Source organism: Canis aureus, chromosome 3, assembly GCF_053574225.1.
Source record: "Canis aureus isolate CA01 chromosome 3, VMU_Caureus_v.1.0, whole genome shotgun sequence".
Taxonomy (NCBI): Eukaryota; Metazoa; Chordata; class Mammalia; order Carnivora; family Canidae; genus Canis; species Canis aureus.
The window spans coordinates 78,834,009-78,906,097 of record NC_135613.1 but is presented as its reverse complement, the minus strand read 5'-3'; the positions used below and the strand labels follow the sequence as shown (position 1 = coordinate 78,906,097).

At 39.1% G+C, this 72,089-nt stretch overlaps 4 protein-coding genes across 9 annotated transcripts; 2 read left to right on the top strand and 2 right to left on the bottom strand.

Annotated features, from left to right (window-relative positions):
* Positions 1–9,249: 9,249 nt before the first annotated feature.
* On the bottom strand, positions 9,250–10,185 carry LOC144305778 (olfactory receptor 10D1B). The gene has a single exon (XM_077884881.1). It carries the CDS (start codon positions 10,183–10,185, stop codon positions 9,250–9,252), a length of 936 nt encoding a protein of 311 aa, XP_077741007.1.
* Positions 10,186–19,307: 9,122 nt separating this feature from the next.
* Positions 19,308–43,533, bottom strand: VWA5A (von Willebrand factor A domain containing 5A). Of its 6 annotated transcripts, none has more exons than XM_077893964.1 (19): positions 43,376–43,533; positions 41,876–42,068; positions 40,138–40,187; positions 39,816–40,018; positions 39,288–39,510; positions 38,992–39,167; positions 38,590–38,704; positions 34,972–35,141; positions 34,621–34,709; positions 34,271–34,415; positions 33,745–33,824; positions 29,986–30,100; positions 28,957–29,121; positions 28,578–28,678; positions 28,086–28,339; positions 25,818–25,955; positions 23,829–23,959; positions 20,911–21,037; positions 19,308–20,351 (listed from the first exon to the last, which is right to left on the bottom strand). In XM_077893964.1, the coding sequence occupies exons 2-19, from the start codon at positions 41,938–41,940 to the stop codon at positions 20,272–20,274; spliced, it is 2,427 nt and encodes an 808-aa protein (XP_077750090.1). In that variant the 5' UTR covers positions 41,941–42,068; positions 43,376–43,533; the 3' UTR covers positions 19,308–20,271. The 6 variants fall into 6 exon arrangements, with proteins under 6 accessions (XP_077750090.1, XP_077750089.1, XP_077750088.1 ...); XM_077893963.1 differs by having other exon boundaries at positions 34,972–35,144; positions 40,138–40,184; XM_077893962.1 differs by having other exon boundaries at positions 34,972–35,144; positions 43,376–43,532.
* Positions 43,534–54,904: 11,371 nt separating this feature from the next.
* On the top strand, positions 54,905–55,837 carry LOC144305775 (olfactory receptor 10N1-like). Its single transcript, XM_077884871.1, has one exon. The coding sequence runs from the start codon at positions 54,905–54,907 to the stop codon at positions 55,835–55,837; it is 933 nt and encodes a 310-aa protein (XP_077740997.1).
* A 9,577-nt stretch (positions 55,838–65,414) lies between these two features.
* Positions 65,415–66,353, top strand: LOC144305770 (putative olfactory receptor 10D4). Its single transcript, XM_077884856.1, has one exon. It carries the CDS (start codon positions 65,418–65,420, stop codon positions 66,351–66,353), a length of 936 nt encoding a protein of 311 aa, XP_077740982.1. The 5' UTR covers positions 65,415–65,417.
* Positions 66,354–72,089: the final 5,736 nt, after the last annotated feature.

Genomic DNA, 72,089 nt, shown 5'->3' with positions numbered 1-72,089 from the left:
TCTAACTGCCTTGTTATAATTCATGTTTTTCTCCATGTGCTGGGCAAAGGTGGCTTTGAGCCCTGGCATGTGATTGACAGATTCCACTGATGCTTCCCGGAGAAAGAAGATTCCACCCTTAGAATATGTAGCCACTTAATACCTGGACATTAAAAACCATGTTTTCACTGTTCTGCAAAGACTGTTTAACCGCATCCTAACTGGCAAGTGACATTTTATAACTAACTCTCACGAGGAAGTTGATGTCATACTCTCTCTCTCTCTCTCTCTCTCTCTCAGTGCAGAGAATTTAGGAAGAATCAGCCTCATGTTGGAAATGCTGGAAAAACGGATGTGAATCAAATTGTGCATGAGTATGTGCTTAGAAAAAAGGCTGTAATTTATTATATGTGTGTTACACACATGTTACATGTGTGGTACTCAGCCTTGGTTTTTTCCTTGGAATAATAATTGCAGAGAGAACTCAAGACTGCAAATACTTTAATAAGGCTTTTGCACTTCCTAAGCCAATTTCCAGTCTCATTAATTCACTTTGCCCTATTACGCTGCTCACAACTGGGGAACAAAAATTAGAGAGCAGCAAAGCCAAAGTCATAATGAGCATGAGAAGCATCTCCTAGGAATGAATACCTTTGACATTAATTAGCTAAAAAGTTCTCTTCTCAATGACTCCCTTAGAGAAATCTCACAGCTTGAATGTAAGAAAAGTTTTATAGATGTTGTTTCTTTTCTGGAACTTTCCATGACCCACTTTGAGAAGCAAGGACCATTTTCCAATTTTCAAACAATGATGCTAATAGGCATGAATACAAAAAGCACATGCTATTTATTATCACTCACACAAATCATACAGGAGGGGCATTAGAGCAGAGACGGACTTGGGAGTGTATTAATTTGCCAGGACTATCAAAAAAAAAAAAATACCACAGACTGGGTGGCTTACACACAGGCATTTATTTTCTCACAGTTTCGGAGACTAGAAACCTAAGATCAAGGTGTTGGAAAGCTTGGTTTCCACTGAGGGGACAGAGAGGGATCTGTTTCAGCCTCTCTCCTTGGCTTGTAGATGGTCATCCTCCTGCTGTCCCTTCCTGTGGTCATTCCTCTGCATGTGCATCCCTGGTGTCTCTGTGTCTCTAGCTTTTCTTGTTTCATAAGGACACAGGTCACATTGCATTAGGTCCCACCCCTAACAGCCTCATTGAATTGAATCACCTCTATAAAGTCCCAGCTCCCAACACAGTCACATTCTGAGGTCCTGGGGGTTAGGGCTTCAACATATGAATTTTGGGAGAAGACAATGTAGCCCATGACAGAGATAAGAAACACTTAGGGCTGGAGCATGCGCACAGTATAAGTGTGATTTTGACCACATTGCTCAAGATCTCAATTTCATATTTCTGAACTATAAAATAGGGATAATAAGGAGCACTTACTGGGGTCCCTGGGTGGCTCAGTCAGCTAAGCCTCTGCTTTTGGTTCAGGTCATAATCCCAGGGTCCTGGGATTAAGCCCCATGTAGGGCTTTTTGCTCAGTTGAGGAGCTTGCTTCTCCTTCTCCCTCCTCTGTTCCCCCTGCTTGTGCTCTCTGGCCATCTCTCTCTGTGTGTCAAATAAATAAAACATGGGAGACCTGGGTGGCTCAGTGGTTGAGCATCTGCCTTTGGCTCAGGGCATGGTCCTGGGGTCCCAGGATCAAATCCTGCATCAGGTTCCTCACAGGGAGCCTGCTTCTCCCTCTCCCTATGTCTCTGCCTCTTTCTGTGTGTCTCTCATGAATTAACAAAAATCTAAAAAATAAATAAACAAACAAATAAATAAAACATTTTTTTAAAAGGAGCACTTACTTCTTAGGTTACTATGAGGATGAACTGCAATGGACATGCAGAGGACCCAGCCCAGTGCTCAGCACATCAGAAATGCTCTATAAATCTTAGTTAATCACAATGAACTTTTATGTTTTCTTGGTATCTCAAACACTTCTGATGGAAGTTTCAGTTTATCCTTCCCACCTATAGTTATATTGTAATAAGTTGATCAGCTCACTTCTTTAATCTAAGTCCCATTCATTTTAATATAACCTTTAATCTTGTATTTTTGCTTCTTTAAATTGCTTTGGCAGATTCTCAATTTCTGGTAGTATTTAGAAGCAGCAGCAGCATTTCTGATATTTCCTGAGAACTTTGTATCTTGTTTACTCTTTGGGACAATTTAGGAACAGGATCTTTTGTTTTGTTTTGTTTTCTTTCCTAAGTCTTTTGTTTATATCTGCCTACAACTTGTTAGCTCTAGCTAAAGCCCAAATAGATGTTACGTTGAGATAAACTGTGTAATTCCAATATTAATTCCATCATCTATAGATTTTGAGGATCATACATTCAAGGATTCAGCGTTTCAGTGATGAGAACTGTAATGGGAAACAGAGCCTCATCAATTTTGCCTCAACCCAAAATATTACATAATTATAAATTAAGGTATAAAATGAATGTATTAAATTAAATTAAATTAAATTAAAATGTCATATTATACACAATATGGGCTATTACCATGTACTTATTATACGCTAAGCCTTGCATGGATAACACCATTTGATCTTCACAGTGACCCTGTGAGTTTGGTACTTACATCCTTCTCAAAATACATGTGAAAGGAGCTTGCCTAACACTATACAAATGACAAGTGTCCGAGAGGGCACTTAAACTCCAATCTGTCTGGCTACAAAGCCCAGCACACTCTCAAACACTGTTCTTAAACACTGCTCTCTGCCACTAATTGTCTTGAAGAATTGTTCCCAAAGAAAAATCTTCTAAACTGAACACTGCTTTTGTATTATCTATTTTTTACTTTAAAAAGTGCATTTTTTAAGAAACAAAAAGGGGAAGATAATGCATTTATCATGTTCAAGATACAGTGTTAGGTGATTTAAAGAAACATCTAAGTCAATGTTTACAATTCAATGAAGTAGGCTTAACTATTACCATCTAGGGCAGCCTGGGTGGCGAAGCAGTTTAGCGCCACCTGCCTCATGGGGTGTGATCCTGGAGACCCAGGATGGAGTCCCACATTGGGCTCCTTGCATGGAGCCTGCTTCTCCCTCTGCCTGTGTCTCTGCCTCTCTCTCTCTCTCTCTCTCTCTCTCTCTGTGTGTGTGTGTGTGTGTGTGTCTCATGAATAAACAAATAAAATCTTTTAAAAAAGCTATTTCCATCTACCTATTAAAATATAACCATTTAAATTAGTTAAATGACTTGTTAATACAGCGCGTACATGTTAAGGTAAAAGTTAAACCACATCACCTAATTCTGTTATTTCTGTCAGCATAAATTAGTACTATTTTCTCAAAGCAGAGCATGAGCATTCCTAGCAGATGCTTAATAACATCTAACAACATATATACACTGAGGTCCTAGACAATAATAAAATGTCATCTAGAGGGAGGCCTGGGTGACTTAGGTAAGTGGCCGACTCTGGATTTTGGCTCAAGTTAGGATGTCAGGGTCGTGAGATGGAGCTCCACGTCAGGTTCTGCACTCAGCTCAGAGTCTACTTGAGATCCTCTCTCTCCTTCTGCCCCTCCCCCAACTCACATGCTCACTCTCTCTCTCTGCAATAAAACAAGTAAATCATCTTTAAGAAATACTTTATTTATCTATTTGAGAGAGGAATAGTACATAAGGCAAGGGGAATAGCTGAACGGGGAGCCTGATGCAGGGCTCAATCCCAGGACCCTGGTGAAGCCAGAATTAACTGACTGAACCACCTAGGTGCCCCAAGATAAATAAATCTTTTTTAAAAATGTCATCCAGAAGTCACACTTCAATTTATTAACCCAACAAATGAGAGGTTGGATAGTTCTGAGCTGTTAGTACCCAACTGTCTCCCTTTCTTCACCTCTCTGCACCTAGTTAGCTGTTTATCCTTTAGGGTCACTTTGTCAATCTTTTTTTCACATGATGAATTGATACTTTATGTCAATACAAAATTGAAACAGAGAAATAAGAACTTAATTGTGTCTGAGATAAAGAAATTTCACAAAGAAAACGACCATTCAATTTGGGTTTTGAAGGATAAGTAGAAGTTTTTCTAGCAGAGGAATCAGAGAAAGGCATCCCAAGAGGAGAGAATATATTTATAAAGGCACAAAATTATGAGTGAGTATATTTGAAATGTTTTTCTGAAAGCTTCTTGAACATTTTTACAAAATTAATCATTTCTGTTCTCATTTTACTAGTCTATTTTATATTTTTCATTAATTATGGCATTTATTTTACTTTCAAATTTTTATTTACATTCTAGTTAGTTTACGTACAGTACGATATTGGTTTCAGGAGTAGGATTCAGTGGTTCATCACTTACATACAACACCCAGTACTCATCATAACAAGTGTTATTAATACCCATAAACTCTCAACTTTTTCTCTATCATTAAAAATCTATTATGGTTTGTTTCCCTCTTTCTTTTTATACTTTAATCATGTGTATAGCTGCCTCCCATGTTTAGTTATAAGCTTCTTAACAACATGACTTACAGATATTTGTAACTCCAGTGGTTAGGATAGTAAATACTCAATACATATGTGTTTGCCAAAAGAACAAGACAGTAAATAAATAGTGCAAAGAGATACCTTTAGGGAATGGCAAGGACAGTCTAGCTAGAAAGGAGAGTGTATGTAAGAGAGAGGTATGTGTCGCTGGGTGAACCTATGGCTTTGAGGAGACTAAAGAGATAGGTTGGATCTGATTGTTAATTCTACAGATACTTTACTAAGTTACCAAGTTATTTTATTTTTTAAGATTTATTTATTTATTTATTTATTTATTTATTTATTTATTTATTCATTCATGAGAGACATAGAGAGAGAGAGAGATTGGCAGAGACACAGGCAGAGGGAGAAGCAGGCTCCATGAAGGGAGCCCGATGTGGGACTCAATCCCAGGTCTCCAGGATCACACCCTAAACCGAAGGCAGGCACCAAACCACTGAGCCACCCAGGGATCCCCAAGTTATTTTAATTCAGCATATAAGCAACAAGCAATTGTTGGAGATCCTAAAGAATCAGAGTAGCTTCTCGGCCTTTTGGCTAAGATCAAGTGTAGAATCAGAATAGTATTGTGTGGTTTGAATTTTGGAAAGATACTAGTTTAAAGATTTTATTTATTTATTCATGAGAGACACAGAGAGAGAGAGGCAGAGACACAGGCAGGGGGAGAAGCAGGCTCCCCACGGAGAGCCCGATGCCAGATTTGATCCCAGAACTCTGGGATCTCGCCTAGAGCCCAAGCCAACGCTCAACCTCTGAGCCACCCAATGTGTCCCAAGATACTACTTTAGAAGTAAAAGAATTAGGACCATAAAAGTGCTTAGGACCTTGGTCTGCATCCCCTCACCCTAATCCAAATATCACCTTCAGACAGTGTCCTTACGTCCTGTGGACTACCTATGTCTTCTTCCAGAAGTAGTCTCTGGCAAGGAAGTCTTTTCAGTCTATATATATATGGAGCAGGCCAGACATGTCTGACAATAAATGCTCCCAAGAATATCCACCAGCCAATGTGGGTCAGGAATTGGTACAAAAACACCCCAGGTATTTTTGCAATTCACTAGGACAACTTGGAGGTTGCTATACACCATTTTTCAGAGGCTCCCAGGTGCAATTGAATCCCAATTCCTCACAGTGGTAACCTATTCATTGACACTTGCTTAATCATCCTTTCCCTGTGCCACTTTCCCTCTTTTTTTTTTTTTTTATCATGATTCCTGGAATAATCTTCCAAAAAATTTGTTTAACCTCAAATCTTTGTCTTAGAGTCTGCCTATTAGAAAAATCCAAATTAAATAAAATCATCATTTTCTCGTTTTCCTATAGAAAGAGGTGTGTCTTAAAGGGAGGCTGCAGATGGTATCTTTGTGCCATCTCTCTATATATTGAAAGGTATAAAGAACCCACGAAAACACTGTGGCTGTTTAAAAGGATTCTTATATTCTGAAAATTCACATTTATTTATAAGTAAAACAACAACAGAAGATAAATTTTAATAGAGTCACACAATTTGCACTTTGGCAGTAATGAACTAATTTCAGACACATTGCAAAGACATAAATGTCAAAAGAGTAACACAAGGGAAAATGGCAAATTTCAATAGAATTAAAATAATATAAAGTTCAAAAACTTGCAATATGGTTTTGAGAGACACAAACATATGGGGTAAAACTTAAAGAGAAATAAGAGAATAATAAGCATAAAATTCACGAGAGTCATGGCTTTTAGAGGAAATGAGAGTATGGAATCGAGCTGGGGTCTAGGGAGGACATCCAAGCTCTCTTCCTTAAACTAGGTAGTAGGACCCAGGTGTTCATTATATCAGAGTTCATTATAATTTACATATTTAATTAACATATTTTCTTATGGTTTATTATTTAATAAAAACACTGTAAAATATATATCCAACAGGGTGGTGATGTCTTTTTGATGTTGTCCTTGATGATGATGTCATTTGATATTGTCATTATGTTATTTCTCACCAATTTAGCATTCCAATAACCACAGGCACTGTTGTTCTTCTTACCCCAGATGAACTACAAAAACATAAATAATGCTATTCTTTTAAGCTTGAATAATTATTTTTGTAAAGGTAAATCCAGTGTTTTTGACCCACTGAAAATTCCAAATCAAATGATGGAAGCATTATTTTCCAACCATTTATTCATTCATTCATTCCAATCAATTTAATTTAGAACAAATCAACAGAGTACCAGGGAGAGCAAAGAGTACACAGAATGGGCCTCTACTCCTGTGAACACTCCCTTGAACACTTGTCCTCACAATCCCCCTACACTGGGTGAGAGCCATCATCTCAGCTCCACTGCTAGTGTCCAAGTCATAGGTGTCCACTTTTGATGCTCACATCGTAGTTTCTCTCTCCAGGAGCTGTATGTAAAACAACATACATAGGTGAAATTGAGCACAAGCGTTGGTCATATAACAAATTTAGAGAGGGGCCAAAAGGAACAGTGACTAGAGACAGGGATGCCATTGAAGAATCTAGAATCCACCTGGAGTCAGATCTTGGATGCTACTCCTAGACCATACTTGAATCCAGTGTTTCTGGAGATGTTGCTGCTGTAGCTACTCTGCTCAAAATGTTCTCTGAACCTCTGCTTTACACTTGTTCCTCACTGGCCTCCTTGCTCTTGGATATCAATTCTGTGTTTGCTTTGCCCCTGTAGATTAAAGACTCTGCTAAGGGGTCTACTCCATTTGGGGTTTCTCAAATTGACATTTTTTCCCCAATTCCTCTTACATTGTCCCTTTAATTATAGAATACAGAAAAGTCACATTCCACCATCAAACCCAACCTAGTCCCCCACCCCCAGGCTAGACTCCTTCTTAGGCAGAAAGATGTCAGACACTACCCAGAGACGTGAGAGCAGCCAACATCTCTCAGAACCTCTGGGACAACTGGAGGAGTCAATTGTTTAAGGAAACAGAGGTAAAGTCCTTTTGTGCAAGGCAGTCCTCCAAGCTAGGAACGGAGAGCTGAGCTGGAGAAAGAACCCTAAAAACAGGTGAAATCAATTTTATTTTTCCTGCAAGAACTCATAGATGGCAAATAGTTAAGAGATACCCACCCAAGGAATAATCTCTCACCACCACCACCCCATCCCGACACACGCACACACACAAAAAACAAAGGATTGAGAATTGTATTGCTTCTCCTTGTAAAAATCATTGTTCATCGCAGGGGAGGTGGGGAACAAACAAACAAAAACCGCTTTGATTTCAGCACCTCTTCGGTGAGGTCCCTCCCCAGTCCCAGGAAAATGTACTCATTTTCTGCCTAATTTCATACCCTGATCACAGTATTTATCATGGGATATTCTCATTAGCTGTAAGTCTGTGGATTTTCTCCAGCAGATTCTGACTTCATTCAGGTAGACTCATGTCTTGCTCAGCTCTGCATTCCATAACCCCCCCACCACACACACACAGTTATCCCTCATATGACATCTGAATGAGTGAAAACGAAAGGGAACTGGGTCTCATCTTTTATTCTTCCAAGTTATTCTACTTTGACAATCTGAGCAGCTACAACAAGGAAACTGAGGAAAGGGAAGAAATCTTCAAATGAACTCAGAAAGGCTTGAGAAGGGTTTGGGACCCACTAGATTTGAAATAACTCCAGATGTATTACTGCCTTCTCTTTTAGGCTCTTGTTTACTGAGAAACAAGGGAGAAACAGCACTAGGAGGGTTTCTGGGAGCTTAAGAGAAGAGAGGTGACAAGAATTTGTCCCTGCTGCAAGAACAGGTGCTGGCTCACCCCAGTGTTGGAAGGCAAGACCCAGCAGCCATGGTCTGGTCTGGTAAGTTCCTTGGCTGCTCCCTCTTTCTAAGGAGTACAGACAGGAGAAGAGATCTGGTCTCTGCCTCTGCCTCTCCTCTTCCATTACCTTCCTCCCGATGGCCTTCTCTATATATATCACTGTGAGAATAAATTTCATAGCAATTATATTCCCCAAGTGGAATATTGTCCTCATTGCATTCGGCCATGAAAACACTAGTTCACCATACAGAAATAGTACGTCCACATTCTCATCCGCATGCTGCTGCACCACCGCCAGCGTCTGCTTGCAGGTCTCAGCCCAGCAAATAGGGTTGGTAGCAGACAGGACACGAGTCAGTACCTCTGCTTCACTCAGAGACCTGCCTCAGCCCCCAGCCAGAAGACTTTCTCTTTCCACAACTTCATTATTTTTAGGGTGTCACTTGAAGCCTCTCTCATTTTTCTTTCAACAACTCCTAGACCAATAAAAGTCGGGCTTAACCAATGCAGACATTTAAGGAGACAATCACTGCAGCAGGGATGAAGAAGTGCCAGGATGAGGGGGAAGGAAGAGGAGGAAGGGAGGTAGGAGGAGACAGAAAATAAATACTGGGAAGCAGAAGGTGCAGGTCATTCTGCCTCCTAGAAGGAGATCCCTCCTTTCTTCATCATCAGTATGAGATTCTCAAGAGAGCACAAGTCCCAGAGTCAGAAAAACCACCCTAGAGTCTTCATTCTGCTGTTCACTTTTTATGTGTCCTTTGATAAGTCACTTGAAGCTCCTAGAACCTTTGTCCCCACACTGTAAAATAGATATAATTGTAATAATACTTGTGCATTCTGATTCAAAAATATCTATGAGAACCACATAAAATTTTTATATAAACTACAAAGTGTAGTTGATGCCTTAGCTAGTGTTCTTTCTCTACAACTGCTCAGGAAGGAAGCCCAAGTGATATAGCACCTTCCTCAGAGATGACTTTACTTCCTTATTCCTGAGGCTGTAGATCAAGGGGTTCAGCATAGGGGTGACCAGGTTATTCAGGACCTGAACAGTTGCATCCAGCCAGGGGCTTGGGGTTGGCCTCAGGTAGATGAGGACCACTGGCATGTAGAAAAGTAAGATGGCAGTGAGGTGGGCACTGCAGGTGGAGAAGGCACGGCGTCGGCCCTCTGCAGAGCGGATCTGCAGGATGGAGTAAACAATGCGACTGTAGGAGGTGAGGATGAGAAGGAAGCAACTGAGGGGCATGAGGCCCACGCTGATGAAGCCCACCATCTCCAGGGCTGAGGTATCAGCACAAGCCAGCTTCAGCATCACCGGGATATCACAGAAGAAATAGTCCACCTCATTGGCGCCACAGTAGGGCAACTGGAAGGTGAGAGTGGTTAGAAAGGTGGCCTGAATGCAGCCAAAAAAGGAGGTCCCCATGGCCAGGATGGCACACACTCTGTGGCTCATGATCACCGTGTAGCGTAGAGGGTAACATATGGCGACAAAGCGGTCATAGGCCATCACTGTGTACAGGAAGCACTCGGTACAGCCCAGGAAATGGTAGAAGAAGAGCTGGGACACGCAGCCTGCATAGGAGATGACCCGGCTGTTCCCTGAGAGGTAGAAGAGCATCTTGGGGGAACTCACAGAAGGGAAAAATATGTCGCACACAGACAGTTGACACAGGAAGAAGTACATAGGAGTGTGAAGCCGAGTGGAGGAGATAATCGCCAGTAGGATGAGTAGGTTCCCTATAAGAGTGAAGATATAGAAGCACAAAAACAGGACAAAGAGCATAGTCTCTAGATCCTCGGTGTGTGGGATGCCCAGCAGGATAAATTCAGTCACTACTGATAGATTCCTCATCGCTGTGAGAAAGTCAGACCTCAAAAAGGAACCCAAGACACCAAAGTCTGAACACCAACATCAAACTATCAAGCTTTTCACTGATGAGTGTTTGGTTTTGTTTTTAACAAGCAATAACAGCCTTTTTATGAATGGCAAGATGTATATAAAAATATCAGATAATAAGTAATGCCAACATCAGAGCCACACTTCATCCCACTCCTGGGAGAAATGTTTTGCAGAGGCTGATGGTTGTCGTGTGTGACACGATCAGAAGTTTAGAGATATATCCAAAATATTCTCCTGTTGAGAAATCTTTATACAGCTGTTCACTTCTCTCTCTAGAATTTCCTCTCTCTAGGCATCTTTGTATTTTGAACTCTCATGAAATCTTTGAGTAACAAACTTCCATTAATTCATTTTCCTCTAGAAAAGCCAGGGGGAAAAAATTGCATTAGAAATCAGAGCACTTCATTTGAATCCTGGCTTTGCCACTTATTGGCTAAACTACTTAAAACCACTTTTACATCTTTCCTAGATGTAGTTTCATCACTTACAAAATGAAAATCATAATTATAACAACAGTATCAACAAGAAAAATACCTTGGTATCTTAGTAAAGTTTGTGAAGTGTCTGTAGGAGTCTCTGGCAAAAACGTAAATCCTAATGAAAAGTGTTCCTTTACTTTATGCCTCTTAAAGTTATTTCTTTAAGTGCTTTCCTTTAATGTTGGCATTCTGCAATTATTTGTAAATAATTTTTGCTAAACAAATTATTGAATAGACTTCAATCATATCCTCTTCTGATTACATTCCTCCAGACTTAAGATGTCTTATATCCCCATCTCTATCAGGAGATATTGCTCTGGTTCTTCTGGTGCTTTTAACCTTTTCTAAGTAGACTAGAGGCAACCCTGTAATATTAAGCAAAAGAAATAATAACAAGAGGAAAGCATCAATTTCATGTTACTGTGATGAAGAAATACAGGGACCCTTATAGCAAGAAGTCAAAGAACAGCTCACACAATGCAAGAGCAGGATATGGTACCTGGAAGACACAGAGGCCTCTTCCTCCCATTACTTATTTAATAATACTACTACATAGACATATATATATATATATATATATATATATAGAGAGAGAGAGAGAGAGAGAGAGAGAGAGAGAGAGAGATACCATTTAATGAATGTTTACTATGTTCCAAGAACTGGGCTCAACACTCTCCAAAGATAATCCTTTTTTTTTTTTTTTTTTTAAGTAAACCTGTAAGAAGAAGCCACTACTATCATTTTCTTTTTTTTTTTTTCACTACTATCATTTTCATCTACAAATTAGGAAATTAAAGCTTGGAAAAATTAAGCAAGTTGCCCAACATTACAAAGCTTACATGTGATAGAGCTGAGACCCAGACCCAGCAGCTGACCTCCTGCTTTGTTCCATCCAGACTTCATGTTTGTGCTTCATACAAGTAATCATTAGGAAAACTGCCTTTGGCTTCTGTTTTCGAAGACAGCCTTTTCCACTACTAGGCAAGACACTGTCCTAGATGGGTTCACGTCATCATTTTATATTAGGAAGGGAAACGCCTTCTTGTCTTACTTTTTCCTGGTTACTTCCAATCTTGACTTCATAGCACACCTAGTTAATAGCTAATTTAGTTTTGGAAATCAGAGACAGGCTTTCTCTATCCATTTGACACTAGACCTTAATATCAACCCCAATATAGAAGCTTTCAAGTGATAGAATCACATTCAATATGGGGATTGCAATCATAAGCTGTGGCAAGTAACATTTAAAAAAGTCAAAGAGAATGACCAAGCCAAAATGAGTCACTCATACATCACCCTACAATTGAGCAAAATTGAAGACAGCAAAGAGAGAAGAGTCACATTCTGGGAGAGAACTGCTGCTGCTAACCTGCTTCTTGTTACTAATTCTATTCACACCAGACTAGTGTCCCCAACCAAAGCAAATTTTTGTGAGCTCTGGATCACCTCTCCTTGATCAAAAAAGTTTCTCAGAGGTCTGTGGTCCTTGCCTACAATCAGATATTATATAATTCTGTAATCCTGTTTGATTTATAAGTCTATTTCAGGAAAAAGAAGTTCCCAGGGACCAGAAAAACCCTTGTGTGTGGACCTGCTGGTGTGTGAGAGGCAGAGGCTAACAATGAGACACAGGCAGTAGTCTGGACGTCACACAGTCCATCTGAGAGCACAGTCAAGTTTTCCAAAGTGTTGTAACAAGACCTCACCTTTACTGTCTCTGAGCAGAGCACAGAGTGCTCTAGCCAAAGGAGCTTCAATTCTCCTACTTATAAAGAACTGAGTCCCACAGGGTTTGTACACTCAACACTGGTACATACTCACTCTCTCTGGATTGCTTCCTTGGAAGTTTTTTTTGGACTCCCTTAAGCCCTACTTGGGACACGGAGGTAGCTCTCAGGGAGCAATTAGTTTTTCAATCTTATTTATCATTCAGCTATGAAATAATAGCAGTAAGATCATTGGAAAGGGATGCTTTAAAGCAGGAAATACCTGTTCCTTCAAGATCACTCACATAGTAGAATGAGCTCCAATTCTATCCCTTTATTTGGTTGCCTTATACACCTTCAAGGCTTTGCTTATGATATCATCTGTCAATTGCTTTTGAAGTCATCTATACATTCATGCGACTACATAGTTACTTCTAATAAACATCACTATTTGAGACAGAAATGTAATCAGTTAGTAATTATTTATTATGAATTTCCTATCATTATGTGTCCTTCAGGTTGGTACTCCTAAAGAGAAATATTTTTATACTGGACATCTGTAGCAGATGACTGGTATAAATAAAGGAACTGGCTATAACCTTTCTCAAAATGATTGACAAAAATGACTAGCTAATCTTCAGTTAATCCATAGTAAGAATTTACCATGAGCTAACTACTACACAAAATTTTAAATTTATTACTACATTTAATCTCCAGTAGAAACCTTATAAAGTGGTATTATTTGACAAAGAAACTGAAAAGTCAGGGTGCCTAGTTGGCTCAGTCCATTAAGCATCCATCTCTTGATTTTGGCTCAGGTCATAATTTTGAGATTGTGAGATCGAGCCGGGCATTGCACACTACACTCAGTGCAGAGTCTGCTTGGGATTCTTTCTCTCTGCCCTCCCCCCATTTGTGCATTCTCCCTCTCTCTCTCTCTCTCTCTCTCTCTCTCTAATGAATAAATAAATAAAATTTAAAAAAAGAAACTGAAAAGTAGATGAAATAGCTTGAGGTTTACACAGCTAGAAAGAGATTGAACTGAGACTGTAATTACTAAGCTAATGCCTTAAAGCTTTGTGTTGTGATGAATTCCAGAGATTTGAGTTTTGTACCCAAAACTAAAATGGAGATATAATGTGGTCCTCAAGTGCTTGCAGGGCTGATGGTCTTGATATGTGGCCACTCCATGTGATGACTCAGGAATTAAGGGTGGATGAGGTAGATGACAGATTTATTCTCAGAGTAGAATGAAAGTGTTAAATTATTAGAAAATGTACGTAGATGAAAATGTAGGCTTATGATGTGATTAGCTCCTTGTCACTGGAAATATCCAAGGTGTGGAGAGAATCACCTTGTAGGTATGCCATTAAGAATATTCTCAATTTTAATTAATAACTTGAATTAATATTCTAATTCTACAATTATCTGGTTTTATTTATAAAATCTGCAAAACTTTTCAATGATACTGACCTGGCACAATAAAAGTGGGCTTTTTCTTTAATGATAATTCTAATTCCTATGCAAAAGACATTATGAATATGGTTACAAAAGTAACTATTGTAATACCAAGGCTGTTGTGAAAACATTTTTAAAAAAGAGAAACAAGTCATGAAGGGAGTCCAGATGCTACTCAGACAAGGTCTCACAAGATGAGAGTGGCCTGTTGAGATGTCTTAGTGAGTAGAACACAGTTTATTTTATTACTTTTTAATTTAATTCAATTTTAATTTTTGTTTTATTATTTTATTTTATTCTCAGACCACAGTTTTAATAACAGCTAACATTTATTGTGCATTTGCTGTATGCTGGAATTGTGTTGAGTGCCCTACATATATTCTCTCTTCCGGTTCTCATCAGAAATCTATTATTTCCCCCATTTCTAGTAGGAAATTCAGGTTCAAAGGGTTTAAGCAATTTAATCAAGGTAATAAAGTTGGTTAATGGTAGAGCTCTATCTGAAATCCAGGATAATATAACTCTTTCCTTTGAGACATAAAGAAAAATGTTCATAACTAATTCTGACTTTCAAATACTCATTCATAACTAATATCACCTTACTTTTGTCATTGCTTCAGTTCTCTGGGGCACTTTTATGTCATCTTAATTAATTCTATCAAGAACTTTGTAAGCTTCTTGGGCCCTTATGACACCCATTTTGCAAATGAGAACATTGGAACTCAGAGCAACTGTGATTTTCCTAAAGTTAGACAGTAAATGAGCCCAGGCATTCCCAGGATTAGCCCTCTTTCCACTATATCATTATTGCTTCCAAAAATGACTTCATACACACAGCAGCTGGCCCTGTATGAGAGAGGAATTATTAGTAGACTCATCCTAGAGATTTAGAAGAGCCTTATGTATCCCTCATAGTCATTACTGTTTTTATCTTGTATTATCTGACAAGATTATGGCCTTACACTATGAAGGAGAGTGAGAGAGCAAGAGAGAGAAGTTTGCTCACTCATGTTCTGTTTCATAGGGAATAAATCCCAGAAAGTTCAGTAGATATTTCATAAGCAAGCTATGGCATATTTGCAGGGAAATTACCCTTATACTGAAATCATCCTTGTTTTAATCAGAGGAAATCACCTGCCTTGTTTAACTCCTTTTCCCTCTACTCCAGGAATTTAAGTAAGTCTCTGGCATATTCCAGAAACAACTGGTTTCTCAACTAAGCATTCAGCAGAGCTTTCTGATTATAAATAGCAGGGCTAAGTCTAGGTATTCTTGGTCCAGTGGCAGGTGCTTTCGTGTTTGTTGGCAGGACTGGGGCCTGGGGGGAATGGCCAAGCCAAAGTTTCCTCCCTTACTTCAAAAACTCTGGGGAAGAATTGAACTACAGAAAACAAATTGAGAGTTGCTGGAGAGGTGGGCAGGGGACGGGGTAAATGGGTAATGGGTATTAAGGAAGGCACTTGTGTTGAGCACTGAGTGTTATGAGTGATGAATCACTAAATTCTACTCCTGAAGTCAATATTACATGATATGTTAACTAGAATTTTAAAAAAATTTAAGAAAAGAAAAATAAGTAAATAGAGGTTCTTACATCATGTGTAAAAAAAAGAAAATAGGGATCCCTGGGTGGCTCAGCGGTTTCGCGCCTGCCTTTGGCCCAGGACATGATCCTGGAGTCCCGGGATTGAGTCCCACGCCGGGCTTCCTGCATGGAGCCTGCTTCTCCCTCTGCCTGTGTCTCTGCTTCTCTCCCTCTCTCTGTGTCTCTCATGAATAAATAGATAAAATCTTTTAAAAAAAAGAAAAGAAAAGAAAGAAAAGAAAGAGAAAAGAAAAGAAAAAAGAAAGAAAAGAAAGAAAAGAAAAGAAAAGAAAAGAAAAGAAAAGAAAAGAAAAGAATTGGACTATGTGCCAAAATGAAAAAAAGCAGGATGATGTCTAGTTAAGGGGTGATAAATTTCTTAGGCTGCTATTTCTACTCTCTCTCTCTCTCTCTCTTTGTTTCTTTCTCTTAGTGGGACAGTGCTCAATTTCTTTGCTTAACTTCTTGACAATTTAATTTCTATGAAAGAGACGCGATCCACCTATAGATGAAGTTAAAGTAACAAATGTAGGAATAAAACTCATATTTGCTACATTTTGGTGGCAAAGAGATGGGCATGATAAAAAAAAAATCAGGGACTTGAACCCCTGGATCTCTCTGAATGATTTGATGTCCTCCGTCATCACCAATTCCTAAGTGATTTCTCTTGCTCCTATCTGGTCCCCATTCCCATTATCAAAGTCTTCAGGGAGCCACAGCAGGCTAGAATATTAGAACAGCTCCTGGATCAAGGAGAGCAGACAGATGCCAGCAGAAAGATCACACAACTCTAGCAGGGTCTGAGATAGAGCCCCATTTGCCAAGCGAACTACAGTATCCAATTTCCATGGCATAAGCAGACAAATAGGTCAAGGTTCAGAAAGAGTAAAGCTTTTAGTAAGCAACAGATATCCTAGAAGATACAGTAGAGTATCCCTACAAAAGGAGGGAAAAAACATACATAGAAAGAAAACCCAAAGATGAAGCAAAAATCTTGAAACAAGCCAGAGTGAGGGAAAACATCTTGTCCATTATAAAAAGAAGAAGAAAAAAAGACAAGAATTATAGCAGATTTCTTGTCAAAAATTATACAAGCAAGAAAAGAGTGGAGTGAAATTATTTCAAGTGTTGAAATGTTTAAAGTATAGCATATAAAATTCTTCCAGCAAAATTTTCCTTCAAAGGTAAAGAAGAGTTGTAAACTTTCCCAGACAAAAATTGAAGGAATCCATTTCCAGCACACCTGTTCTGCAACAAATGTTAAAAGGGATCCTTCACTAAGAAGGAAAATGATATTAGGTCAGATATTAAGATTAACATAAAAAGAGTGTTGGAGAATAAATGAATAAAAGTGAAATAAAACTTTTCTTTCTTAATTGATTTAAAAGATCAATTTTAAACAATAGCCATAAAAAGCATTGGATAATCATAATACATGGGTAAGAGAAATGAAGGGCAGCAATGCCATAATGAGTGGAAGGGGGAATTAGGAAAACTCAGTTATAAGGTACCTGCACTACATATAAAGTGGTACAGTGCTATTTGAAGATAGACTTCAGTCTAGTTCCAAATGTATATTGCAAATTCTAGGGCACCAATTAAAAAAATTAAGAAATGTAATTGATATGTTAAGAGTAGAGGTAAAAGGAAATCACATAAAATATTTAATTATCAGAGTAGGCAAATAAGATGGGGAAAAGATGCAACAAATAGAATACAGTTTAACATGGTAGAAATATACCAAATTACATTAATAATTGCTTTAAATATGAATAAGTACATCAATTAAAATAGATTGTCAGAGCAGATAAAAAAAATGAGACCTAAGTATATGCTGTCTATATAGGAAACCTACTTGGAATATAAAGACATAGGTAGGCTACAAGTAAAGGGATAGAGAAACATATACCATGTTAATGCTAATCAAAAAAAAGCTAGAGGGGCTATACTCATTTCAGAGAAAGTAGATTTCATAACAAAGAAAATTATCAGAGATATAGGCACTACATAATGATGAAAGGGTGAATTCTCCAAGAAGATATAATAATAATCCTAAATGTGTGTACACCTAACAAGAACACATCACAAATATGTGAGGCAAAAACCGATGAAGCGGGAAGGAGAAACAACACCTGGGGTTATCTCATGCATGAGGTTTCTCTTGGTTTTCTTCCAATCAGATATGAGAAACACATGGACTGTTTTTAAGGAAGCAATGGTTAGGTTGGGAGAGGAACAGGACATGCTAAGTGATCCCCAGTGTATCTGCGCTGGATCTGGGGAAAATTGGCACCGGGTTTCATTAATAAGTGCATGTGCAGCAGGGTACCCCCGAACTGGAGGTACTGAGCCCAGCTTGAGTGGGAGCATCTCGAGGCAGTGCTATCCTGCTCATGGCCAAGTCTCTGCAGCCAGGAAAGAGCTGCAGGGTGTAGACAACCAATGGGAGCTGAGCTCAGCTCTCTCTCCTGGGCAACTTGCCCAGATCATCAGTTCCTGAAAGTACAGATGGTGCTTTATATTTTCTGAAAACATGAGGCACCAGCCTTGAAAGTGGGCTTCGATAAATGTGCCAAGACATACTTGTTGATTACGAAGACCGACACTTGTTTAAATTTGAGGGGTTTACAGTTGGCACAACATTTTATCGCACGAGCCCGAATGGAAAAAATAAAACCATGCTACTTTAAAACTGTGGTTGGTTCTGCATTTTAAAGAAGACCGGTGTAGGGTTGCTTTTGTTGTTATTTTTTGTTTTGTTTTTTGCTCTCAAAGTCCACAAGCCCTGGCCTAGTCCGCCAGCTGAAGGATAAGAAAAAGGGAAGGAACAATGAATGTAATGAAAAATGATCCATGTAATAAATGTAAAGGACCATCTCCTTATGTGCACATGGTAGTTCTACAGGTTGCATGGTCTTTAGGGAGCTGTCTCTTGTCATAGCATTAATAGGATCTATCTAGATGGCAGCTGTGAGCACAAGACTCAAGACTGAGCCCCCAAACTTTAATGTGCACACGAACTACCTGGAAGGTGGTAATTGGCAGATTTTAAATAAGTCTAACTTCAAAGGCAGACCTTGATAGAGTAGTTTTTGGGGTTGCCTAAAACTCTGCATTTCTAGCAAGCTTCCAGGTGATGCCACAGCCCTATTGCACAGGTCAGACTCAGCCATAAGCCAACTTAGAAGAAGATCCTGGGAAATCAATCTCCACTCTGCAAGTCAGGCTAATGTTCACTCAACAGCTTAACAGAACTCAGGTCTAGGCCATTCTCTACCTAAGTAAACAGATATTCGGAGGTTCCGCTCAGAATTCTTGAGTATTCAAGATGAAAGTGATAAGGGAGTTCTAGTGTAATCCCACTTTTACAAATAGGAACACTAAGCTCCCAGGGGTTAAATCATTTGTTCCTCATCAATTAACTATTTAAGAATATTGTCAGGATTCAGTTTTATTTTGTTTTTTTTTTTTTACAAAGATTTTATTTATTTATTCATGAGAGACAGGGAGAGACACACACACACACAGGCAGAGGGAGAAGCAGGCTCCCTGAGGGGAGCCTGATATGGTCCTCGATCCCAGGACTCCCGGGATCACAACCTGAGCTAAAGGCAGATGCTCAACCACTGAGCCACCCAAGCATCCCTATTATCAGGATTCTAATAGTGATTTTCTGAGTCCTTTACTTGAGGACACTTAAGATAGGAAATGAGCCTATAGCAGAAGATAATGGGGACAGAACACAGTGTGTAGGGTGCAGGTGTCAGCAAAGTTGGGAAGGAAAACAAAGGATAATAAAACCAACACAAGTTCAAACATTAAATGTACAAAAGCTTAGATACAAGAAAATGCAGTATAGAGACAGTCATTTTAATATTGACACAATAGTATTTTAGGGGACAGCATATGGAACAAGGTCATTTCCACGAGGATAGAGTATGTGGGACAAAGGTCAGAAACAATCACAGGGAGTTCCTTTCTTCCTCATGGGCTGAATGATCCAGGCCCAGGTCTCAGGCAAAGCTGCCTTTCAACCCACTTTTTCCTTTATTACGGATCAGAGCCAGACTTAGAGGCCTCACCGGCTCAGGCCAGGGCTAAAGATTCCATTATCACCTTCTTACTAAGAAACAATTAAGGAGAAATATCTGTCTCCAATGAGTATGATTCAATCCAGTACTGTAGGCAGTGAGAGGAAAGGCATGCAGTATTGGGGAGCAAAATCCAAGCAGGATCAAGCAAGAAGTGCCACCTCTCACAGTGGACCCCTGGAGTCTCTCTCTTTGTGGTCTTGGGGTTATATCCATCCTGATGTTGACTTTCAACCTCCCCTCCAATTCTCTGCCCTATCTTAGAATAGAAAATTGGATAGCTCACTAGTCTGGTCCCGATAAATATGTAAGATCAAAGGGAATAGACAAAATTTACAGCATTCTCTTATTCAAGTATTCCCCTAACATCACTCTTGTACCCTATAGTGTGGAGTCCACGCCACCTGTCTTTCATGTGGTCACTCTGGAAAACCCAGGAGGGATATCACTGCCTATGAATGCTTTAAATTCCTCCAAGAAAGGGAATAGTCTCTGGGACCACTGACACTGGGCTGAGGGTATATTCTGGAGAAGGTAGATCATCCTACCCAAAGGGAACCTGGAACAGAGAAGCGAGGTGGCGGGGGGTGGGGGGACATCCTTCACTCCTATGGCAAGAAACTGATGGGATATGGGTAAAATACAAAAACACACCACAGCAGGAGAGTGTAAAGGAAAGGGCAGGAGCATGCAAGAGGCACTTGATTTTCTGGACAGTCTCCTCAGAGGGCAAAGATGGCGGGGTCCACGGATGACTTGGTAAAAGCAATAGCAGCTTTCACAAGCTCTTGCATGATGGAGGCTGCCATGAGGAGAAAACAAGAATTAGAGTGGATGAACCATGACAAGAGTAAATATTCATCCCCCAGCCTCCCCTACACCTGCTTGCTCATCGCCCCTGACTCCTGCTCTTGTCTTTCTTCAATACCCCTGGCTCTGCTTTTCCTACTGCCTAGACTCCCTTTCATCTTCTCAGGCCCCAGAAATACTCAGCAGCTGTGAGATAATAATAGACCCCCAAGGAGTGAGAGCTCCAGTCCAGCCTTGTACTCAGTATAGTAGTGAGACAGCAAGGAGAACAAAGGCCACTTAATGTCCTTCTCACAACTCACAGTCCGCATCCCATATCCCTTTGCCTCTTTACTCACCTCCACCCTCCCTCAATTTAAGATGGCACCCTCATCCTGCCAAGGAAAGAACTATCTAGGAGATCAGAAAAGATCTGACCCAGGACTGTTGGGGAGGGGACTTCAGGAACTCCTTCCCTGTCACCTTCTAGCAGGCCTGGGGGCTCAATGCTGGGGAAGATGGCTGCCTTCCTTTGGAGGGAAGGAGATGGGGTCTAACAATTGAACTCCTACCTGCGTGGATGCGGATCCACGTTCTGGCCTTTTTTTCCAGAAGTTCCCACTCGCACTTCATTTGCTTAGCATTGGAATGCAGCCAGACCATTGCTAGGACTGTGGCCCAGCTTGAGGAATTTGCATCCTGTACCATAGAGAGAGACTTCCTGAAGCGTCCACGTGGGTGCTGGCAGCCCCTCAGGGGATGCAAACAGCTCCCTCCCCACCTCATTGCTCTGCCCCCATTTGCCCTGCTGGTAAATGTGATGACCTGTTCTCTCTATACCTCCTCTCCTCCTTGCAAGGCATAATGCCAGGCCCTGAACCTCAGGGCAATAATCAATCCCCTGAGTCTTAGGGTAGAAAAGTCTTAAATTCTAAATCCAGCTTAACCATCAAGATGGTGCTTAAAAGTCCTACAACATCCCCAACAAGGATAACTAAGCTATGATAAATGAAACACATGCATAATCACTTTGTATAATAGATCTTCATTTGAATCTTTGCCAAAAAAAAAAAAAAGAGGAATTATCAATAATAGCCTTTGTAAGAGAGAAAAGAGATTCTCACAAAAGTGAAATGGTTTGCCCAAAGTTAGCCTTCTAGCAAACAACACAGCTGGGCCTGGAGGCCCCAATATTCTGATTCGAGTCATATTGCTCATGTCACTCAAGACAGAGTCTCAGCCACAGAACAGAAAACGGTCTTCTGTGAGTTTTCACCCATGGTCCCAACCTCAGTTTGGGGAGTCAACAGATCAAGAAAAAATTGTTCTTTTATGACATGACCTTTAAAATCTGTAAACAGCTATCGGGTCCTCTCTGAGGAGTCCTGTTTTGTTTTGTTTTGTTTTGTTTTGTTTAATAATAAATTTATTTTTTATTGGTGTTCAATTTGCCAACATACAGAATAACACCCAGTGCTCATCCCGTCAAGTGCCCCTCTCAGTGCCCGCAGGAGTCCTGTTTTATTTTATTTTATTTTATTTTATTTTATTTTATTTTATTTTATTTTATTTTATTTTATTTATTTTTTTTAGGAGTCCTGTTTTAACCAAAATTCTCAATTCCTTTAATTCTTCTTTAAGAGGACTGCTCATGTCAAAGCAGTGAGAATCCCCATGCTTGACCTAGCCTAGAAACATGGTTTTAAAACTACATCTCCTTAAATGGTCATATCTGAAGGTCAGTGTACTTATGAAATTCTATGACCACAGCCCAAAATATACAACACACACAGCAGCTCTTTTCACAACCCCATTGTCATCGATACACGATTATGTATCATGTCTGCTGGTTCACAGGCAGTTGACGACCACCTCAAATCTCCCTGTGCAACAACTCTGAAGTCATTTTGCTTGTATCTCTACTTAAATAGTTGAGGCTTTAGAACCAAAAACAGCATTTTGATTACTAGTAAGTTTTGTTTTGTTTCACAAAAAATTGCAAACCATTCATTGTTCAAGGTCTTTTGGGATCTCAATTATTCTTAATACCTCATCTCCCAGTTTTGGCAAATTTACAACCAGGAAAGCATGGGATCTGAATCTTTACTGAAAATATAAACCTCCAGAGAATTCAGAGCCTAGTTGCTCTAAAAATCTGTTTTGAATTTGAATAAATTCATTATTCAGTGCCATGAATTTTTCAATGAGTTGGTTCTCAGTACATATACTCATCATTTACAAAATTCAAATTCCTCACTGAAATTCAGGTACAACAGGGTTTCTGAGCCCCTGGATTTATTGGCCCAGTTACCATGTCAAAGAAGGAAATGTTAGTCTGACCTGTCATTGGTTTCCCAATGAAACCAAGTTAGAATGTCATAATTTTTGTGTTTGTTGATAAATTATCCTTTTAATTATTTGGTCTAGAACAATATTTTTTAATAGAAATATAATGCTAGACACACATATAATCTTAAATGTCTTAGTAGCCACATGTAAAAAAATAAAAATGGGTACAATTACTTTACCAATATGTTTTATCTAACCTAACATATTAAAAATGTGATTTTAACATGTAATCAATATAAAATTTATTGATGAATATTTACATTTTTTACATTAGTTTTAAATCAGCATGTGTTTCAGTTATAGGATATTTGAATTCAATTAAGGATTTGGCTTCTCATTTGCATTAGCCATATTTCAAGTGCTCAAGAGCCACATGACTAGTAGACACTGTATTAGGTGATGCAGCTCTAGGATTTCTGAGGTTTATTTAAATACCTTTCACATTTTGAAAATTCAGAATGACACCCATCCTTCAGGTTTTTGGCATTTTGCCCATATTTAACAATTTCTCAATTAGAAGATTTGGTAAGTTACCTTGAAATTGTGGAGTATAACTTGTCCTCATCAGCATAGTCAAAAACATTTGAAATAACTAAGTCATCCCTATTAATATGTCACCTATCCTGACTTCAGAAAAATTTTGCCAGGCTACGGACCACGTCCTTTATTTTGAAGAGAAGCAATGTGGGTCCTGAAAACAGTTCTAGAATTGAGTCTAGAACTGACTGGCTGGGTAAACTCAGATGCATTATTAGAGTTCTCTATAAACAACAATGCAAATAGGATTTACCTTATTTAATTATGGTGATGAACAAATAAGTGGAAGTTATGTGCTTAGCCAGTGTCTGGCACAGAGTAATTGTTCAAAAAATTTAGATGATTGGCAAGGAATATAAACTTAAAGAGGATGCTTGATCTCCCTTTGTCAACTGTCGATTCCCATCAACTAGGTTATTAGTTCTTGTTCTTTCTGCTCTAACATTCCAAGAAAAAATCTTCAACCTCTATTTATGAGAAATTAATTTAGTTTATGGCCTTCTCTATTCTCCTTTCTCAGTTGAATCATGATTCACCCCAAATCTCATTACTGACTTCAACCTCTCAAAAGCATGCATATTCTTTTTTCTTATCTGAATCTTACCTTGACAGGGATTGCAGCCAGTAGGTCTTCTAAACTTCTACCTAGGATCCCAGCCAGATTTTCATCTGGATACCAGGAACCATCTGCATTCTGGAGGGAAATCAGCTGTACAAGATGATTATCCCCAAAGACTTTGGGGAAGGAAAAAAAGAAAGTATTAGAAATTAGGAGCCACTGACCCCTTAGCATACCTGAGAAAGACAGGTCTGACTTCAGAGACAGGCTATCGCAAGAGCGTAGAACGAAGCAGATCTTACCAAGATACCTGTTATAGTCCTTCCCCTATATTTTCTCTGTGACAATGTAGGCCACCTGAGTGATATACTATCTCTAGGGGAGCTGGACTTAAAAATTTAGCAACAAGGAAGTGATAATGCTGCTTAAAGTTTTATCCAGTTCTATGTAAATGGGCCTTAAAACTTGACATATATTTAAAAATTCTAGACCAGTATATCTCAAATGTTAATTATAAAAAAAAATCAAAAGATATAAAGGAAGCTCCAGCAGTGTACCTCAAAGAATAGTCTAGTGTCTAATCCTGGTGGTTGGACAATTGCTTAAAAACCACACAGAAAGTATTTCACATCTGGCTGTCATATATGATGATGTACCTATAGCAACTTAAAAATTAGCAGGTAAGAATAACCATAACTAGAAAAAACAATTCTACTCTAATGGGAACAAAAAATTTAAGGCTCTGAATTTCAATCATCTTAGTTTGAATCTCAGCTTTGCTAATGCTCAAAACGCAATGGTTATATAACAAATGGGAATCTCAGTCTTCTCTGTAAACTGGAGCTAACAATGCCTATTGCATGAGGAAGAATGCAAAGTACCAAGAAGGCCCCTTGTTGGCTCCCTACAAAAAGTAGTTGCTAATTAGTTCACAAAAAACAGAAGTTTAACACTCTTGAGTAATTTTTCTCTCTACTTGGGTAAGAGGATTCATAAGCGAGAGAGGTCAGAGCTGGGTTATTCTAAGTTAGGAAGGCCTAGGGAACTAACATAAAGTCAGAAGCTACTCTGTGGCTAACATTCAGAATTTTCTTATGACAGCCCCGTGAGGTGGGTAGTTGTGCACCTGAGGGAACTAAGGCTCTAGAAAGTGAATTAATTTGCCTAAAATCCCACAGTAATTGGAGGACAGAGATCTGACTCCACCTGAGACACTGATGCCCTCTCTTTAACTACCAACCTAAAGAGAATGAATACAAAGAGGGTAAATGGCAAATAAGATGTTTAAACAATTAAACAACTGTATATGACAAATCTTGCTACAAAAACTGGAGACTAGAAAGAAGTTGCCTTTAAGACCATTTGAGTAGAAAAGGCACCTCTTGGTGGTAAAATGTACTTTGATTCAATCTGTCACATACAAGAGAAGCCCAGCTGCTTGGAACACAAGGTAATGGCCAAGGAACACCCTCTGGCAACAGAATGAGTCATTAGCCAGCAATGGAAAGGTCCCTTTTCAAACCCAATGTAGCAGGTGGCTCAAAGAAGGCAGCAGCAGAGTTCTGCAGGGGGAGGGGAGGGCCCAGCTTGTAGGCCTGCTGGTTGAGCTGAGATGGTAAGGGGGGTGCATTTAATAGGGCTTAACCCAGGCTCTGCTCGGTAGGTTTCACTGTAGACTAATGAAGGTGGGCTGACCCTGGGAAACATAGGAGCTAGACAAATCTCACCCTCTGCCTGACACTTTTCAAAGAGATTACCTCCTGGCTAGAGAAAGCCAAAGGAAGCAGAGCGTAGAAGATTGGTTCTTCAGTCCCCACAGATCAGAGAAGAGAATTGAGGCCCATCTTACCTGTTGGGTGAGTTTCCAAGTTCATCCTGTTGGTGGAAGAATGAGCCCTTTCTATCTCAGGAGAGGCCTCTTTGAGAGACATGCATTTCTTCCTTAGTGTATGATCAGGAGCAGGGGACCTGTCTAGTCCTATATATGTGACAGACAAATATGGGTGAGAAAAAAATCCCTGGAAAGATGCTCACCTAGAGCGCACATCTCCTTGCTAATCATGGGCCTACAGGGTTTGTAATCATCCTGCTGATATGACACGCTTGGGTAATGATTGGTCCGCGTGGGCTGAGATGCAGGAGGAGAGTAGGAGGATGAGGGCTTTGAATGAGCTGAAAAACACCAGTACAGACATTAAGACTGAGATATCCTCTGCTCTCTGCTACAGGCAAAGGGCCCTGAGAATGTGGGCCACATGCCCTCCTATCCATGTCTGCCTCAGCTACCATCTTCACTGTGCATTTTTTTCTTCTCCCATGAGCCCACCTCCTGCACATGCCCTCACCCCCTGAGCCTTTCCTACTGTGTCCTCTGGAACCCTTGATACTTGCCAATGATCTTTCCTGTATCTTTCCTTTCATTACAGGAGTCTTTTTCCAACTACTTATCTTAACAAAACTAATTTCTTCTTCTAAAAACCATTTTCCCTATATCCCTCTGTCTCTCTCTTTGGGTGCTCTCTTGAGGTACCACAGCCCAAGCACCCAGGTTTGGAAGGTAAGATGGGCAACCTCTTCAGTTCCAATTGTGGCATCCAGCTCATTACTGCTCCACCCCCATCTGGACTGCCTCCCTCACATTCATTTAGGGCTGCCTCCCACCTTTCTGTCACTTCCCATTATGCACTAAAGTATCTAGATATAGTTTCTAGACTTCTACTTCATTTCAAGGCCTGCCATCATCTTGAGAGATTTCAGTACCCTTGTAGGTAACCTATCCAGCACTCTCATTCAAAGCTTCTTGACTTCCTCAAATCAAATGGTTTCAGCCTTCATTCTACTTCAGCCACTCCCTCCCAAGCCAGAATCTTGTTATCCAGCAGAATTGTTCCACCTGTAAAAAACAAACTGGGGGAAAAAAAAAGCAATCCTACTTTTTACATATAATATCCAATTTTTGAAGCCTTCTGACTCAAAGTTCTTTTACCTGGTCTTTGACTTCATCTGGACCTCTAAATCTGTGTCTCCTCTGCTTTTTCCCTACAATCCACTTCCTTCCATATTTAGTATCTTTTCTATTTAGCTTCAATCCTGGGTCCAACACTTCACCATTCTCTCTCCAGTCTCTCCAATTCCAAGTACCTGATTTCCTTTTCATCACACACCAGGCAAAATCCCAACCTCAAAAAAGAGCCAACACTGTACCCTCTTTGTTCTTACACCAAAGCTGCTGAGTCCTGCTATAGTGAACCACATGGGCTCGGCTTCCCTTAGTTTAGTGCCACTAAAAAAGTCAAGGTATCAGAATTAAACCGCATGCTCAACATTTCTTGGCAAATGCTTTATTTCTCCCTTGGAATTTCACCCTCCAATCATCCATCTTTCAAATCCTTTCCTCAAACTCTCTATTCTACAATGTCTTGTTTCATACTCATTAGTTATATTTGCTCTTTCACTAAAACTATTGAAAACTCATCAGACAGAAACTCTAAGCTCTTGCTCCTCAGCCTGTAAACTAGAATCAAACTACTTGGCAATACTGGGACAGCATCTTTAGTTACAACCTAGATGTTAAATATTGCCAAATGTGTATCTTTATCCCTCAACTCTCCTCCTCTGAGCACCAAACCCATCTGTTTTCTTACTGGACATCTTCATATAGATGTTCCATAAGGATCCCAAGTTCAAAATACTCAAAAATAATTCAACATGCTACCTTCTAAACTTGACCTTGTTCTTCTCTTACTCTATTTAAATAAATGGAACCATTATACATGCAGTTGTCCAAACAAAAATCTGGGCTCACCTTGAAGCCTGTCTCTACAACAAACATTAAACATTCCCCTCCAGCCACAGAATCCTGCCCAGGAAATTTCTCTACCTTATTCTAACTAAGCCCCTCATATCTATTCTCAAGGCTGCTTGGGTTTCACTTGGGACACCCATTCCCTAACACTCCCAGACCATTACCATCAGCCACCTGTATCATCATTAATCATCCAATTATCCATAGGATAAATCAGCTTCATATTGAGACAGTTTGAATACTCAATATTTATTTACACTTTCTGTTTTAATTTTCCTTGTTTCTTTTTCCCCCTTGGATTATTTAGAATCTCCTTGGTTCCCCAGAAAGGCACCAAACCAGCCAGAAATCCTAAGTATGGAGAGACAAGGGAAAAAATTCACTGTCACACGCTTTTGCTTCAAATGATGTGTTTAGAAATCCAGGGCCCTTTATTTTACATGAGTTTGAATGTAATCCACCACCTCCATAGAATCGTGGTATGGGGTAAAACTCACCACCTCCATAGAATCGTGGTATCATTGAAGCAGCACCAAACAGAATTGGCCTTGGAACATCCCTACGAGCCAGAGGCCCCTGAACTGGCTTGTTGAGACTTTTGTTGACGGCAATGAAGGCTGTCTGGGAGCTTATGACTCCACAGTCAATGCTGACCTTCAGCACATCTTTTTTATCTTTTGCTGGAGTGTCCCTGAAGCCCATATCCTTGGTCTGGAGAAAGGACTTAGCAGCAAGGCGGTGAATGGTGAAGCTAAAAGAAAATCATCCCGTTACTCAGGGCCCTCAAAAGTTAGCATGAGTAGAGTGAGGAAAAAGCCAGATAAAGAGATATATAAGACTTGAATGGGTTACAAAGGCAAAGTGATTGTAGGGACACAACTGAGCCCCCCAAATTAAGAGGAAGGAAACCAAGCCTTTCAAGAATAGCAGAGACCAAAACAAAACAAAAACACAAAAGAACAAAAATAACAAAGCAACTGAATTCTCACTTGTCATCGGGCTTGGGTTGCAGAGAAAATGTCACCCTATTCTCGAAACTCTTGCCCTGGAGCATGTATTTGAGGCAGACTTCTCCTGTCGCATCTGCTGGCTACAAAGTAGACAAGAATAGACACAATGGAAGGGAGAGTCACCAAGTAAAAGTCATAGCTGAGGAAACACCCCAACCCAACACATGAAAATGTCTGACTAGGAACCAGGTTGCTGAGGAAATCAGAACCCTGAAATTATGGAGAACAGTGTTAGCAGGCTCTACCCGGCAAGTGTGATCTCTTGATGAGACTCCACCAGTTTTAAGAAAATTGTCCAGAGCAGAGTTGAGGGAAGTAGCTACTCTGATGAGAGGAACAAATAAGAATAGGAACTCACCGGCATGGTCCCACTCAAAAGGGCATAGATGATTAACCTCTGACCCCTATAGAGGACAGTCTGTTCTGGTGAAAGCATTTTAGCAGACAGGCCACGAGGCAAATCCCAGCTCACAGAAATATCTTCTACTGCAGGCTGTAGAGCACGTTTTAAGGCACTAAGAGCCTGGTGGAGGAAAGAGAACAGAGTAAGCAGAGAAAATAATAATAGCAATAATAACCACTATTAGCTGAACATTTATTATACATCAGATTCTATGCAACACAGTACATGCTATGTCTATTCCTTAATACTACTAGAACATGGTAAGGGAGGATAAGGTAAAGGATGACACCACCCAAGAAAGAGGAACTCACAAGTAGCAGCAGAGGTCAAAGACGCCTTCCCTTGTGTGTACTAACCAAAAGCAGTATCAGTGTACCACCTCACCAATCCACCAGACATATTACATTGTTCCTTCTTGTTTTCTTTGTTTCATTTGCATGGAAGATAGGATATAGCCAACCAAAAGAGTTCCTCAAGCACACTTGTAGGATCTAAATCATGACAGTCAAAATTCTTTTTTTCTCCATTTCTGTTCTTATACACAAAACCCTAACCTCTTCCAGTATCTTGTCTCTGGACTTCCAACTAGTAGGATCAGAGGCCATTTCTCTAGAAACTATAGTGGGCCCCTTTTACATAAGGCCAAAAGTAGCCCCACTGTGTATTACAGCCCAAGGCATTATGGGTATAAGAATATGAATCGGGCAGCCCCGGTGGCTCAGAGGTTTGGCGCGATCCTGGAGATCCAGGATCCAGTCCCACGTCAGGCTCCTTGGATGGAGCCTGCTTCTTTCCCTCTCCCTCTGCCTGTGTCTCTGCCTCTCTCTCTCTGTCTGTCATGAATAAATAAATAATAAAATCTTAAAAAAAAAAAAAGAATATGAATCCTAGTGTCAAGCTGTTGCTTCTGCTTTTGTGGCAATGTCCCCTCTGCTCCACACTCCCTCTGGATCACCACCTCTGGACACAAGGCCTGCCCCTCACCTTGGACTGCATCCTGGCCTTGCCGGTGATAAATTCTGAAGTGCCGCCTGCTACACGGGCAATGCCTTTTATTAGGCTGGTAGAGGCTCCTTCTCCAATACCAAAGGAGAAACATCTGCAATTGTACAAGGATAAGAGCTTAGAGTGAAATTATAACATTAATACATACTTGTCAAGAATACCTAAAGAGATAGTCTTTTCCTTGACCAAAAGCATAATAGCTACAATTTATTGAGCAGATTCTATATTTCAGGAGACTAAATGCCTTAATGATGTAATTTAATCATTACAAGATTCCTAAGAGGCAGGCTTATGCTTCATTTTATGGATATGAAACAGAAGCCCAAAGAATTTAAGAAATATGTCCAAGATCGCACACCTACTACGGTGCAGATAACATTTGAGTACTGGTCTATCTGACCGTAAGAGCCCCCTGGTAAAAATATATATTATACTGATTCTAGAGGCAGAAAAGAAACAAAAACAAAAACCACAGGACTATAGCCTCATCAATTATTTCAATAATAAATCCAAAGAATTGGTTCATCAGACAGTGCTGAGTTAGGACAAAATAGCCCCTATCATCAATGCTTGACTAATATTGTACTGGAACCCCATCTGCCATGGCAAGACTAGTCTTAGGGTAGGAAAGGGTTTTAACTGGAGAGTTCTCTCCCTGCCATAGTCTATGTGCACCAAATAGCTTTGTAATCACAATTTGCTTCCCAGATGGAACTGTTTATAGACAGAATGTGTTGATAATAGTAATAGAAGCATTTTTAGAAGGCATGACAATGAGATTTCTCATTGTAAATTAATACATTGGAATTTTGGCTTCTGTATCAGTCTCTTTTGAACTGGGTTAATGTGAATCATCATCCCCAATTCTAGTGACGTCAGCAACAGGACTAATACTCTAAAATTGTAGGGCTAAGAACCGAATTTCTAATTATGGTAACCTACCTATGACAGTGCCCCCTAGAGATCACATCTTGATATTAACACCTTCAAATTTCCAACAAGATCCTACAACTGTAGCTTACATTTCTTATGGCTTCCAAAGGGCATTTATGTGTATATTAGTGTTTTATTTATAAAACTAAAGCTAAGCAATGTTTATTGATTTCTAACAATATGCTTAGAACTGAAGTGCTTCTTTGGATATTAATAATAAGGATAATAATTATAATAATGGCAAAAATTCATATAGCACATATTTTGTGTCCAGCACAGTTCTTAATGCTTTACGTAAGTATACCCTTGAACCCTCACAGTAAACCCATAAGGTAAGTACTGTTATTATTCCCATTTTCAAATGAGGAAACTAAGACTTAGGGAGTTTACTTGATGTATCCAAACAGCTAGCAAGCAGCAGAAGTGGAACTTAACTACATGATTTTTGACTTAGAGTAGAACACCATAGGACACCAGAACACCATTCTGCTCGCAGCAATGCCAAATTTCTTTCAGCCAGTAGAGAACTGGAAAAGCTTTATACAATATTCTTAATAATCTTTTTGAAAATATCAAATGATTACCAAAACTATAGGAATCTATGGGCCATGACATGGAGAGGAGGGAGGCCAAGAGTGATGGGCGTGGCATCTGGTATCCTGTTACCCTTGAAGCTAGTGTCAAGTACAAAATGGATGGCTCAAAGACTAAGAAGCCAAGCAGTTTCAGACTTGGACTTTCCAAAGAAAAGGTGCCTTTATAGATACCCCAGGTTTTTTAATACAACCCTGTAGAACTACAGCCCAGAGGTAGAGAGGGATCTGAAATAAACTAGCCATCAAATGAGCTTCAGTCATTTGACTCTAATTGGACTCAGATTATCTGCTTCTAGTCTAGCAACCCATCAGAAGCAGAGTACATCCTCACAGAGGGAAGATAACATCATCTAGAGGTTCTAAGAATTTCTATGGCTTTTCATATAAAATATCTTGACAACTAACAAGAGAATAGAAAAGTCTCCAAATGGGAAATTATACACTAAACTTCTGAATAGCATAGGCTTTAAAAAAATCATAATGGTAATTAGAAAATCTTAAGTGGATGTCAATGGAAAGTGACAGATCTAGAATTAAGATTCAGATGTAGATATGCTTAAATTTAAGGTTCTAAATACATATATTAGAAAAGACAAAGAAGTCTCAAAATCAACTACCTGAGTATCCATCTCCAGATATTAGAAAAAGAACTGCCAGTAAACCCAAAGAATTTAAAGGGAAATGAATAAATACAGGAGTGAATTTAAAGGGAAATAATAAAGATGGGGGAAAGCATTATTGACAGAAAAAACTATCATACAATAGAGAGGATTTTAAAACCTTAAAAGTACTGGTGCTCTGAAAGGATTATTAAAATTGACAAGCATTTAGGACAAGGAGAAAAACAGGGAAAACACAAATAATCAACATCAGGAAAGAAAAGCTAATATATCACAGATTCTGCAAAATTTAACAACAGCATAAGATAATACAGCACAAGAGAATTTTATGAAAAGAAATTTGAAAATTTAGATAAAATATACAAACTCTCATAAAAAGCAAAAACATATGGAAGTATGAATAGTCCATTTCAATTAAAGAGATTTAAAAACTTTCCCATAAGAACAGCCTCTTGGCAACTTCTAGTAAACATTTAATAAAGAAAATCTTTCAGATAATAGAAAAATAGACAACTCTCCTCAGCTTATTTTATGATGACAGTGTAACATTGATATCAAAACCTGACAAGAATATTATAAGAAAAGAAAATACGTGTTAATATTTCTCATGAAAACAGATTTAAAAATTCCAAACAGGTTTAGCCAACTGAATCCAAAAATACATAGAGAAGGTTAATAGACCACAACTAATTTGGTTTTATTTCAGAAATGCAAAATTGGTCTAACACTGGTCATTAAAATTCACACAATAAAAAAGATAAAATCATACATTCATCTAAATATATACATAAGTTATCTTTGATATAATTCCACATTCATTATTTTTGTAAAAAAAAAAAAAAAGAACAAAGAAATCTCAAAACAGAAATAAAATTTCCTTAATCTGATAGCCCTCCAAACAGAAGCAAAGTTTCTTTAATCTGATAAAAGAATCTACAAAAAAATCTATAGTCAACAATCACACTTATTGATGCAGTGTTGAACATGTTCCCTCTGAAGTCTTTTAAAATACTTACAATATAAGTATTTTTCCCAAAATGTTTAATATTACCCTCAACATGAATTTAAATAGTCAAATAAATATACAAAAATAACCAGCTAGTACTTTTTGAAAATATCAGTGTCATGAAAGATAATGAAAAGCTGAGGATCTTTCCCAGAGTAAAGATTAAATAATCCATGGTGCTTTAAGTTAAGAAAGCTATTTCCTTTGGAGAGGAAAAAGTTGGTTGTGACCAACTCTAATTCATCCAGCTGTATCCTTGAGATTTGTATAGCTTTGTGTACGCTCTACTTTGATAGAAATGTTTATGGTTAAAAAAACCCTCATATTATTCAATTTTGGTTTCCATTGTGGTTTAGAAAGAATAAGGGACAATAACTTTGTGGCATTATTGACATTATTTAGAAAATTACTTTTATCTTTTAGTAGAGGGGGAAATGATGTAGAAAAAGCTTGTTGGCTAGTAAAACTAAACTTCTAGAATCTTCTGTCCTCTGAAAGGAATGTCAACACTGGGATCTTGTGGCACTAGATTACATGTGGCACTAGATGGGTCAATTATCCAGAAATCACATTCTCTTCATACCTGTGCTTCGTCCTGTTCCTCCTGACTTCGTTAATTACGCTAAATGTGTCAGTAACTTCTCCATCTGTGAAGATAAAAAGCTGTCAAAAGAAGAAGACATTCATCAAATCTCTGTGAAGACCATTTTTCAGATACCACAGTATACCCTTGGGAAAAATCAACCATTTCATTCCAGAGATCAATGCCTCTGCAGACTGGCATGAGGTCCCTAATTTTCCATGGTCACTTGCACCACGTTCTCCCAAAATTTGTTGGGCACCTGGGATTTTCCTCACCTCTCCCTTCTCGTCTCACCGCAGGCTTCTGTGGCACTTTGCAAAAGGACTTCCATCACCCACAGCCCACAGCACAGAGCTAAGGAAGAGGAATTCTATTACATGCCTCCTTTTTTCTCTTTATTATATGATAGGAGGCCCTGAATTATATGTCATATTTTAACAATCCTACAATGAAGCTCAGGAACAGATTCTTGAACAGAGATTTCATTTTCTCCTCTTCCTTCTATTAGCTCTCTTCCAGGTCCTACCTGTAGGGGGTGGCCCGGGATGGAAGGTTCCCCGTAGATGATCTGGAGTGGTGTCAAGATTTCTGTGCCCCCCAGGTCAGCCCGCATAAGCTGAACTCTCCTCAGTGCTTCCTCCATGGTCTGCTGAGTGTATTTCACGCTATTCCTGAGAAAAAACAAACATGCCCAGTGATGTGATAGCTGTTCAAAATCATATAGTATCGAGTCCCTGAATCGAGATGCCCCCACTGTAAACAACCTCACCTGAAATGCCCAATGCCAAAGTGAACCATACAGTAACCCCCTTCAACAATCTAGTCCTTTCTTTAAAGTATCTTTTTGGACTCTCTATGGACTTTCTAGAAACTTACGGAAAGAATGCCTCATAGGAAGTTCCAAATCCATAGACATTGAAATAACAGCCTATAGGCAAACTCTTCAGCAGCAAAATCAGTGTTTCCTGAAGGAAGAGAGGAGGAGATAGTGAGAGAGGATCCTCTCAGGCACAGATGCTGTCAACCTGACTCTTGAGGGGGGTGAGGGTGGGCCTTCACCCACTTCTTGAGTCCAGGCCCTTATATAATAAGACTAGCATGTTATGGTCATGTTAGATGTAGTGCAGATGGTGAACACATTCAAAGTTCCAGATGGACCCTAACTTAACCCCAAAGATTCATCCTCATTTGTGCATGTGACCAGAAAAAGGAAGTAACTAGTTTTACCTTGGCTGCCTCTATGCGCAGCTGAGATTTATCCTGTTTACTTATGGGGCAATGCATACTTCCTGAGCGGTCCATGAGGAAGACAAATTCTCCACAGATAACTGGTGACTCAACTTCTGGGATGTTTGGATAGAAACACACCATCACAGATGGATCCTTCATCAAACCATCTACTGTGAAAGGATAAGAACATTTTACCATGAAAAGGAACTCAAGAATACTAAAGACCTCAAGAATCAATTGTAGTGAGTTATATAAGGAGTTGAAAAAATCCAAATCTATAACACTGTTTGATCTTCGTACTGGATCTGCTGGCAAAGGATTTGAGGTGAGTTATAAACATAAAAGATATAGAAACAGAAAAGATATGAAAGAGAAAAAAGGAGGTAGAGGTTACCAGGCACAAACAATAATTAAAATATATAATTATATGCTAGTTTCCTAGCAGCTAGGTAAATGAGTGAAATGCATGAATTGAAAATGTTCCAGCATTTGTCAGAAGAATGAAGCTAATTTATTTGCAAAGACACCTTCCCTTCAAATCAATGGGAAATTTATTACACGGATCCTTGTTTAAGTCTTTACACTTTTGAAAAAAAAATGAAGCTCATGGGCAATTCATATGTTGACAGTTTGCAAGAGCTGAGAGTATAGGGTCATTCATACCAAGGAAAGTTTGCCTGCTTTGGGTATGAAATACTCACTGATACTCTCCAGAACTGGGATGTGTGTTAGACTCTAATAGCATCACCCAAACAATACTGTGAAGGAAACCATGAGAGTTTGACCTTTGTCACCGAGTTGTCAACGTTTTGATTTTATTTTGAGAAATAAGTGAAAACTGTTGCAGGAATTGAAATGGTAGTATTGAGATAGAGATGAAATGAGAATGCCTAGGTTATATCCACTCGTTTTGCAGCTCAGAAAATATTAGTTGACAAAGAATTGAATTCCAATATCCTATTTTATAAAGTGGGTCCAGGATGATAGTTTTAAATTCTCAGTAGCCTTGGGATTCAGTATGATTAAAGGATACGGCTCCATTTAATCTCCTGCCCTGGGATACCCCAACAACCAAACTGGCTTCCAAATAAAATGGGTGCAGCTCAGCAAATATTTGTTTGACCACTGGTTCAAGGATAAGTTCTAAACCTTCCAGATTTCTGCATATATGGTGGAAGAGTAGCTTTTCTTAATAGGCAAGGTAAATTGCTTTCCATTTTAAGACACAGCTGATTGTAGTGGAATCGGTGCTAGACTGGTAAGTCAGAAAGGTTGCCATGACAATGAAGTGGGTACATATATCTAATGTGTTTAGGATAATCCCAGATACACAGTATGTACTATCTGGATATTTCTACTATAATTCCTTTGGCTTGGTTCATATTATTTTCACCTTCACTAGTTTCTGCTTCCTCATTTTTAAATAAGGCACTTCAGGCCCTAGCTCCTGTGTTTGCTAACCTCAGTTTCTTCATCTGAAGAATCCAATTAGTGATATCTGCCTCATGATTATTTTAAGGGTTAAGTGATATCATACATGTAAGGGACTCAACCTAGGGCTTAGCTCAGGTTAAACTTTTAATAACAATTCTAGAAAATTCTTTATAATTTTTATGTTATTTTATTGAATTATACGTACAATTTTTAAAAATCATGTTCTTGATATTTAGTTAAGTACATTCTAAGTACTTAACATAAATACATATTTTGTATTTTCATCACATAGTGGTATGCTTCATTGAGAACTCTCAATGGTTTTAGTGACCTCAGCTCCCAGTTGTCATTTGTTTCTTTATATGGATGGGAACAGCAGGTTGTCTTGACCAGATATATGATCTGAGTGGCCCTGCTAGAAGGGAGTCACAAGATCATAAAGGCTGCCCTTGCTCTCCCCTCTGGCCTACAGGGCTTACCACAGGAACAGATCAGGAATTCTGCATGGGGGCCAAGGGAATTTCTTGGAAGGAAAGGAATTGAAATCTCAATTCATACCTACTAAGATTCAGCATTATAAAACTTTCTCTGGTGGATTAAAATAATCCTAACAGAAGACTAGTTCTTCAGTGGGAGTATTTCATGGGCACCCAAGGGAGAACCCACAAAAGGGAAAGGACAAAAGCAGTACAAAAGGACCAAACTAATGTATAAAGACAGAGCATGGAGCTTCATGGAAGAGGAGATGGAGCAAACCTGATTAAGATGGAGCCCCACCAAGGGCTTTAGCATGGACAGCTTGCATGAAGGAAAAATGGTTGAACAAGTGAGTACAAACTAAGGAGCTCTCAGCAATCTTGGCCAAACATTAACAATGAGAGAGGATGGCTATGAAGGACCAACTACAGGAAATGGTCTTCATAGTAGTTGTAGTTACAGAAGTAAGGAACCTAATCCAAGCTGTCCCCAAACATCCTTCCATTCCACCAATGTGGAAAATGCTTCAGAAGTATCTCTCTAGTGAGGCTTCAGGATCCCTGAAATCCAAGGTTGGCTGCCTAGGAAGGCTTCAAGAGAGCAACAGACTGACATGGGTGATAGCAGTAATAAGGAAAAGTGCACATGTAGTCAAGAAAATTTAGAAAATAAGAGAAATTAAAGAAATTAATAAAACTAAATTATTTTTTTGATTTTTTAAAATGTATTTATTCATTTGAGAGAGAGAGAAGGACAGAGTGTGAGTGGTGGGGGAGAAGCAGAGGGAAAAGGAGCAGCAGGCTCCCTGATGAGCAAGGAGCCTGATTTGGGGCTGGATCCCAGGACCTCAGGATAATGACCTGAGCCAAAGGCAGATGCTCAACCCACTGAGCCACCCAGATGTCCCAATAAACTAAATTTATTACAAAACTAAACTTAGTCTTAGAAATTAAGATACTAGGGTGAGATGAAAAATCTCTGAAGATGGATTGATGAGGCATTATCAGATTTGGAAGTCTTTGATAATTTAAAAACTGAAATGTCACATCATTATTTTTATTTTTTCCCTGCAAATGAATGTTTAATTTTTTATTGATAATAATAAACACTTGTGTATAATTAACACAAGTATTATAGTATTTCAAATTCAACAACTCTACATTACTCAGCACTCACCAGTAATAAGTGTGGTCAGCATCTGCCACCGAACAATATTATTGCAATCTTCCTGACTCTATTCCCTGTGCTCTACTTTTCATCTCTGTGACTTATTTATTTTGCAACTGGAAGTTTATACCTCTTAGTACAATCGATAATAGTTAAGGAGATAGAATAGAAATAGAATAGAATAGAAATAGATAAAAGGGATTTAAGAGGTACAAGCTTCCATTGTTTTTATTTCATTTTTATCCATACTTGCAGAGACTGATCATTGTCATTTGTGTTTGTAAACTAGTTGTGTTTCCTCTTGTGAATTATTTGTCCATGTCCTTGATCCAGTTACCTACTGATCCACTTACATTTGTCTACATGACACAATCGCGTGAAACTCATTGTATCTAACCATTTTTGCACACTAAAATATAAGCTATTTGAATGCTTTACCCACTACTGGATAGAAGGGAAAAAAAAGAAAAAAACAAAACAATTCCAAGACAGGAGTTCCCTTTTAAGAGGTTAACTACAAAGGAAAAAAGAGAATACCTGGGTTGTCTTTAGCCTGCCCCATCTCTACGGCTACACTGGGGGTATGCTTCTCACGGTAGTAAATCAGGAGTTCCACATCTCGATCAAATTTGTGTCCTTCAGTCAAGGAAACCTGAGTTGAAAACAAGCAAAAGATCCATGTTAGAACTATCACTGCTTGTTGCATGGGGCTGAGTTTAGAACTGAGCACTGTAGGCTTCTTCCACAAGAGAGCGCGTGGTCAGGAGCAGCGGCAAGAATAGAGAAGGCTCTGGAGAAGAAACAAGGATAAAGAAGGAACAAAGTGGGATTCCCTCTAGTTAATAGGGAAAATAGGGAACACTTTGGAAGGACTGAGAAACAAGATCAGAACCCAAAGAATAGAGGTGCCAGCAACAACAGTGCTTTCTTATGAATTACCTGAGCAGAGGTCTTATCATCTCCAAGGTACTCCATAGGACTGAAGGGGCAGTTGGATTGGATCCTCTCAATGCCATGCTGGGAACTGATGGTGGCAATCATGCTGAATGTATAGGGCAGTTCCTCCAAAGGGACTACAGGAGTCTTCATATTTAGGCAACTGTCCTCAGATGATCCTACAAAGAGTTACCTTAGTTCTGTTTCCCCTTCCCACACTTCTTAGCACCTCTACACCCTTGAGGGGTTTCCCAAATTATATCACCTACCACCAGTATTCGAAAAGAAAGGATACTCACCAGGGCGACAGTATCGAGGATTCAAGACAGCTGGGAGCACATAGCGTAGGGTCCCATCTGCTTCCAGGGGTAGCTCCTGCACATACTTCAGAGTGAGTGCCACCTTTGACCCAGGGTGCAGGTTCCCCACATTGCAACAGAAGACGTCCCTGGAGTACCTGTCCTCCTCCAGGAGGAAAGCTTGGCGGCGGTTGCTTAAGGCACTCTCATAGATGCTGTGGGCCTAAGGAGAATGGGGAAAGAGAGGCAATATCAAAGGTGGCTTGGTTGAATGAAGAGATGAGTAGTACAGAAAACAGAAATTAATGGAGAAGGCCTACGATCAGGCCTGCCAGGCTCACAGCTAAACTTTGAATGCCTCTGATTGATGCCCCTGCTCCCCACCCCAGATGATTTTAGGAAAATACCAGCTAAAGGGAATTGAAGAAAGCATTCAACATCAGCATTTTTAATGAAGGTGTGTAGAGATCCTGCATATATATTAAGGAAATAAAGGGAGGGAGGAGATAATCTACTCATCCCGAGTACCTTCCTCTTATCCTTTAATTCTGCTTTAATTTTCTTCCCATCAATCTCAGCCTCAAAGCTGTAGACAGCTGAGTCTTCATCCATGGGGAACACAAAAAAGGTCTCCAAAGGAACTTCCTCCTCATTCTCATAGTTTAAGGTGGCAGACACACCAGCCACAAACTCACGAATGGACAAGGTTACACTGATGCTCTTCAGTGGTACTGGAGATAGACCAGAGTACAAGAGGTGAACAAACTTTAATAGAAGTCCTCCTGCCAGCCAGGCATGGGGCAAGATGCCAAAGGGACAGTGGCAAGTAAGGGTCATGAATCAAGCTTACCTGGCTCCTCACCGCGGGTTAGTAAACCACCAGGGAGCGCCATGGGGCTACTGTGGAAAAGACACACCGTGAATACAGTGATATGGTGGGGATTATCTATTCAAATACCAGACTTAAGTGCTTCTCTCCAGCAGCAGAATATACTCAGGATTAATAATGGAGCTGGGAAGGAGAAAGTAGCTGTAAAGAAGGGGACAAAGATGCCAATAGTAAGGCTCCTTCTAAATGCCAGACCCAAGTGGGGAAGTCCCCACTAAACAGGAAGTCTCTGAAACACCCTGAGGCTGGTTCAAATACCAGTTCCATTTTTTCAAAGTCGAGTTTAATATACCATTCCTTAGCTACATGGAATAGGTGTAATGCACTTAACCCCTGTGAACCTCAACATTCTCTTTGTAAATGAAAACCATATACCTGTCTTAGACGCATATGTAAATTTTTATATAGGAAGTCCCTAGAATAGTACCTGGCTTATAGGAAGCATTTAATGAATGATAATAAACTAGTCTTGCTCCTGTTTTAATTGTTAAAGTTGTTAAATAGACCTTGGCTATTACTTTGGATCATGCTATCCAGAGACCGGCTTGATCCAAAATGGTCCCCTGCAACTTAGATCACTTACTTTATGACTTTCTTTGGGGGCTCATAATTGAAACCACTGTTGGCTTCCTCTGTCCAAGATATTCTTTTTTTAATGTTTTATTCATTAATTTTTTTAAGATTTTATTTATTTATTCATGAGAGACAGAGACAGAGAGAGAGAGAGAGAGAGAGAGAGAGAGGCAGACACACAGGCAGAGGGAGAAGCAGACTCCATGCAGGGAGCCTGATGTGGGACTCGGTCCCAGGTCTTCAGGATCACACCCTGGGCCGAAGGCAGGCGCTAAACCGCTGAGCCCCCCAGGGATCCCTGTCCAAGATATTCTAATATGCATAAATAAATATCATATATGTAACACATCCTCTATTTTCAATCACGTCATCCTGTTATCTTCCAAATTTTATTATGATCTTAGACGACCACTTCTTTTTTTTTTTTAAGATTTTTATTTATTTATTCATGAGAGACACAGAGAGAGAGAGGCAGAGACATAGGCAGAGGGAGAAGCAGGCTCCATGCAGGGAGCCCGATGTGGGACTTGATCCCAGAACTCCAGGATCACACCCTGGGCCAAAGGCAGATGCTCAACCGCTGAGCCCCCCAGGAGTCCCACTAGACAACCACTTCTTGTGATATGGTAACAAGGAGATAAATTGACATACCTAGATCATGACTTACATTATGATTCTTTCATCCAGAGAATCAACATGTAGGTCTAGTCCTAATCATTGGTCCTAGGGCCCCTGGAAGCTGCCCTCCCACCATTCTGAATAGAATCACTTGTGACCTTGCCTCTCCCTGCTCTGTCAAAGGGTGACATGATCTGCAACCCCCAGCAGCAGTTAGGGGGCTTTTCACTGAAAATACCCCTTCAGGAGCTAAAATGGAGTTGCCTGGTGCACAGAGAATGCTGAAGGAAAGTGAAACTAATGTCCTTATCCAGAGTTCCAGGGGCAGATAAGTCACTGGAAAGCCCAACTTTCATTCAGGAATCCACAGGCCAGAAAAACATATAGGCTCTGGAGAGAGGCAACTTCCCCTCCTAGAGCAACGCCCCCACCCCCACTGAGGATTCCGAAAGCTTTCAGCAGGCCTTCTGTGCTCATCCCAGTCACCACTTAAAACCTCGCACCCTACCCCAATCCAGAGCAACGTCCATGTTGCTCATCTGTCTGATAGCAATGGTGCTTCTTATATACCATCCCCCATCTCCACAGGTCAGCACCAATTAATCAGGTTTTTTGTCCGTGTTTGTTATTTTGAAGAACTGGATTAAAAACCAACTGTGGCAATATGGCTCACATTTGACAGAAACAGGGTAGTCAAGCAGCTGTGGGGAGAGGAGAGAGTGTTCAGGAAAAGGGTTATCCTGCAGACACTTGACTGGGGTAAGATCTCTGGTGGAACAGGCTGGTGCTGGGGGAGAGAAGAATCTCGAACATCAGTAGGAAGCTGAAAAACAGAAGGCCCCAGGAGCCAGGGGTACCACAGCCAAAGCTCAAAGGGTGGCAATACTCACCCATGGTGGCTTTCAGGTAAAGACACAGAAGCAGAGGGGTGTCTCCTACCAAGAAACAGCTCTATGTCCTGATTCTTTTTTTTTTTTTTCCTATGTCCTGATTCTAACCCCAGCACAAACCCCTCACTTAGGGAAATTTGCTTTTCTGCAGCTTCTCCTGGACCCTTCGCAGTATAAACTATGGTGGGTCACAGTCCTCTGTCCCTCGGGATGGCATTTCAGAAATGCACCCAGCAACAGGTAGGCAAAGAGGGAGGTGACCCAGGTCAAAGCCTTGATTCTGAGACAGCTGGGAGAAAGGCGGGGGGTGTGGGGGGGGCTGCTCACTGAGCCTGGGGGCTGCGTGTTAAGGGGGCCCTTCAGGGATCCAGAAGTCTCTGCACCCTGCAGTTCAGCCGCCCTCCAGGGAGAGGGAGGAGCCGAGCGCTAGCGGCGCAGTGAGCCACTCCCCGCAGCCTGTTGCAGGGGACCCTTGGAAAACTCGTGATGCAGCCCAACAGGCGATTTGAATGCGCAGTGGGGCTTGGAGAGAAACGCAAAGTGATTGCATCTTTAAAATTTCAGCCCTAGATTTGCAGCGTCCAAGCATTAACAGGGGCATCAGAGTCAGCCCCTTGAATATCTATACGAAAGGGTGCTGCAATCCCGCTGGGGGCGCGGGAGGGGGAGGTTTTAAACTTCATTTCCACATCATTAAATTAGATAAAATTGAGGAAACAGCAATTTTCTACAAGGAAGGAAGGAAGGAAAGAAAAAGAAGGAAAGAAAGAAGGAAGGAAGGAAGGAAGGAAGGAAAGAAAGAAAGAAAGAAAGAAAGAAAGAAAGAAAGAAAGAAGAAAGAAAGAAAGAAAGAGGAAAGAAAGAGGAAAGAGAAGGAAAGTAAAAAAAAGGGGGGGATCTCGAGAGGATCAGGAGATGCCTAAATCCCTTTCCCAGCGCCCATAAGATTCCCCTAAACTGCAGAAAACCCCCCAGGGACCGAACACCAGGACTCAATCCCCCATCCCTTGGGTTTGCAGTTCAAACAAGCCCCAGAAGCTTTGGGGCAGAGGAAGGGCAGGTCTCAGCCGTCAGGGTGGAAGGTGGGATGGGGCCGAGTGGGCTGCCCGGTCACCTACCTTCTCCCGCAGGCTGAGGGCTCCGAGTCACAGCCAGAAGCAAACAGCTGCTGTCAAAATTTCCAGGAAGACCTGCCCCTTCTAGGGACCGGTTATAAAGTAGCGACCACTTCATTAAGGGATCAACGGAAAATTCTTCAACCCTAGAACGTTTGCTTGTTTTCCTTTGCCTCATTTGGGGAAGGAACAGAGGGTAGATAAAGGGAAGAGATTTTTTTTTTTTTTTAAACCAGTGAAATGCTTGAACGGTAACATCAACAATCACATCAAGTCACATCATATTTCTGTAACACATTCAATTATCAAGGGCTTGCTGTGCACTAGGCCCTGCTAATAATACAGTGCAGTAGGCCCAAAACTGTATGGGCATTGTATTATCAACTCTCCATCTCTAATTTGAGTCATTTGTCCCAAGATTGCATCCTTCCTAACAGCATGGGGCTGGGGGTTGGGACAAGGAGACAGGGCAATGCCCACAGGGACCAAGTCTTCCAGTCATGGGTGGTTTATGGGTTTTGCATAAGGATCATAAAATTAAGGTGATTGGTTTTGGGTTTTTTGGGGGGGACGGTTTTTGATGGCGAGGGTAACAATGTAAGTAAGTGAGAATATCTATCCTCATTTTCCTGACTAAAGGACACTAGAAGCTCAAGTTTCTTATGTCTTGTTTATTTCAAAATGATATTCAAATCTGAGACTTAAAGATAAAATCATATTGCTATTGAGAATATGTATAGGTAAAGGTAATATGTATGAAAACTCAGGTTGATCTTGCTCTCTGCAATGTCAGTCATATTTACTGAGTTTGTTGTCTTATTTATAAAAGAGAAATAATGGCATACCTACCTCCATAGGTTGTTTTTACTTATTTTTAAAATTTTATTTAAATTCAATTAATTTAACATATAATTTATTATTGTATTTATTAACATATAAATTCAATTAATTTAACATATAATGCATTATTGACTCCACAGAGGTAGGAGTCATGATTCATCAGGCTTATATAACACCTGGTGCTCATTACATCACGTTACCCTGTCCCCCCAGCCCCGCCCCTCCAGTGCCCCTCAGTCTATTTTCTATGATTAAAAGTCTCTTATGGTTTTTCTCCCTCTCTGATTTCATCTTGTTTTATTTTTTCCTCTCTTGCTCCCTGGCTTGTTTTTTAAAATCCTATGGATCTTATGGATGTGATGTCTGTGTGTATGTGCGTATAAACACACGTAGTAAAGCACAATATGAGAACAGATTCTAATTTATCATTATTAGGCTTTAGGGCTATGTTCTTTACATGTACCAAACTAATTGTGAGAGAGAATGATCCTTTTCTCTCAGTAGAAATCACACCTGGTATTGTTTCTCCTGACTATAACCTCTGTTGGCCACAGTGCCTGGTCAACAACAGGGAGATGCTGGGAACATGGGCAGAGTTTATCATCTGACTAGACCAGAGTGATCAAAACTACAGGTCTGCCACAGACTATATACATGGTGGTTGGGGTGGAAGGAACTGAATCAGAAAACATACATACGATGCTGGTTTTTGGAAGGATGCTTATATGAAAAGCCTCTGAACCTGGCACAATACACATAATTTTTTAAAAGATTTATTTATTTATTCATGAGAGACACAGAGAGAGAGAGGCAGAGACACAGGCAGAGGGAGAAGCAGGCCCCGTGCAGGGACCCTGATGCGGGACTCGATCCCGGGTCTCCAGGATCACACCCTGAGCTGAAGGCAGGAGTTAAACCGTTGAGCCACCCAGGATCCCCACAATACACATAACTAAACAGACCTTTATACCTATTAAAAATATGAATACATTTTATTTATCTGTTTATTCACAATTTGTGTAAACACAATGAATAATTTCACTCTTGGCATATACCCTGTTAAATGAATCCAATGATCAAATTTTGAAAGAGAACATGTAATTCATTCTTTCAGCCAACATAAATATCGGGCTTCCTCTGTAGGCAAGGCATTGTCTTAGACATTGGCATTGTGACAATAACAAGATACAAAGATCCTTCCCTAGCTGTAGCTTACATTGCAGGGGGAGGAAATAGTCAATAAACAAATAAGCAAGGAAATAAATAAGAAAACATCTGGTAGTATAAATGCTTAAGGAAAACAAAATGTGTAGTATACTAGAGAATAAAGACAAGCTACTTTAGATTAGATGTCCCCACCCAAAAATCTGTCCTCATGACTGCATGTGGCTAAGTATCTTCCAATATCAATCCTCAAGCTTAGCCCAAGCTGAGCCAAGTCTCTGGCCATTCAGAATAAAGACATTTCCCAGCCTCCCTTAAAGCTAGATGTGACCTCAGGACTAAGGTCTGACCAATGGGAAACAAAACATGATGTGTGTGACATCACATCACACCTTTCAAAGAAAAGTATGGCCTCGTCCTCACTTCCCCTCTTCCTATTCACTGATGGGAATGCAGATATACTCTGAGTCTGGTTCATAGCCAGACTATGAACATTGGGCAAAAATCCCTAAAAATGGAGAATCCGCGAGACAGAAGGATCCTAAGTCCCTGAGGCTTTCACCGAGTAGAACCACTATAACAGCACCGACTTCTACAGGAGAAAGTAATGAATTTCTCTATGATTCATAACAGTTATTTGGGCTCTGCCACGCGCTCCGTATCCTACCTAATACCTAATTATGATCAATTAGAAGAGTAAACTTTTAAAGCCAACAATATTCTTTTGAATGTGAAAAGCATATTTACATAAAATGGAAAGAGAGGTCCGTAAGTATAACAGTGTCTGATTCATTTCAGCTCCTACCACGGCCACACATATGCCCTTCTTATGCCTGTGTGTGTTAAATGCTACTTATTTTCATCCAGTTCTTTTAAGGTCATTTCCCTTCCTAAAAGAAGAGCTGCTTGTGTTACTGCATAGAAATACTTAGCACAGGGCAGGTGGCTCCGTTGGCGAAGTGTCTGACTTTGGCTCAGGTTGTGATCTCAGGGTCCTAGGACTGAACCCATGTCGGGCACTGTGCTGAGCAGACAGTCTGTGTGTCCCTCTCCCTCTGCCCCTTCCCTTGCTCATGCAATCTCTCTCTCTCTCTCTCAAATAAATAAATAAAATCCTTAAAAAAAATACTTAGTACAGTTCAGAACAAGTTGTTTTGCTCATCCCCTCATTTCCTGCTGCTCTTTATCTTTCCTATCATCATATGATTTCTTATAAGCCTCCTGTTCTGTTTTTCTCTCTCCTCTGATGTTTCCTTAGTGATTCATCTAAGCCCTCGTATTGTTCTTATCATACTTGAGCCCGTTATGTGTTCTTAAAACTTTCAAACCTTTAAGTAACGAAATGCCTAACACGCATGAAATTATTTGATTCATGAATAGATACATATAAATGCTGATGGTTGTATATGCTTAGGTCTTGTGATTGCTGTCCTTAGTAGACATTGTAAGATAGATTTCAAAAGATCAAATGAATAAATGCTCAGAAATGTGCACAAATCTTTCTTTTTAAAGATTTTATTTATTTATTTATTTATTTGAGAGAGAGAGAGCACATTCAGGGGGAGGAGAAAAGGGAGAAGGAAAAACAGGCTCCCTGCAGGGCAAGGAGGCCAATACAGGGCTCCATCCCAGGATCCTGGGATCATGATCTGAGCTGAAGGCAGATACTTAATCGACTGAGCCACTCAGGCACCCCTGTACAAAAGTCTTACTCATTTCTATATAATCACTGGTAACTTGCAAATTTTATATTTGAAGAGATCACATGAAAACCGAGCCCAAAAGGAACTTACCATAGATGGATGGATAATAAATAGGATGGATTGAAAAAAATACAGATCTAGCTACTAGATATTGAATTCTTGTTAGAAACCAGTGTCAAGCAATTTACACAGTAAGATGAACAGCTTTCATTTCAGACAGGGATAATGGCTGTCATCAAAAACCTCTTACCTGCTTGTCAGAAACTCTTTAGAAGATGCTGACTATTGTTTAAGAGTAATAATTGCCATCAACTACAAGCAAACATACTTTGGGCAAATAAGGACAAATAAGTACCAAAGGAGAGAAGCAGAATGAAGCTCATGGGTCTGAATCCCTGAGGATCAATAGAAAGCATACCTTCCTCATCTAGAGGCAAAAATTGTACAGAAAACTAGGAATCAGTTTTTGATAGATTTTTTAAAAGATTTTATTTATTTATTCATGAGAGACTCAGAGAGAGAGGCAGAGAAATAGGCAGAGGGAGAAGCAGGCTCCTCACAGGGAGCCTGATCCTCAGACCCCGGGATCATACCCTGGCCAAAGGCAGATGCTCAACCACTGAGCCATCCGGTCGTCCCAGGTTCTGATGTTTTAATATCAACTTGGTTTTGCTATTGAATTCAGTCTATGAGTCTAGGCTCAATTCCTACTTCTATTACTTAGTAATTGTGTAATCTCGAGGAAACAACTTCTCTCGTGATCCATGTCATCATTTGTGAAGTAGACTAATAATACCTACCCTATATATATTTTGTGAGGATTAAATAAAATATGATTTTTAAAGACATCTGTCACAAGTAGGCACTCTTTAAATGTTAGTTCCACCTTCCCTTTCTTGGGATTTTTCTCCTTTTCTTGGATTACCCTGGTTAAATCCTGAGAGTCTGGAAATTTTATACCATTTAAATTCTCTCTTCTCTAGAAGAGAAGCATTACTAGATTTCTTATATTTTTAATGACTCTAGAAAAATTAGTTTTTGTTTTTGTTACTCACCATGTCTTTCACTTTTATTACATGTAGTTAGACAAGACTAAAAACAAAACAAAACAAAAAAAAAACTAAGCCAACAAAGAAAACAAAACTTCATCCTAATATTGGGTAGGGCAGAGTAAGGGGGAGGGATTCTATTAATAAAATTAACATCCCATCTATTTTCAATAATAATCATAGGAGTGAGTAGTTTGTGTTAGGATATGTATAAGCATTATTTCATTAACTCGTCACACTTTGTGAAATACTATTATAACCCCATTTTATAAATGGGTATGTTAAGATTCAGAAAGGACTACTGACCTTCTCAAGGACTTACAGCTATTGAGAAACAGGCCTGTTCTTCACACCAGAAGCTCCAAGGTGGATACTTTTTTCACTATCTTAGAATTTCTTTTACAACCAAAAGAGGTAAAGGAATAGGTAGAAATTGGGGGGTGAGGAATGGCAGGTCTAATCCCTGAGGTTTGTAAAGAACAAAGAGATTCCATGGGAAGTCTCTTCAAAGTAGAAAAAGGAAAAAAGGGTGGTCAAGGGGATCCACAGCTCTTTGACTCCTAATTCCTTTCAAGATTATCTTGATTACCATGTACTATTTTTTCTTTTCTTTTTTTTTTTTTTTTAATTTATTTTTTCACTCTCAGCACCCAGCATTTAATTGCTCCCTAAGCTCAGAGGGCTTCTGTTTCCCTGAGTCTTGTAATACATCATGGATAGGGTTCCAGAGGGACTATGAGATAATTTAAAATCCTAAAAGGTAGGAGATCATTCTACTTCTGCTAACTCTGAGATAATATAATCACACTAGGCAATAGGATGTTCATCAAATGTATAGCATCCTCCCTCTGTGTGAGTCTGAATGCAAAAAGACCATTTGGGGTCTACAGTTAGAGCATCCAAGTCCAATTCCATGCCACCTAGGGAAGACAGACTTTGAAATGGAGAGCCCCACACCTCTATAGAAGAAACTGAAAATAAAAGGAAGGAAAATTTTGTTTTCCTTACTTGAGGCAGTCATGATCATTTGACCACGTAAGTTTCAGAGCATCTCCCCATCTTTCTCAATTTTTTACTTTGACTGTCACTCTAGAGTCTTGAGTAGCAAGGACTGTTGGAAGAAATCACAGCCAAGGGCTTCCTTCTCATTTTATGCAATGACTATAATCCTTACCTCCATTCACTCCATCAAATAGCATGCAGGAATACATTCATTTACTCTTTCTTTTGTTCATCAAGACTTAATTCTGCATCTATTATATTCCAAGCACCACATAGTTGCTTAGGATTAAAGAATTCGATGTATTCCCTGACATGGAGAAAATATATTTATTTTAGGAATTATTTATTTATTTGAGAGGGAAGGGGCAGAGGGAGAGGGAAAGATGCAAACATCCCACTGAGCACAGAGCCCAATGTGGGGTTCTATCTTATGACTCTGGGATGATGACCTGAGCCGAAATCATGAGTCTAATGCTTAAGCAACTGAGCCACCCAGGTAGTCCAAGAAAATATATTTCTATGGCATGGAGAAAATAATCCTTCTGATACAAAGATATATAAAAAACATTCTCTCAGTTATCTTTCAAATTCTTCAAAGAATGGATATATTTCTTCTTACATACTCCCTTTACTTTTCCTTTTCCAAAAAATGTAGTATTTCTCAAGGTTTGGCCTCCACACCTCTTTTGGCCTCCTTTACTGTGTTTCCCAGAGTGACCTCATTCAAGTTTAAGACATTGACTATCCTCTTCATACAGGTAAGAACTTCCCAAATTCTTTAGCACGAGACTCTCTATAGTATATATAATAATTAACCACCATATAGCACTTTATTATGTATCAAGATCTTTCATAAACATCATATTAAATCTTAACAAAAATTCCATGAAATAAATATTATCTCAGTTAATCAAAAACATTTAGTGAGTATACACTATATACCAAGCACAATTATAAGAATATCCCACATTTTGGGACACCTGGGTGGCTCAGTTGCTTAAGCATCTGACCCTTGATCTCAGCTCAGGTCTTAATCTCAGGGTTATGAGTTCAAGCCCCATGTTGGGCTCCACACTAGGCATGTAGCCTCCTTAAAAGAGAAAAATATCTCACATTTCAAGGAGCACAGTTTTAGTGGTGCATATCAAATCCAGATATGTGGGACACAAATGAAGGGCATGATGCTAAGGAGATTACTCAGTGATGTGGCAGAAGTTTCCTATGTTACTCATACTGTCCTGCTTTAATTATTAATAATGGCCTCTTTGACTCTCAAAAATATTCTAGTTAGAATGAGAAATTTAGGTTGAGTTTACTGGTACAGAGAATGTTTACATTCTCATCACTCTTCTTTACAGATGAGAAGATGAGGTTCAGAAATTTTAAGTTTCCTATCCATAGTCACACCACCAAAAATCAAAACTTGGACTTCAGTCTTTAGACCTCTAATCCAAGTTCTTTTAATATATCACATTGTTAGGAGTTAGTTGGACAGTTAGGCAGATTAGGTAATCAGGACCAGGATCTCTAACAAGAAAATAGAAAGCCAGACAGCCAAGATGAAACTACACCTGTTTTATAGCTTAGACAAGACCACAATAGTATTCTGTCTAGAAGCCTCTGCAGAGATAACTTTTGCAAAACACCCTGAAACAAAATAATTAATCATAAAACATTGATCATTATCACGAGTTGAGGCAATTAGTCTCCAGATGTTGGCTCAAAAACCATCAACATGTGAGCAATAACCCAATAGGTAAACAGGTACATGATCAAAACCCTGGTTGGCACACCTTAGCAGCCAATCTACAAAGCCAACCCTCAGATGCTCAAGATAGTTCCCCAAAAGAAATTATAAAAACCCCTCAATTTGAACACCAAAACAGCAACCCTCTTGGGCCCCTTCCCTCTCCAGAAGCTTTGTACTATTGCTCTATAAACTTTGCCTTGCTGCCCACCGCATTCATCTGGTCTCCCTCTCCATTCTTCGAAGCAGCATGACCAAGAACTGCAGGCACCAAGGGAATAAAAATCTTGTAACAATATGGCCTCTGCCTTAGATAAATGTTTGTATTGAGCTGTATTGTCTAAGAAAGTTGTGTCTGTATCTACTAGGGGTGCAACTCTAAATTGCTATTTGATTTATCTTTCTTGACTCCATGTGCATCTTTGATGCCTGTCTAGTTGCAGAGCTAGAAATGGTGAGGAACTCGAATGTTTAAGATTTTAAAAAATAACATTTGAAGCTATAGGTATAATTTTTTTTAAATATGGTAAATAAAATCTCAATCTGAAATAGTGTTATTTTCAGGAGATATTTCTCATAATTTTTCTTTGCTTTCAGTTTTTATGCTACAGAAATATTTAAACTGCTTTAGAATCAACAGAAACATCTCATGCTTTATCTTGCGTATCACTGATATCATGAATTAGCATGATCCATATTTTACCATGTTTTGAATGGTTTAGAGAGATGGGTGTTTGCATATGAGGTATAAGGGATGAGGCAGACATTTAAGGCATGGTTCCAATTTTTTCCATCACATGTTTTATTTTTGTACCTCAGCAGAATTTAGAGGAAACCACCATGGGTACCCAGGGATATTTTCTAAACACTTCCTCCAAACCGTGAGTTCTTTGACATTAGCTATGCTCATATTAATATTAAGTCAGTATATTACAAGAGTGTTTTTACTCTTGCCCAGATTATAGAAATCAGTAACAGTTGCTGGGTACCTACAATATGATAAGACACCACATTAGAAGCCTCATATTGCATTATCCCACTTAATCCACCCAACAATACTTAGAATATTATACCATTCCTATTTTAGAGATTAGTAAAATGAAACATAGAAAAGTCCCAAGATCAGTAAGCAAGAGACTAGATTTATTTTTTTAAAGATTTATTTATTTATTTATTTATTTATTTATTTATTTATTTAAGAGGGAGAGAGATAGCAAGTGTGAGTAGGGGAAGGGGGAGAGGGAAAGAGAGAGAGAATCTCAAACAGACTCCATGCTAAGCATGGAGCCTGATACAGGGCTCAATCTCATGACTCAAGATCGTGACCTGAGCTGAAACCAAGGATCAGATGATCAACCAGCTGAGCCACCAGGTGCCCCAAGAGACTAGATTTAAAATTAAATCTATCTGCATAAAAGTCTTGTCTTTCTTTACCACCATTCCCTCACAGCAGCTATTCTACTAGTCCTCTCTGTTTATTGAACCTGACCAAAATTGTTCTGAAATTTACAAGGGTGCCTATGTAAAGAGATGGCTAATCCAGAGCATGGGACCCCCCCTCCGTGGCCATGCAGTCTTCCTGTAACAGCTTCAACACAAGTACAAACTGACTTCAGGTTCAGATTTGAGTGCTCATTGGAAGCACCCAAAAGTCATCTAGGAAAAAAGTGAGGCATACTGGCTTTCCTCCAGCAAGAAACCCAATGAATCAAAGAACTCAATACAAGTCTCTCTAGAGACTCAATACTGTGAGATGGTAGTAACAAAGTAAATCAGTTGCATTAATATATTATGATAATGCTGTTCTCACTCTAATTATCACATGAACTAAGATGCATAATCCAAATCTAGAACTTACGGTTGTGTGAATTATTTTTGTCGAATTTTAGTATTTTTGCAATAATTCCTTTCTATGTTCTTTTATTTTTGCTACAGAATGTTCCACCAGTCATATCTTACTCCTTTTCCTTCTTTTCAGGAAGGTCTTCTTCCTTAGCTCTCTACTTCTGTCTATCACTTACATATTTTCCCCTCCAGCAAGAGACAATGATGAGCTGCCAGCAGTTATGAAAATGTTCAAGGTTCATCTTCTCTTTTCTAGGTCGAGAATTAGGTACTCTACATTTTGCTGAGTACCTGAATTTCTTTCATTAGGCATGGACTCTCAAGCCAAAAGGAGGCTCACTACAGCCATTGACTTCCAGGGTTAATAAAAAAGGCTCACAGTAGTCTAAAGACAAAAGGACTCATTTCAGAGCATTCTAAAATTCTATTCAAATAAACACATTTATTGGGTACTACTATTTTCTAAGTTCTAAAGATAAAGTGCTGAACAAGAATAGACACAGTCTCTTCATTGAATTTACAACCAAACTATATTCATAAACTAATTTCCAACTTTTGTTCATCTACCTACCTAACAAATATTTAAACGCCAACCATTTACAAGCACTGTGATAAATACTGCAGATTTAGTGGCAAATTATGGTGTTTACTCTCAGAGGCTTTACAATCTAAAGGAACCTAAATTCAGTTCCTTTGGAATTTCTTTGGTATCTATGAATAGTACTAACCTATCTTACCACTTGTCATGTTTTTAGAAGATAAAATGATCAATTAGTAGCTTAATTATAAAACAGGATCGGAGAAATCAATCAGGAATTATAATTAGAAGTTAGGAAATTATAACTGACAGTTTTCATATATTTTGGATTTCAAGAAAAAAAAAACGAATCATGAAAGTAAAAACCGAAAGTGAAAACATCATCTCTTTGGGAACAATTCATAAATACCTTTGAATTCCGGCACTGTAACAGCTGCCCACAGCACGCCCTAGCGGCAGTTCCAGATTCTCAGCACACTGACTTTTCCCTTTAAAGTGACACTTAGACTCATAGAAGCAGAGTCAGAATGGTGGTTGCCAGGGGCAGGGATGAGAGAGAAAATGGGAGCAGATCAAAGGGTATAAAGTTTCAGTAAGGCAAACTGAATAAAGTCTAGAGATCTGTTGCACAATATCGTGCTTATAGTTAACAATAACGTACACTTAAAAATCTGTTAAGAAAGTAGGTCTCATTGTAAATTTTCTTACCAGAATCAAAAATAAACAAATAAAAAGTGGAAAACACAAAACAGTTGCAAAATTGATATATTTTTATTGCACTAAGGATCCAAAATTCTCATTGTTAGCAAAGATTAAATATCCCATAGCTACATCTTTATATGTGATATAATTTCACTAAAACCTACCTTCTCCATAATACAACTTAGCTGCTAATCTCTAAACCACCTAAAATCCCAAGATGACATCCAGATTCAGTTTCTTTTCAGTCAAATGAGCATCGCCAAATAAGAAAATGCCCAGATTAAGGAGTATACTCAATTAAGATAATATTAATACAATCCAAACATTAATGCTCATTGCACTGAATCACAATCCATTGCTGTCATCAAAGGTGTGGGTGCCCACATTAACCTTTGATGAATACTCAGGGCATTGGATGATGTCTTTGAGTTACTGCAGGCATGTTCTGAAAAGGAATCAGGAGGATGAGACTTCCAGGCAAGTCTATTTGGAGGCATTTATTGCTGTATAATTGGTTATGGATATTAATTAAATTACGTTCATAGTTTGATATTGAGGTCTTTGTCCCCTTAGCCCATCCAGTATTTCACCATGGTGGTGTTTCATATTGCTTTGTATCCATATTCATGAAGGAAGATGATATCTTGAGATATAAAAGCATAGATTTGTTTTACCATCCCCTAAATGTCTTTGGTGGAATCCTGAATTCTTAATTTCAGCATATTTATATTTAAACAAAGGCTGGAGCATCTGGCTGGCTCAGTTGGCAGAGCATGGGACTCCTGATCTTGGGGTTCTAAGTTCAAGCCCTATGTTGTGTATAGAGATTACTTAAAAATAAAATCTTAAAAAAAAATTGATGGTGATGAATGTGTTGGTATTGTGTCTGCCATGAGTCAGCCTCCACATTCATGGTTTCACCATCTTGTCTGCTCCAGGAACATGAGGAATCACACAGAGCTCCGTGAGTTTATTCTACTGGGAATACCTCAGACGGAGGGAATGGAGACTGTGCTATTTGTCATCTTCTCACTTATTTACCTCTTCACCTTGCTGGGCAATTTACTCATCCTTACAGCAGTTGTTTCTTCCTCTACCCTGCACACCCCTATGTACTTCTTCCTGGGACTCCTATCTATTTTTGACATGTTGTTCCCATCTGTAACCTGTCCTAAGATGCTGTTCTATCTCTCTGGCCAAAGTCATGCCATTTCTTACGAGGGCTGTGTTGCACAGCTCTTTTTCTACCATTTCCTGGGGTCTACTGAAGGATGCCTCTATTCTGTGATGGCATATGACCGCTTTGTGGCTATCTGCCACCCCCTGAGGTATATGCTCATCATGAGACCTGGGGTCTGTGTTGGCTTGGTCATGGCAGCCTGCTTGGTGGGTTGTCTTCACGCCACCATCCTGACCTCCTTCACCTTTCAGTTAACATACTCTGGCTCCTACCTGGTGGACTACTTTTTCTGTGACATTCCTGCTGTCTTACCCCTGGCCTGTGCTGACAGCTCCCTGGCCCAGAGAGTGGGCTCCACTAATGTTGGGTTTCTGGCTTTAATGCTCTGGTTCAGTGTTTGTGTCTCCTACACGCGCATTGGGATTGCCATTCTGAGAATCCGCTCGGCAGAGGGCAGGCAGAAAGCTTTCTCCACCTGCAGTGCCCACCTCACTGCAATCCTCTGTGCCTATGGTCCTGTGATCATCATCTATCTGCAGCCCACACCCAACCCCTTGCTCGGGGCTATGGTACAGATATTAAATAATATTGTGTCACCCATGCTGAACTCATTAATCTATTCCTTAAGAAACAAAGAAGTGAAAAGTTCCCTAAAAAGAGTGTTCCGCCATCTAGTATTTATTTCTCTGGAATAAATTATGGGCTTTTTAAAATGGATTTTGGAAATTTATTTCTCAATATCATCTGCATATTTCCTCCTCTCAAATAAATAGTAGTAAATGCTGCCTTGAAAGCATTGTAATTTTTGCTTAATAAAATTTTCTAGGTTTGTGTGTCTCTGCAACCCCTGGGGCCCTATAAATAGGTCTACAATCAATGTCATCCTCAGCGACTTATTCTTAGATAAGGAATCCATGGGGCATAGCAAGCAGCTGGAAATAGATTTCTTATTTTTCTAATGGGCAGCCAACTTTGTCTGGTTGAGGACAGTGAGGATCTGTGGTGGTCCAAGATACACACCTCATTAGTCCACCTCTGTGCCAGATCACTCTTCATTTCATTTCTCTTTCTGAGCTTGGAATATTCTTCTTTTATGCTTATAAACATTTAAGTTCCTCCGTGTTGCCAAGAATAGTATTCATTAACATTTATAGAGCACGATCTGCTTTCCAGGCATTATGATGATTATAATCACTTTCACATAATAGAGTTTCCATTTTGTAAAAACAAAACAAAACAATCAAACAAAAACAGCTTTGAGGATTAAAGATTTTAAATAATGGTCCCAACATTGCACAGTAAGTAGTACATCAAACTTGAACTCCAGTTAACTCCCAAGGCTCTACATTTAATTCCTTATTTACATAACTCCCCTAAAAGTCCTGCTTGGCAATTTACTCAACCTCATTACCCCTTTCCAGAGCTCATGATACATAGAAAGTGTTAAATAAATAACTGGGAAAATATGCACTGACAAAGGTCGTGTTTGTATGTCAACTTCACCATTATCCATTTATTTGTAACTACCCATTCTCCCATATGTGATTAGTGACACTGAGCTATAGTAATAATTATCTTGCCCTTTGTAACACATCTAGTTATAGTAAAGCCAGGCCTAGACCAACCCTATTAACGCCTGTTGTCCTGGTTTTCCTACTACCCCATCCTCCCAATGTTACTCCTTAGTGTAAAAGGATTAGGAAAGTGGGTATTGGGTATCTTCCTGTCCTGTGTAGTTTGAAAAGAAGGTGATCTAATTATGGGGTTCAATTACCATGATCATCTGGTTCTCCCACCAACTTACATTTTCCAACGTGATCTCCAGTAATACCGGAGTCGATAATTATTTTTCAATTTTTTTCCAGAATCTAGGGAGAAAGAAGGTATTATTTACTAGAGAGCTCATGGACATACTACCTCTTAGTTTTCATAACTCTTTAGTGATTTGTAGTTTGTGCATTCCCTTTTTACTCACAAATCTTATTTGAAACCATTAAAACAAAACAAAAAAAGTGAAAATCTCAAATAAAACATATTGCTGCCCTTACAAAAGGCACGAGACAAAAAGAAGCCTATTTAAGTGTAAATAAATTATTTAAGGTACAATAGAAGAGTCCTATGATGCCTCCTAACCTGGTTAACTAAAATTTAGATCACATGGAATTTTATTCCCACACTTTGAAAATACCTATCCTAGATAATATGCTGGATCCAAGCAATTCTAGTATTAGTGTGCTGTCCCATCAATGCTAGCTATTGGTGGAAGAACTCGCTATGATGCTATAATATCTGGTAAAGCCTGGATGGTGTTGACAGACATATATTCATCACACTAATATTGATACTCATTCAATAGATTTATTTTCTGCCTTATTCACTGTTTTGTATTCAGAACATAGCCCAATGACATAGTAAGCATCCAGTGTAAGTTTGTTGAATGAATGAATGAATGAAGACTATTAACCATTCAAATTATGACATATTACATATTTATTCACACAGAAAGAACACGAGTGAAATAATCAGAATGCATGACAACAGGCACTAGTTTAAACATAGATCCACATTTAAGTAAAATTAAAGGTATATAATTTAAGGTGACATGTGAATGAACTCTGATCACTTTTTTATCACTTCTAAATCATTGTTGTAATGACTGTTTGAAATTGGGGAAAAAGAAACAAAACATTCAAAACAGTTTAAATCTTTCCTATATCTAAAACTTTAGCCAAGCATTCAACGTGACATTTTATTTAAAACATCTGTACACATACACATGTGCAAACCACTTCTTAAAAATCTTACTCCATCAAGAAAAATCCTATTTCATCAACAACAACAACAACAAAAACAAATAACTTGATCTAGAAATGGGTAGCTCCATTTTTAAATAGACACTTCTCCAAAGAAGACATACATAGGCCAACAAGCCTATCAGTATCCCTAATCATTAAGAAAATGTAAATCAAACTCACAATGAATCATCCCCTCATACCCGTTAGATGACTGTTACTTAAAAAGGAAAATAATAATTGTTAGCAAGGATGTGTAGAAATTGGAAACTCTGTCCCCTGTAGGTATAAACATAAAATGGTGTGGCCAGTGTGGAAAATAGTATGGTGCTTCCTCAATAAATTTAAAATTACCATGTGATCCAGCAATTCCATTTCTGAGTATATATCAAAAAGAATTGAAAGCAAAGTCTTGAAAAGGTATTCATATTCATTGCATGTTCATTCACAATAGCCAAAAGTAGAAGCAATCCAAGTATCCATTGATGGCAAGTGGATAAACAAAACGCAGTATATACATACACAGAATATTATTCAGCCTTAAAAAGGAAGGAAATTCTGACACATATTATGACAGGGATAAACTTCAAGGATGTTAAGTGAAATACACTAGTCACAAAAAAGCAAATGCTGTGTGATTCCAGTTATATGAGGCACTTAGAGTAGTCAAATTAATAGAAAAAGAAAGTAGAATAGTGGTTGCCAAAGGCGAGGAGAGGGGAAAATGGGTAGTTGTTTAATGGGTATAGAGTTTCAGTTACACAACAAGTTTTGCAAAACATTCTGGGGATTGGTTACACAACAGTACAAATACACTCAACACTAACAAACTGTACACTTACAAATGCTGTAGGGGCGCCTGGGTGGCTCAGTCAGTTAAGCCTCGACTCTTGATTTTGGCTCAGGTCATGATCTCAGGGTTGTGGGATGGAACCTTGTATTGGTTCCAGGCTCAGGACAGAATCTGCTTGAGATTCTCATCCCCTGCCTCTCCCTCTCCTCCTTCCCCTGCTCATGCCCACTCACTCTCTCTAAAATAAATAAATAAATATTTTTTAAAATGGCAAAGATAGCAAATTTTGTGCTATGTGTAATTTACCACAACTTAAAATAAATCTGCTTATCCAGTTTTCACCTATCCTACGGTTTTTGAGTTTGCTGGTTCTCTCTCTTGTCTTGCAACTACATATACTGCTGAACCCTCTCAGATCATAGTTTAATTGCTAAATACCTCAGTTTGGTGTGGGCAGAGAAGATATGTAGCTTAAGGTAGCCTTCAGGGGATCTGCCTAAAGTTGCCATTTACTGAGTCTTTACCCCCTACCAAGCTCTGTACAGTTGGTTTGTGTATATTATCTAATTTATCTATGTAAGAATGTGGAGATCATTTTACAAAAGGTGAAATAAGGTTTAGGGATGTCGGGTAAATTCCCTTAAGTCACAGTTTGCTCATAGATAGAACTAGGATTCTAGCTCACATCTTCACACAGCTGTACATAGTCTAGCGATTTTTCTAAAACCTTTTTTTAAATATTTTATTTATTTATTCATGAGAGACACAGAGAGGCAGAGACATAGGCAGAGGGAGAAGCAAGCTCCCCAGGTAGAGCCCGATGAGGGACTCGATCTCAGAATCCCAAGATCACAACCTGAACTGAAGACATACACGCTCAACCACTGAGCCACCCATCTGTCCCTCGCTGAAACTTTTGAGAATAAATATTTGACCTTCTACACACACAGCCCAAAAAAATCTTCCAGTTTTTTTCCTTTTACTATTTCTGATGTATGAGAGCTGTCCCACATTATTTATTATTTCTGTCTTTAAGTTCTCCAAAAATCCCTTCTCTTAACCAACTGTAACTTTTCCTTTTGTTTTCCACAAGTTACTCGGGGGCTTTTCTATTTTTCATGAATCTTTCCTTTCTAGCTTCTCTAGCCCTCTCCTTACCCAGTATATTGACTCTGTGAAACAAAGGCCCAGGGAATAGGGCAAAGACAAAATTCCCATGGCAAGTGGAAATAACAAAAAGATTGTGAATACATATACCTTATTTTTTATCTTTATATAAATGTATCTGTTTATAAATGGATGATTGAAAGAGTAGTCACCCAAATAATAAAAATGAATAATCCAATTTTGGGTGATTTCCACTTTCTTCTCTATGGTTCTGCATTACCCTCATGATTTTGCAATGAGATTGTAACATTTGTTTTTAAAAAGAGCTATGTTCAAGAGAAAAAAGAAAAAAGACACCTTATTATGGGATCAAGTGAGGCTGATTATTCAAACCAGAAAGTTTTAAGGCAAAAAAAAAAAAAAGAATAATTACATTGGAGGAAAAAAATGGCCAGTCATTTCTAAAACCAGTGGTGTAGTGTGTATTATGTTATATTATGTTGTTAAATGGTGTCCAAACTAATTTCTAATAAAATATTCTAATCCCATGGATTGTGGTTCTATTTTTCCCCTCCTCATTAGTTTCTGTCCTCAGTTGGCTACAATCGTCTGTTTCCAGAAGATACACATGTGGGTGCTTTACCTGATTATCAGAATCAAATTTTGGTTCTTGGTGTATGTTCAGGTACAAAAACTTAAAAAGCAAAAAATGAATTCTGTTCTCATGTTGTCAGATTAAACTAAAGCAAGGCATTAGTCCACACGCAATCTCAGTAAACATCTCACTGAACTAGTTGACTGTCTTTTCTCCTTTTTTCCTGACCAAGTATCTTAAATTCTGTAGTGCAAAGATCTTCCTTATTTATCGCCCTCAGTGTATTCTCGCTCACTTCAATAGCTGGGATTATCTCCTCATATTCCCTCACTCCCATAAAACTCAAATGCAATCCTGCTGAAAACCCTCTTGCTGTTTCTTAAAGCTCCTCATAGAAACCTTCCGTCGTCTTTACAGTGACAGGCCAGGCCCTGGTAATCATTTCCCATTCGGCCTCTAAAGCCTGATCTCACAGTTCTTTTCCTCTCTTTCCTTGAGTTTCTCAAATGGGCTCAAAGCCTTTGCATGTGCTTTGCCCCCCACCTAGAATTCCCCTTCCTGCACCTTTACTCACTCTTCAGGTCTCGGCTCAGATAACATTTTCCCAAGGAAGTCCTCCCCAACCTTCAGGGAGCATCACCTCGCTACAAATCCTAATGTGCACACATGTTTACTGACAGGAAGGAGGAACGTGAGCGAACACAAATACTCTCCCATTATCACTTTTCAATCCATTGAACTTTTCTTCCTAGCATTTGCCTTATTAAATAATTATGTTATGTATGATTAGTTGGTTAATGTCTTTCTTCTTTTACTAGACTGTAAGGTCTCTGAGGGCAGAGACCAAGGACAATCCCTGTTCACCAGGACATAGTAGTTTTATTTTTTATTTTTATGTTTTTCATTCATTTGAGAAAGAGAGAGAGAGAGAGAAAAAAAATGAGTGGGGGGGAGGGGCAGAGGGAAAACAGACTCCCTGCTGAGCAGGTGGCCAGACACGAGGTTTGATCTCAGGACTCGATATGGGATGATCTCAGGACTCCATATGGGATCGAGTGAGGATCATGACTTGAGCCAAAATCAGACGCTTAACCAGCTGAGCCACCCAGGTGCCCCAGAACTTAGCAGTTTTAGCACATCACTGCAGCTGCTACTAAATTTGGGGGGAATTAATAAATGACGTCATTGAAACTTCTCATTTGTTTACGTCACTTTCTTTCCTCCTGTCAACATTTCTTGTCTTAGCTTCTTATTAGTTTAGATTTATTATTATTATTATTATAAATAGTTCCAAAGTACTCAGACCCTTCCCTCCATCATGTCTTCCTACCCAGTCTTCAGTGATCCCACCTACTTGCTCCATTCCTAAAACCATCCTGTTAGGCTTTCTTAGAGAAAAATCACAAACCAGGCAGTTTAGCAATACTATACATTCATGGTTACCTATCTCAAGTGTTTGCTAGCAATCCTATTAATTTTCTTTATTGGGGTTGCTCTCATGCCCTATTGGAATGACTGTTTTTATAGGCTTAGCACATAGACTACTACCCAACTGCTAGGTTCTATCCTAGAGAGAGGGAGAGGCAAACCAAGAAACAGACTCATAACTATAGAGAATAAACTGATGGTTACCAGAGAGAGTGGGGTGAGGGGATGGGCAAAATCAGCAATGGGGATTAAGGAGGGCACTTGTGATGAGAACCAGGTGATGTATGGAAGTGTAAAGTCACTATTTTGGACACCTGAAACTAATACTACACTGTATATTACCTAACTGGAATTCAAACAAAAAAATGTTTTAAAAGCAAACAACAAAATAAACAAGCAAAGAAGAATAAAAGCTGCTTTTACAGATGTAGCCTCAAGGCCAAGAATTAATGTTATTTATTGCTACGCAAAATGCAACCACAAAATTTAGTAGCTTAAATAACAATCTATTAAAATAAAAACCAAATAGAAATTTTGCTTAACAATGCAGATAAAAGGGCAGCCCCGGTGGCGCAGCAGTTTGGCACAGCCTGGGGTGTGATCCTATAGACTCCGGATGGAGTCCCACGTTAGGCTCCCGGCATGGAGCCTGCTTCTCCCTCTGCCTGTGTCTCTGCCTCTCTCTCTGTGTCTATGAATAAATAAATAAATAAAATCTTTAAAAAAAAAACAATGCAGAAGAAATACAACTTGCAATTATACTTTTGTGGCTTATGATAATTCTAGAACATCTTTACACTTTCTGGAGGAAAAATAAGAAAACTTCCTAAGTTATTCTATGAAAGTCTGTCCTATTGAGATCTGATCACCATTCTGTAATAGGTATCATCACTGAAAGCAGCTGACCTTTTGGGAATGTAGACTATTTGTGTTTTCACTGTGATTGTGATATTAATTTATCACAAGATCATCTTGATTCTCAATGTTTGGGTTGGATATCTATGACAGTCCATGGCGTATGTCTTCCCTGAATAAATTGTTACCAGACCAAGACAAATTTAATGGTATTTCACTTCCTACTCAAAGGCATATTTACCATCTTTTTTTTAAACCATCTTTTCTATTTGTACACATTACTTTTTCAAGGCAGTTGTCATGCCTCAAAACATCAAAGACAAGAATTAACAGAATAGTAGAATTGTGAACTTTTACACCCTTTTACCATTAGGTAGATGTGCAAAAAAAGACACTAAGTTTACTTTTCACATCGAAATTTCAGAAGTATGTGGAATACTGTATCTACTTAAACACTTCTTAAACACTGAATCTTGAAGATCAAAAATTATATGGCGAGCTTCATGATTTGTTTTTTTTTCATGATTTGTTTTTTGATCCTAACTTTCCTCATCCGTAGAAGACTCATCAGAGTTTTATGAGGTTTAAATAAAACACTGTCTCTCAGACGCTTAAGTTTTTTGAGCAGAAGGTCTATATCTGACCACTCCTTCCCTGACCTTTCTGGATTTCCAATAATTGATGCCCTGCCTGTCATAACTGGTATTTGTTGGAATAAATGAATCATGTATGCGCAAATAAGCAAATGAATGAAAGCATTTAATGAGGAATTTGGTAAGCCACCCCCTACCCCCGCCAAAAAAATACTTCTAGCATATAAAGGCATTTAACTTGGAAGCTTGAACAAATGCCAAGTGGTACGAGACAGATGCTTCGAGTGATAGCTAAACTTTCTCTTAGCCTCTTAGCATGCTTCTTCCCCCTATTTCCTGGCAATAAGCCTTTCCACTACCCTTTGGAGAACTGCTCATCTCCATTTCACTGTACTCTGTACCCTGGCCACAGAGGTAAGCATGTGACCCAGCCAAGGAAATCAGATTTGAATCTGGAGCTGAAGCATGTGCAAGCAAAAGGCAGCTGAGGTTGAATCATCTGGTGGTGATTCCCCGGGGGCTGCTCCACAAATTCCTACTGCTGAGGGCCCTGGAGCTACCCTAGTTCCACACTTCCATGAGGCTAGTTTTTCACTCATTGATTTTATTCTCTAGGTTACTCCAGTTGCTGTTGTTTGCACTCAGTCAATCCTTTCATACAGTGCAAGAAAATAACATAATTTGTTTATTACAATAACACATACACATGAAAGAGTAGGAAATACATAAATGTAAATGTAAAATGTGTAATACATGCACCAAATGAATTTTTTATAATTCTTATTCCACTGAAGTATGTTTTACAATGGAAATCATGAAAGATTTCACCTTTAGTAACTTTTCTTCCCTGCCCCACCCCATCTCTAAGGTCCAATTAGTCTAAGTAGCTAATTGCTCTTCTGTTCAATAGGGTCCCAGACTTGAGGGATTAATACCCAAAGGAAGACAAAGCTATTTAAAATTGCCTGTATTTGGGAATGATAGCAATTCCTAGAGTCAGAGAGAAGTCTATCAGGGAGTTAAAGCACATTTAGGTCTGTGACATTCTCTATTGGAAGTGACTGAGAAGAGAAGAATTCAGGATATCCACCTGCAAACTCTAAGCAGATGACGGTTTAGCAGAGGAGGGCTCCTTCCTTCAATGGAGTGCATTCAGTAGCACCAGCCAGTTATATTCCCCATTTGCCATGTAAGTGCCCAGAGTTTTCCCTTTATTTCTCTTATTTTGGCTCTCACTCTTTCTCTCCCCTCACAATCACCAAAAAATTAAAAAGTAGATGATAGATAGGTAGGTAAAGGGCTTAGGCAACAGCATTCACAAGTTGATCTATAACTTAAAGATCTCACTGTATTGGAAAAGTTAAAACAAGTTGAAAAGTTGAAAAAGATATCAGAGTTTTTTTAAATATGGAAATTGGATAGGAACTTCTAACGATCACCCCTGTGCCTTCTGCTGCCATAAAATTAGGCTATTCCTTAACGGGGGTCTGATTAGACAATTATAGACTCTGGAGACTGGATTGGTGACTACCAGTTACATGCTCTAAAACCTAGAGCACACGGAGCCTGTTCATATAATCTTGGCTTCATGAAGAGCTATTTGAGACCTTCTTTGGGATAGTTTCCCATTGTTGACCTCATACCTAAGGAGATGATGTGGGAAAAATTCTGTATCTTTTGTACGTATGACTTATCAGTTCATAAATGATTTTTGGAGAGCTAATGTGACCAAATTGTCTTAGATGAATATAAGAAACTTGGATGGGACCTCGTTTGTGACAAAGACATTGAGTCTTCATAGTTGTCCTCTTAGAATCACAAAGTAGCACTAGGAATCAAAGCAATTGGGTAGCATACATGAGTAGTGGAAGACTAGTCAGATAGGGCTTCTTGGTGAGACTGTAGTAAGGGGCATCCAAATAGAAACTGCTCCTACAGAAAGATACCCAATATGGAGATAGAAGCAGGCAGATCAAGCACTACTCTGTAAACATCTGGATCCTTTGGCTCCTTTTCCACTTCATTGAATTAAACACAGTTGATTTACATACATATTAAATTTAACCACAGATTTCTTTCCACAGACACCCAAGAGTTGATTCCTCCATAAAAATGAGAAATCACACATTGGTGACAGAATTCATCCTGTTGGGAATCCCTGAGACAGAGGGCCTAGAGACTGTCCTCTTTTTCCTGTTCTCCTCGTTATACTTATGCACTCTGTTGGGAAATGTGCTCATCCTTACAGCTATCGTCTCTTCCTCTCGGCTGCACACTCCTATGTATTTTTTCTTGGGAAATCTTTCCATGTTCGACCTGGGTTTCTCTTCAACAACTGTTCCCAAGATGCTGTTATACCTTTCAGGGCAGAGTCAAGGTATCTCTTTTCAGGGCTGTGTGTCCCAGCTCTTCTTCTATCATTTCCTGGGCTGCACTGAGTGTTTCTTGTACACAGTGATGGCCTATGACCGCTTTGTTGCCATATGTTATCCTTTGAGATACATGGTCATCATGAACCACAGGGTCTGCTCCATCTTGGCCACAGGGACCTGGATGGGTGGTTGTGTTCACGCCATTATTCTAACCTCCCTCACTTTCCAGTTGACCTACTGTGCCTCTAATGAGGTGGACTACTACTTCTGTGACATACCTGCAGTCCTACCTCTAGCCTGTGGTGATACATCTCTAGCCCAGAGGGTAGGTTTCACAAATGTTGGTCTTCTGTCTCTCATTTGCTTTTTTCTCATCCTTGTTTCCTACACTCACATTGGGATCTCCATATCAAAAATCCGTTCGGCAGAAGGCAGGCAGAGAGCCTTCTCCACTTGCAGTGCCCACATCACTGCAATTCTTTGTGCTTATGGACCAGTAATCATCATCTATCTCCAGCCCAATCCCAGTGCCTTGCTCGGTGCAATAATTCAGATATTGAATAATCTTGTAACCCCTATGCTGAACCCACTCATCTACAGCCTGAGGAATAAGGATGTAAAATCAGCCCTGAGGAATGTATTTCATAAGAGAGGCTTTGCTGTGGAGAATAAGTGAGAAAAACCTAAAGCTTTGCTGGGCAAAATTTGATTCTCCATTTCTTAGGACAAATTCCCATTTGCAGGTTCCAAGGTATTTAAATTAAATATACTCTGAGCCAATCTACTAATTAACTTCACTAAGTTTTAAAATATGTGCCTGTTTCCTGTTTCCCTCTATTTTATAATGAAAGATGATTAATAGGGTCACTTTATTTAGAATGAGCTGATTCTTACACTTCATGGAATTCTTTCCCAGAACCACCGTCATCCCTAAAGCATTTCTTAGTTGTTTAATCTCTGAAAATTAAGAGAACATAATCTCATAATCTCAGTTAAAAGCACATTCACAAAAATCTAGAAAGAGGGAAGGTTGGAAAGAAAGTCAAGAAAGCTCAGAATAAAATAGAATATCAGAACTCAATATCCTTCCTTTTTGCACTAAAACAAAAAGAAAAAAGAAAGAAAGAAAGAAGAGGAAGGAATAAAGAAAGAGAATGAAAGAAATAGAAAAAGAGAGGGAGAGAGGGAAAGCAAACCAGCTGTATTTTAGGAGTAAAACAGCATTCTTCATAATAGAATGATTATTTTCTTCCTTTCCTTATCTTCAGTTCCTGTTTATCAGCAAATGCTTGAAAATAAGTTCTCCAGGTAGAAGGTATAGCCTCACACTGTGGCGTGAGCTGTTAGAAGATATTGAATGGACTCCAGTGACAGAAATGCCAATCACCAGTGCTTTGTGGTTTGCTATATAAAATTCTCTAGTGTGAGATATTGTAATTGTACCTTACAAGCAATTAAGTGGTCACTCTGGCTAAAAATCAAATTTCAAGCAACCTTTGTTACACTCACGGAAGGCCTATCCAGATAAGGAACAATTGAATTGAAATAATAAACATGTCAAATGTTAAAGGATAAAATGTAAACCATGGTTCGATTTTCCCTTATCACTGTATTATAAATTTCACCAAAATTAATAACTTCCATTATAGGAAAGTTGCTATCATTTAAAATATTCTGTTAATTGGAAAACACAAGAGTTAACCCAGTTCTTTAAGCCCTGCCATGATGCTGTCAGTAGCATTCATACTCCTTCACCTCTCTCTTCCTCCAGACTCCAAAGATTTGTGCTCCTAGCTTTCCATCTTCCTAAATGTGAACACTTTCATTTTCTTCCCAGAACTACCCCCTTGGCAAGTGCTGAAATAAGCATATGTTTTAAAACCTCTACTCATGGGATCCCTGGGTGACGCAGCGATTTAGCGCCTGCCTTTGGCCCAGGGTGCGATTCTGGAGACCCGGGATCGAATCCCACATCGGGCTCCCGGTACATGGAGCCTGCTTCTCCCTCTGCCTATGTCTCTGCCTCTCTCTCTCAATCTCTCTCTCTCTCTCTCTGTGACTATCATAAATAAATAAAAATTTTTTAAAAAATACTTAAATAAAAAACCTCTACTCATGTTCTTTAAACACACACACAGAAACACACGTTTTAAGCATTTTATCACTTGTCACTGTGAAGAAACACATGGCAATACTAAAAGATAATGAACACTTGTAAAGTTGCAGTGGTTGAATTTTAACAGTTTTCCTACAATGTGTATTAAAATGTAATACCAGCCAGTCCTGTATCTCTTCTTTCTTCGAATTTCTTCACCTTCTGTTGAAGAGCCAGGTTTATAGGCTAAAGAGCCTGGGCTGAGATATTTCTTTGGCAAAACCAAAGGTAGAATCCAGTTTTTTTGATTTGCAGGTCAGTTCTTTTTCATCTCGCAAACTTATAAATGCTAACTGAGAAATCTATGGATGATCTCGATGCTACAGAACTTTGGTTAATTTCTAGGCAAGTCATCAGGACAATAAAACTACTAAAATAAAACATAATTCATCATTTTGTTGTAGGAGGCATCTCCAGTGAATCTGAACTTTTATTTCTCCTAACATAAAACATACAAAGGTTTTAACATTAAAAAATTCTAAAAAAAATTCTAATATAAAAGATGTCTAGTTTTCCTGTTGTGATGAAGCACCCATAGAAGCTCCATTAAATTGACTTTTTAAATTTAGACATAATCGAAATTTAACAAAAAGTTGAATTAGTACAAAAAAATCCATGTACACTCCACACTCAGATTCCCAAAACTGTTTTCATTATATTTGCCTTATTCTCCCTATTTATAAGTACAAATATACATATATATATCATACACACACATAGGTGTGTATATTCATTTTTTTCTGAGCTATTTCGTTGTAGATATGATGAGTTGCAGACATAGTGCCTTTTTCCTACGTACCTTATTTAGAGTGTGTTCTAAAACTCAGGACACCCCCTTACATAACTATAATACAGTTATTAAAACTAGGAAATTAACGTTAATACAGTACTGCTATCTAATCTATAGACATTCTTTAGATTTTACTAATTATTCCAATAGTGGCCTATATAGTTTAAAAACTTCCAGGAATTATGCATTGCATAAAGTTATTTCTCTCTGGTTTCCTTTCATCAAGAATAGTTCCTGTGTCATGCTTTATATTCCAAGATACTCATGTTTTTGAAAATTTTATGCCTGGCATTTTGTAGGATATCCATCAATTTGAGTTTGTCTGATGCTTCCTCCTCATTAGGTTCAGGTTATGTATTTTGGGAGGAACTAACTCAGAAATGATGCTTTGTTCTTCCCAACGTATCATACCAGGAGGCTTTTGCTTTGGCTTAGGCTCTTTGTCTTATAACTAATGAGGTTAATTTTGAACATTTGATTAAGGTAGTATCTGCCAGATGACTCAAGTACAAAGTTATTATTTTACTTGCCTAATCAATAGTGATCTTTCATGGGGAAGAAGTGTACTTTGAGATTATGTAAATATTCTGTTACTCCTTAAATTTTTACCTGCTAGTTTTAGCATCCATATGTGGTTCTTGCCTGAATCAAGTATTATGATGGCTGCCAAATAATGATTTTCCAATATAATCATTCCTATTATTCTTACTAATTGGCTCTCTACTATAAGGAAGAGCTTTCTCATCTTCCTTATTTATGTAAGAATGACATTCTCACAGACTGAATAAAGCATATAGCATCTATCTTGTTGAGAATATGACAAAAGATAGGACCATAGGATAAAATGATCATACTAGGACCATATCTTATTGAGGAGCCGCATCCCTTTTTAAGAAAGGAGATATAAAAGATATCAAAATAAGGTTCTTCCATTGGGCTAAATGACTTCCATGTTCTTTCCAACTCTGAAATACGAATTCTGTGATTTCATAAAGGTATCTTGTGGGGCAGCCTGGGTGGCTCAGCGGCTTAGCACTGCCTTCAGCCTAGGGCGTGATCCTGGAGACCTTGGATCGAGTCCCACGTCGGGCTCCCTGCGTGGAGTCTGCTTCTCCCTCTGCCTGTGTCTCTGCCTCTCTCTCTCTCTCTCTCTCTCTCTCTCTCATTAATGAATAAATAAAATCTTTAAAAAAAAAGCTATCTTGTAACCGTGGACCAACTTCTCTGGTTGAGTAAATGGGAGTATGGATAGAGAAAGGAATGCAAATGAGAGATGACAAAGAGACATAAATAAGTATTTCTTCATATGAATCCTTGCTGAATTATCCAATAACAACAACAACAATAAAAATTCCTCTTTCACTTGTTTGGTGCTAGCTAGTTGAAATACTAGCTACTAGGGCAGTCCGGGTGGCTCAGCGGTTTAGCACTGCCTTCAGCCTAGGGCGTGATCCTGGAGACCTTGGATCGAGTCCCACGTTGGGCTCCCTGCGTGGAGCCTGCTTCTCCCTCTGCCTGTGTCTCTGCCCCTCTCTCTGTGTGTCTCTCATAAATAATAAACAAAATCTTTAAAAAATATATTAAAAAATTGAAATATTAGCTACTAAACACAAGCCAAGGATACCAGTCAACCAAATAATTGGATTTATTTATTTTAAGGATATAGAAGACAAGTGGTATAATGAGGATACATTACAGAGACAATGACAACATTTTGCAAGACAGAAGATGCAAGGTTCTTGGACCTAAATACCGCCACTAAATATCATTAAATATCACCACTGTTCATAATAACATAGGAATGAGTAAGTTTACCTCTGGAAAACTGCTGAAAGACCTGGAAATTAGGGGTCACCAGTGTACATTTTTATAATATTGCAATAAACAGGAATACCTGAAAATCCTCTATTAAAGAAGAAGTATCTCTCTGTGAATTCTTCCCCAGGATATGGCAGCCCAATACCATAATAAACCTTGCAGTAAGATACTTCTCACAATTGAATATGAAGTCCAAATCCACAGTTTATGGGCTCCAGGCAACCTACACAGGCTGACTGGCATTCTGATAGCTAATGTGAAGATTTACTTCTCTTCTCTCACATTTCTCTGCCTGCACTCTGACCCCAGAGAACCTCCTTCTCTTACATAGTTTTTGTTTAGAATAGCAGTTGGGTTGAAGTTATATCATGTACTAAGTCCTGGGAATATTATTTTGCTTGGCATATTACTATATGGCTAGGAATGCTTTTGTTTTTAACGTTTTAGGTACTAGGCTGGTTTTGTGAAAATGATAAATTTCCAAGTGGGAAAATAGAAATTAATTGAGAGCCTCCATGGTAGGGAAATTCAAATTGGAAAGCACTAACGGAGGCTCATCCCACCTCATCAGGAAAGAACCCAGAAATTAGCCACAGAAGAAGGTACCATGACCTGAGGCTCCTCTACCTTAGAATAAGATGAATATGAAATTGTGAAGAGAATTTTGAACTCTTATTTCTTTGTACTTTAATCTACAACCAAAGGGCCTTTCATTTTTATATTTTAATTTCTTTCTGAAATTTTAATAAGAAGATTCATATTCAGAACTGACATCCATACGTAGTTTAATTTGTTAGCATTATATTATTTGGCATATTTTCACACTGTGAAGAGTGCTCATTTTACAGCTTCTTCTCTTGAGCTATATTGGAAAACGTGGCTAGACATAATTTTTGATGAGAAATAGATTAGAAAATGCTTTTTTGGCTGAGGGTGCAGTGTGTCCTTGCTATTAAATCAATTTCTGTTCTGTTGTGAAGAGACCAGCAGGATAGGCTGCTGGATGATCCAGGCAGATCTCTCTAGGTTGCCAGGCAACCAGCGGGCTGAAGTAGGTGTACTGCTTGCCCCCAGAGAAGGGAGAGGGCAAATCAAAGATGCTGCTGGTCCCAAGGTTTTAGAGGCAGATAAGCTATTGTCTTGCATTATCGATCCACTTTTACTAGTAATAAAATCAACTTTTTATTTTGACCATTAAATGGATCCTTAGATGTATCCATCAATTTTAGCACTCAGACATGAGGAAGTAGGCAGAAAGATGATTGATAGGTTCCCTCAATATATATTATTACATTATTTTATCTTCGGGTTGTTGTGATACTAGCCCAAACTTGCTTGCAGGTGAATCCATGAACTTGTGAAGTGTGGTTCAATATTTAAAATTCTAACTTTGGCCTGATATGTATAAAGAAGCATCTTCAAATGCTTTCCAAGTGCATGGCAAGCTAAGCTTTATACTGAGAACAAGACAAAGAAAGTAATTCTTTATTAATCATCAGTGCCAGGGCACCTGAGTGGCTCAGTGGTTGAAAATCTGCCTTTGGCTCAGGTCATAATCCCGGGGCCCTGGGATCGAGTCCCACATCAGGCTTCCTGTGGGGAGCCTGCTTCTCCCTCTTCCTATGTCTCTGTCTCTCTCTCTGTGTCTC

Coding starts and splice junctions, on each gene's coding strand:
- LOC144305770 (XM_077884856.1), top strand. CDS start 65,418: ATGAGAAATCACACATTGGTGACAGAATTCATCCTGTTGGGAATCCCT.
- LOC144305775 (XM_077884871.1), top strand. CDS start 54,905: ATGAGGAATCACACAGAGCTCCGTGAGTTTATTCTACTGGGAATACCT.
- VWA5A (XM_077893962.1), bottom strand. CDS start 41,940: ATGGTATATAAGAAGCACCATTGCTATCAGACAGATGAGCAACATGGA. Junction 28,340..28,577: donor CAACCCAAGCCCGATGACAA/GTGAGAATTCAG, acceptor ATTTTCTTTTAG/CTTCACCATTCACCGCCTTG. Junction 25,956..28,085: donor ACCACGATTCTATGGAGGTG/GTGAGTTTTACC, acceptor GGTGTTTTTCAG/CTCATTCAAAGCCCTCATCC.
- LOC144305778 (XM_077884881.1), bottom strand. CDS start 10,185: ATGAGGAATCTATCAGTAGTGACTGAATTTATCCTGCTGGGCATCCCA.